At 38.0% G+C, this 72,089-nt stretch overlaps 1 protein-coding gene and 2 long non-coding RNA genes across 7 annotated transcripts in view; 1 reads left to right on the forward strand and 2 right to left on the reverse strand.

The window, feature by feature from the left end:
* Positions 1–21,659: 21,659 nt before the first annotated feature.
* Positions 21,660–31,732, reverse strand: LOC122985739. The gene is made up of 2 exons (XR_006404187.1): positions 31,679–31,732; positions 21,660–22,043 (listed from the first exon to the last, which is right to left on the reverse strand). It is a non-coding gene; the product is annotated as an uncharacterized LOC122985739 (long non-coding RNA).
* Positions 31,733–31,935: 203 nt separating this feature from the next.
* Positions 31,936–37,642, reverse strand: LOC122985596. 5 transcript variants are annotated; one of them, XR_006404169.1, is made up of 9 exons: positions 37,212–37,642; positions 36,518–37,134; positions 34,213–35,499; positions 34,055–34,128; positions 33,433–33,592; positions 33,040–33,112; positions 32,651–32,784; positions 32,336–32,441; positions 31,936–31,988 (listed from the first exon to the last, which is right to left on the reverse strand). It is a non-coding gene; the product is annotated as an uncharacterized LOC122985596 (long non-coding RNA). The 5 variants fall into 5 exon arrangements; XR_006404168.1 differs by having other exon boundaries at positions 34,213–35,245; positions 35,404–35,499; positions 36,518–37,642; XR_006404162.1 differs by having other exon boundaries at positions 36,518–37,642.
* A 30,055-nt stretch (positions 37,643–67,697) lies between these two features.
* LOC122984901 (cytochrome b-c1 complex subunit Rieske, mitochondrial) overlaps positions 67,698–72,089 on the forward strand; it is a 6,219-nt gene continuing 1,827 nt past the window's right edge. The window contains exon 1 of the mRNA XM_044355410.1: positions 67,698–68,012. Within this exon, the coding sequence (XP_044211345.1) occupies positions 67,802–68,012 (211 nt within the window). The 5' untranslated portion in view covers positions 67,698–67,801. The remainder of the gene's footprint in view (positions 68,013–72,089) is intronic.

The raw sequence follows: 72,089 nt of genomic DNA on the forward strand, positions 1-72,089 counted from the left end.
CTGGCTAACGCTCCATGTCCCTCGTGTTCATACAGAGCTTAGAAGAACTGCTTTTGGCTTCTTTGTACCATCCAATTGGAACGAACTACAAAGCACAAAATTAATTCATTGGTCATTTTAAATCTGCAATCTCAAACCTTTTAACTTCTGTTTTTGATTGATTTTGTTGTTACTTTATTTATTGATTGTATTTATATGTTAGTTAGTAGTGTGTATATACAGCATAGTATATATTAGTTTAAATTGATTGTCTTCTTTCTTGCTCAACATCATTGTAAATGAGGGCTTCACCCTCAATGATTTTCAAGTTTAAATAAAGGCAAATATAATAGTATAATAGTTGTTTATTTCTAGAATAAACAGTTCATATTTCTAAATGATTTTTCAGGTGATTTGTCCTGTTTAAGAACACTCCATCACCCTACCTTACACACAATCATGTCCCAGGCTCACTATTCATATTCAGGTTTTATCAGATTAATTACTTATAATTATAACTGTTCAAAAATTATCTGCATGCAGTTATTTGTTAAGAAGTTTTTTTAGTTTGACATGAGAAATATAAAGAAAGGTATAAAGAAAGCACCCAATACTGATACTGACCTCGAAAAAATGGCTAATATGTATGTACATATATAGTTCCTTTGCTCTTTTGAGAGCACACTGTGCTACTTAGCAAAGTTTGAGCTCAGCAGCAGAAGTTAGAAAAATGGTTTAGCACTAATCAGGTAGACATACCAACTGACCTCCCCATTCATCTGCCAGCACACCTGCTTGCCAGCCATGACAGAGAAAACAGCACAGTTCCAAGAATATTACCTACAAGTCTCTAACGTACAGTAGTTCCCCCAAAACACACTTGTATTTGAAACTTCATCAGAAGAGAAAAGGAGCACTTACTGTTTCAGTAAGCAAGCAACATTTTTAAAAATGTTTTTTTATTTGACATGGAGCAAATAAAAGCAGTGCAGTGTAAAGTGATCATTACTGCCTTTGTCAACAAAAGTGCAGTTTTTTAGCAGTCACACAAGAGTTCACTGTAGTTTGCAGATGAAACAAGAGCAGTGTACTAGTTTGGTTTGAGAAGTTTGTATAATGATACAGATGTCACTCATTTCAATTGACGTGATTACCGTGATAATGTCGCAGCAGCAGTGAAGGGGGTGAAATCATTTATCCAGGAGTAGCTACAGTCGGTTTTCAAATGGAAATGATAATGATGTAAGCTGTACAAATGCAAACCAGCCAATTAAAGTAGTAAGGGAACTATGATTCCTGTTCAACATTTAAGAGTTCCAAATAGTTCAAATGTGGAAAACCAAAAGTCAAGTTTACTAACTTAATTCGGTTCCTGTTTTTTTTAATCATCTATATTGCAGGGGTTAGTTATACTCTTTTTCTAAAAGGTACTCACTCAATTTTAAAGGAATATCTCTAGTGATCACACATAAGCAAACAGGTTCTGATATTTAGATGCATTTATTGCTTCCAAAGCTCCCCACTTGCCAACTGTAAATTAATAATTGTTTTTCTCTGTAGTCCTACTATAATGGACCAAATTGAAGGTGAAGCACTGATTAAGTGTCTGTCATTTGTTCCTTCAATATTCAGTGTAAAACTGACTCGAAAACACCCTGGATGTGTATCAACTCAGATTTAATAAATCGGCAGTTATAAAAATCTGTAAACTGCATCATTAAAGCAGACAGGCATTATCTGGGAAACATCACATTTATTTACTTATTTACTTTTTACTACTTACATGGGAGTAAAATTAATACTGAATTATATTAAATGTTTGTCAAATGAGTTAGTGTCTGTTTATGAGTCATAAGAAATCAAGTTATCTTTTAGAAGGAGTAAATGTTTACCGTTAAGCTCGGGTCAGTGAATTAACCGATTAAAAATGTTTACTGTTACATACGTTTTGAATGCAGGACTTTTATTTTAATAACACTTTAATGACACTTAACGTCACAAATTGAACTGGCTGACAGGACACTAATCCTCGCTTAGCATGATGCTAACAACATATTAATACAATGGGAAATCCCATAGAATATAGAATCTAACACTGAAAATAACAAATTAATGCATGATTAAATTAAATAAGGCATATGATTTAGTGTGAAAATAAATTACATTTCATAACAAGACAGATAGCAGACAATAACTGAACAGCTAATTCTTCACCCTGCACCATTTCCACTAAGTGGGTGTGCAGCAAGCTGGCCAACATTATGAGCAATATTTACATACAAAACACAAGTGCTTACTTCTCAAACTCACGCCAAAGTGTAAGTCAACATCTTAATTAACACATTAGTTGAACAGATTGACTGGATGGATGTTTTTAGTTCAGATATTTTAGGATAATGGAGGCCGCCATTAACAATGCTTATCTTACGATGTAGTGACAGTAAACTTAAAAAAAAAAAAAGGCGTCCCACATGGAACAAATTTCAGAATTACAGTGTTCTGAAGGGGACAAAAAAACGATAATGCTGACTTCTTAGGGGAATAGACAGCTAGTGACACCTAGTGGCTTATTTAGGCTACTGCCTTACGTGTACACACAACAGTATTTATGAACCCATAATAACTGTTAAGATGTAATGGGTAAATTTCCAAACAAACAACATGGCAAGGGAGCCATGTCAAGGCATGACAAACACACACAACTGCTGCTGCTATTCCTGGTTTGAGTTGTGGATCTGTGGTAAAACCCAGAGTCGACCTTTGAGTTGTCTTTCTTCTATGTTTGTGAAATTGGATTCAACTAAACTGATTTGGGGTTGTGGGGAAAATAAAATGGTCCCTTTACTAAGTGCATTGAACTCTTTTGGGATGAGTTACATTTTTGCATTAAAAGTAATGCAAAAGTTACTTTTCCTTGTAACTAACTACTTTATATATGCGGTAATTGGTAGAGTAATTCAATTAATTTTTGAGAAAGGTAACTTGTAACTGTAATTAATTACTAATTTTCAGTAACTTCCCCAATACTATTACTTAATGATATAAATTACACCTGCGCTTTTCCTGCTATGACTTGTCAAATGGTCTGCTGTGAAAAAGGTCCGTAGGCTCGCAGTCTCTGACATTTTTGGCACAGCCACCTCCACTTGGCTATCCTCCATCTCTACTGTTTCCTCATCTCCAAGGTTAAGTTTCAAATATTTAAAACCTCTCAGTCCGAGATAGGCCTCCTGGTATGTGTGTAAGTGCAGTGGGCTTACCTCCAGCTGTAAATGCTTCACTATCTCACTTATAACTTTTGTAGCTATAACAGATGAAATTCCATTCCATGTTTTCACTGCTGCCTTGCACCCAGGCATATTCTCACAGCAGGCACACACATACGCACGAGCACACCACTGATGATGGGTAGGAAGAAGGGAAACATGACAGGAAAGAGTAAAGTAAGATGGCAAATGAGACTAAAAGAGAAGGAGAAAAAAAAGGGATGAAATTAAAGCTGCAAGCAGCGTTGGTCAGAACCTTGCACTCTGGCCCGTCAGGATCTTTGGCCAAATGTAACATTAAAAATCATATTTTAGTAGGAAATTTCATTGCAAATCCATTGATACAGGTTTGAAAATGGTCAGACATATTTTAGACGTCAGAGGCTTGACACAAAGTTCATGCCCATACATTGCCTCCCCATTGGTTTACATTGTAAGGGTGTGACTTGTAGGTCTTGATGAGACGAATAATTGAGTTTTGGTTTTATCTCTCCATGACATTTCTATGGGCTGTGGTGGCCATTTTAGTTACATGGTGCTAGAGAACAAGGATAGGGTCCTCGCCCTTAGGTAGTCCTACTGTTTTACAGTAGTCCTTTGCCTTTTGGGCTTGGTCCCTAATTAAGAGGTAAAGATGGAACAAGTGAAGTAAGCAAGGAAACAAAAAGGGATAAAGGGGACTGATGAAGAAAACAATGAAGGAGGTTATTTTTTATTATTATCTTTAAATATTTTAACTACTGCAGTGCCACCATTACATTAGTTGATATAACTGTGCACCTGATTATTGTGAGAGGTTATAAAATTTAATTAAATAAAAAAGCAAAAAGCATCAACCCCCTTAAGTCATTGTGGTGATTAATTGTGTCACATTCATCTCAATATTTCATGAGATTTTGGGGGTTTATGTGTTGGATTTTAAGTTATTTGCCATTTGAAATGTTAAGAAATGTGAATTGTTAGCCAAAAAAGTATATATCAGAGGCCACAAAGCTATGATGTTATCCAGCTAACTTAATGGATTTGCTCACACACTCCTCAAACCTATAACACTTATGAATACAAGACTATTGCTTTTCATGAAAGGTGGCAGATGATCGTTATATTGATGCCCTTTGTCATGAAATGTTACCTTAAATATTTATGTGGAGTGCTTCTCGGCAGCAATGTTATGTGTGAAAAAATGTGTGTGTAAACAAAGCCACCCAGATAACTGGCTAACAACATAATCTTTGAGACACAGGCCTCAGGTCCTGCTGATTCTTCATAGTAGTGGAAAAGACTGGAAGATGAATGTAATTTATTGGAGAATGCATAGGGGAATTCATGGAATTAAGCAATCAAGGGCCCTAAGCACAAAAGTGCCAGGGCCCAACAGATATATATATACATATATATATGAGAGAGAGGATTACCCACACAGGTGTTTTCACTTACTTTGATCAGAGCAACAAGACACCACAGGTTATATAGTTTCTTTAGCAAGTTAAATATCTTTGGTGTGTGACAGTTAGCTAACACAAGCTGCTTGATTAAAAATGTATCCCACCAAATGGCATACAGTCAATGACTGAAAAGTCAGGCAGGAAGTGTGATAAAGGCCAGTTTATACCTGTCTTTGCTCCTGTAACAGCTCTTATCAGATTACTCCCTCTCCCACAGACACAACACTTTGTTTTAGACATAAAACTCATATAGCAAGAACGAACACAGAACAGTCATATCATTTATGGTCACAGTCTGTTGCATCACTGTGTTAATTTTTTTTCTGTCATATCTAGAAAGATTACAACAACACTGTTCATCCTTGCTGCACATCCAGCAACACAACTAGGAAATGTGGAACAGAAATGTGATGTTGTGGCTTTGTGTTAATTTGATAAATCCATCTTCACAACCACCTAAATGCCCCATAATACAAACAAGTAAAAGCAAGATGTATTTTAGCTGAGTTCATGTATTTTATTCAGTGTGTTTGGTACACTTTGGTACCATGTAATATTTTCTGTTTTGTGGTACAATATACTTTTTGCTACCTTCAAATTATTGGGGTTTTGGGGTTAAATGTAGTGTACTTAGTGGTACCACTTAGTGGTACCACTCTAGGTACTGTTTGGGCCACTTCGGAGGGATGTGTAAGGTTGTACTTGATATTTAATACATTGAAATTCTATGGTGTCCATTTGGATGTGCTTTTGTGTACATATAGATACTCTTCTGTATGCTTAAAGTTATGATCTTGTACTTTGTGGTGTGCTTCAGGGTTCTTAAGGATACTTTGTGGGAGTGTAATGCAAGGCTACTGTCTTTATGTATTTGTTTCTGTTTATTTCAGAAAAAAATATCTGTATACTGAACTTAAGGTTTTAACAGTTGGAAAATACAAGTCAGAATTGCACTGGGCCATATTGCATGATTTCCTTGAAAAACTGCAGATTGTCTAATGAGTAAATCTAAATCTAAATGAAGATAAAGTTTGTGAGAAGTGTGTATGATTAAAAATGACAAAGATGTTGACAAAACAATGTTTTTTTTAAAAGTCATTGTACATGAAATGTACAACAAAGTACGTTTAGAAGTGTCTGATTAAAAATTGAAACCTACTGATAAACATTTAAAAAGCTCTCTTGGCATTTTGCACGCACTTTTGAAATGCTCCCTAGCCTCAGCTTGTTAGTCTCTCATCTATTGTTAAATTACAGCTGGTGTCAAGCTTCAGCATCAATTATGAGGTAAAAAAGAACAACTGTGAGCATCAGTCAAGCTTCATCTGGCACTAAATAAATGCAGTGAAGACTGGTGAAAAGTTATGGAGGATGAACTCACTGAATATCTGTTGAGAGTTAAAACTACATGCACATCCGTGTTTTAGCCTGTAGCCTATTGGTTTACATTTTGGAAAATCTGATGCATGGAAAACTACCAGCAGTATTTTGAACACTTGAAGGTACTTCAGGACAGTAATGTAACGTAAAAAATGAGACCTTCCCCAACTTTCTCTGTGTCTGTAACAGCCTGTGGACTGATTTCTATGTGAAGAACCTGTGACCGATTTTCCCTGAAGATCCAACGGAAGTGACACTCCTGAGTGCCTTGCCTCTCTCCTGCTAATGTCAACAAGACACAACAAAAACAGTGCTACCCGACTAGAAAAACCATGCAGATATTAGCTCTCCTGCTAATGAAATAGCTAGCTGCCTCCGTCAACCTCTACACATTTCACAACAAACACCCCCGCAATGACAAGTCGCCCACTCCCAAGTACACACAGCTAAAACAACATTATAAAACTGAATTTACTTTCACAAAACATATCACCTTCAATAGTCGTATGCCATGAGCATGCGCACAATCACACAAGCGCGAGCAATAGGATGTTGACTACAAATTATTTAACGGCCACAGGTGTCACTAATGAGAAGGAAGCTCTGATTCCTACATATAGAACCTTTAACTGGAAATGTTTGTTACTATACCCATGTGGTGTTTCTTTTCTGTGTTCTTTGGTGTATTCTTGCTTTTCCTTCCATCTTTTAATGACACTGATGTTTACAGCTAATGATTGATCTAAATTTAACTCTAGGAGAAATACTAAGAGCCATTAGGGCAGACTAAATGTTAGAAACACCTCTCAGTATATCCAAATGCAGGCAATTCATTGCAGGGCTGTTGTACTATACTGTTATTAGTTTTACCTAAGTGTAACTAGTAAAGTTAGTGCAAGTCGTTTGCCAGCACCTTTACCAAACATCCCATATGGCTGCTACAAGAATGATTCAGCACTTGAGTGTTTCGTGATATTCCCCCTCTATGGTTAACATCTGGTTAAGTTTAGGCAGCTAAAACTACCTGGTGCACATTAGGGAAAAGATTGTGGTGTGACCTCCAGAGGTTTTGCAGCATTATACCAATGTCACATTACCTCCACTATCGCTCCTGACAGACTGCACTCCTTATTCATCATCCCAAGAGGTCACTTCTTATGTAAACAGGCTGTTTTCACAGTACAAATTACCATTTTGTTACTGTGTTGAAGACAAACTGTTTTCCTGTCTTTTTTTTCTAGCTTTGTCCGCTTTGATAGCAAACTGTAATCTCCCACAGTCTTGTTATTTATTGTTATTTCCAAGACTTTGTCAGCTCACACTTTCCTCCTCTTTGCTCAGCAACCATGTTCTTCCCTTACAAAGAGATTCTCTCCATCCCTACAGCTTGCAGCTTTTCATCTTCTGCAGCACCTTCTCTTGCAGCGACCAGGGACACCTGGGACAGAGATCTTGCAATCCTCTTTCCAGATGAATGGCGGCAGCAGGCCTTTGACAGGGTCATTTCTTCTACTTGTGCCAGGTTCACATCAATTCCATCCAAGGTTGTTCACCTCTCTGAGGTAAGAGTGGAAAAAAACCAAAACTGTTCGACACTTCAGAAAAATGTGACAGCTGTGCTGTGTTTTCCCTCCAGTCACAATCATATGTTTTTCCTCTGGCTGAAGTTAGCTAAAATGAAACACTTCATTCAAAACTATACAATAGCTTATAAAAACCCAATTTTGTCACAGTATGGCACATACATAGTTCATAAGATCTGATTCTGTTTGAGCACAGCGGTGAGTAACTGGTTCAATCTAAAACACTTAATATCTCTACTTTTCTGATGATATAGTCTGGGTTTGATTTTTTTCAGAGATATTGTTAGTACATGAATATTTTGATCAAATACAACACACGAGACTAGTACTGCACACAGATGAATATATTTATTTCTCTCCACATTTTAAAATCAGTCAATACATCTATGCATATCTAAAGGTTGCATCTGCACTGAAAATCAGAACAGAACATATTCTAAATGGAATATAGTACGCAAACACAGCAAAAACATTTGTGGAGACAAAATTCAAGTTAACCTTACAGTTGGACCCTCTATGCATATCCCAGGCAGTGGAGTTGGCCACAAGCCAGACATCACTGACACTCCCGCTGCTCTTGTCACAGTGGTCACTGAGAGCTCTACAAGTCCAGTTCATTTCAGTCCTGCAAGCACTGCTATTGTGATGGAAGATGATCTTGTGATGAGCAATATTCCCAGGTTGGCTGATGCATTTGCTTTGTTGTTCGGGTTGATGTATGTATTGGATTTGGACCCCAGGAAACTCATTCACACTTTTACCTTCATCCAGAGAGCACTGATAGGTCTCGATGATGGTAAATCACTGGGAGTCTCTGCTCAATCTCAAAAATGAGCTGTTTCTGAAAGAGTAGGCCAAGTTACAAGTCTCCACCAAATCTACCTCAGTTGCTCATGTTTGCGCTTTTAATAGTTTGTACAACAACTTGGTGATCTGAATCCTGAAATAACGAGAGATGTGCCTTTTAAAAAAATAATTATTACTACTACTACTAATAATAAGATTGATTAAGTCATTTAATTTATATACTTAATTTTTTATGTTTCCAATTTCATTTGCAGTTTGATGGTTCTGGCTGTAAGATCATTTTAATTGCCCTTTGAAGAAATCAGGCCATGAGTTCTACATTAAGCACTTAAAGATGCTCAGTTCCTGCTTCTCTTGTTCCTGTGTATTTGACATGTAGAGATACACACGTTCACACACAGTCACACTCATATACAGTGTGAGGTTGAGCAGTATGCTCTTTAGTATGTTACGTTTACAGTTTCATGTACAGCTAGAGCTGGGGTGTCCAATCGTGCTGTGTCTGTGCAGGTTTTCCTTCCAACCAAACACTTCACCACGTGATTTCACTGATTAACACACTTTCAGCCACTGAGGAGGAACTAATCAGTGAAATCACTCGAGCCTTTGGTTGGAAGGAAAACCTGCACACACTTGGCTCTCCACTGCACATGGTTAGACACCCCTGAGCTAGAGCAGGGTTTTTAAAAAAAAATATTGCTGTCACATGTTCAGACATGTTCGGATAAAACAATTTTAAAACTGAATTAAAAAAAAAAAAAAAAACTTAAATTGTACAGCTGAACGTGTGTGTGTGTGTGTGTGTGTGTGTGTGTGTGTGTGTGTGTGTTTTCAAATTGAGTATTCGGAACTTAGATAAAAAAAATGTCATTAGTCGTGCAGTCGTTATGAGTTATGCACAAGTATATTTTTTGAGTTAGATATTTATTCTATTAAGTACTATTGCATGACAATAATTAAGTATGGAGAAACTAAAAACATTACATATGTTAAACAATATTTTTAAGTACAGTGTAATTTTTAATAATTACTTCAATAACAAAATTAGGTTAGTTAACTTAAATATTTTGATGTAATCAGTTTCCACAAAGGTTTTGAGTATTCTGAATTTACTGGGTTTTACAGTGTGTGTTAAATCATGCTTATCAGTCCAGTGTTAGAGTTAATCTGGTAATCTATCAGTCATGTTTCAGTTGAGTAGTTTGTGTCTCACAAGGTTATGTTTTGTTGAAGGGCTGACATCCTGCCGGCTGTGGGAGTTTCTTGTTCTTTTTTTTTGAGTGTGTGTTTTGGGAATTCATAGGGGAGGTCATCTGCTTAATCAATGATGGTGGAAACAGGTTTGCATCATTAGGTGCTCTGAGCAGTGAGTGACTGGATTCTGTCAAGTTGAGGGAGGAAAAGTAAAACTGCTCTGTTGTAAATTATTTTCTGTAAAATTTGGTGCTCTCATGGCTGTGAATATGTGCCCACAGATAAAATGGGATTGTCAGCAGTAACAGTTATCTTATATTAATGTTTTTTCTGTTATTTTATACTCTTTGAATGCCTTATCAGTCCAGCTCACCCTATGGTAACCTGAGCAGATGGTAGGTTCCAGTGCAGGGTTTGGTTGTTGTTTTCTTCTCTTAAATTTTAAGTTATTTTTGTTGAATTTCAAGGTTCATTTATGCCTCTTTCATTAATATACTTTTTAAATAAATTCTACTTTTTTTGCACATACTCCTGCCTTCCAACCTGCTTCTTAAACAGTCATTACAGTTTTCCAACAAACATCTTCTGCCCTTTATATGGGGCAGCAGCGCTACATAGACTATTCCACAATGCAGACAAATTCTGCAGTGACTTGAAGCACGACACAATGTATTAACATTTAATCTAAACCACAACTCTTCAATACCTTAACCAAAGTGCTGTTGTTGCCTAACTTAAACACAGGTAAGATTCAGGTGCAAACCCTGGTCCCTGATATTAATGTCCTGCACTTTTTACACCCACCATCCAACCTCCGATCAGTTCATAAATGTAGCACTTCCTTCACTAAAAGAAAGCTGCGTTTGTCACCACAATGTAATTGGGGAAAACAAATTATAAATGGAATTTCTAAAAGATTTCCAGGTCAGTTCATATTCTCCCATACGTGTTAAGCTGGGTGGAGATGTGACTGTGAAGGTCACTGCATTTGATTCACATCATTTTCATCCTCATTAAAAACATCCAGTGAGCTCTGTATGGAAGCATCTGCATTTGTTATGTTTGTCCACTCTTTAATCAGGTTTTTCCTTTATCACCTATCTGTATAGACAGCAGGTTTGGATTTAGTGAAAGTCAGCTACATTGTTTTATGTTGTTAGCGAGCAACACATACAAAAGACAGATAAAATATCCATGTCATGTGTTTATTTCATAACCCTCCTGGACAGTGTCTGTCCTGTTAAATCTATCCACTTCTGTTATTGAGATGTCTGCATTTCAAAGCCTCTTACCATCTCACTGACCAGTGTTCATAAATCAAACAAGACTGATGCCATTGATTTTAATGGTACCCCCAGCCATCTTCAAGAGATGATCAGTCACTTTGGAGAATGTTGAAAAATATATTTTGTCTGAATAATGCATTCCTCATGGTTCGAGCTCAGGCCATTAGCGTAATTAGAAAGTCAGCTTGCATTAAATTGATATGGATGTATTGCCTGGGGATGGAGGGGGAAAGTGCATGTGTGTACGTGTGTGTCGTCGAGTGAATGAGCGTGAGGATGAAATTTGTAGTCAAATTCAGTAACCAGACGAGCCATTAATCATGACAAAACAACAGCATTGCCTCATGCTTGTAGCTGACCAGAAGTAGTTGCTTAATGTGATATAAAGTCAAAGTCAGTGTCTACATACATCACAGACTTCTGATCCCAATTAATTCATCAGCACATGATCAAACATTCACTACTGTAATTACACTGGATTAGATGAAACATTAATGCTCCGTGTATTTAAACTGGGCCATGCAGCAGCAAATACAGGGAGGGCCAAAAAGGAACTGATGACAAAGTGTATGTCTCACAAGCACAGTGCTTCCTGCAAGTACTAGCAGTGAATATAAGGAAATATTTTGAACAAAATATAATACATAGCTGCCAGTGGTGGCAACATGCATGTTAGGGTGTTTTGAAACCTATAGTTGGTTTGCTCTGGTCCAAATCAGTGGGTGAGCAGAACTGAGCAGAACAGAAGAGGCTCAGCAGCCAGACATTTCTCCGTCCTCTGTTTAAGAGCAACTGAGACTGACACTAAAACGAGAATAACTGGTCCACTTTAAGTGAGCCTGGTCACTATCGTCTCTAACTTCAAGGCTAACTCCCTTCACTTTTGCAGCAAATGGGGAAACAAAATAGTTTTCTTGGTCTTGAGAAGCTGCAGCATTTAACAAATGTCACACTAGCCGTGTTTCCATTAACCTATTTTTATGCACATTTTGAAGAACTGCATTAGAAAGCTTAATGGAAACGCCAAAATTTGGAAAAACTTTCGCAATTTCACAAAAGAAAGTTTTTATGCTCGCTTGAGGTGGATTTTGGAAATGTCAAAAAAGAGTTTATGTAGAGAGTGAGTAATTGAAAGCATGAAGCATCTGATTGGAAACTTTTCTTCTTCTACTCTGTTTACTGGCGGATTATTTAAGCCTACACTGCCATCTCCTGACAAAACTATGTGTTGCGTGGCCTAGTTTATTCGCTTCAAACCAGTTGATGGAAACACACATAATTCACATTTTCCTTTTTGCGACATTTTAAAAGTTCACTTAAAATTCTCTTGGAAACACGGCTACTGTAGCCTACACTGTACATTTGCTGCCAGATTGAAAATTTACCTTTTTCTCTGCTCCACTCACATTCACTGTTAGTTTTCTAACGATTGCTCAACAACACACATGCTATGCACACACATTACACACTACCCCATTCCTTAAAGGTCCAGTGTGTAAGATTTAGATGCATCTAGCTGTGAGGTTGCAGATTGCAGCCAAATGAATACACGTCTCCTCTCACCCTCCTCGTAGGAGAACCTACGATGGCCACGAAACTCGCAAAAAACATTAAAGGCCCTCTCTAGAGCTAGTGTTTGGTTTGTCCGTTCTGGGCTACTGTAGAAACATGGCGATACGACATGGCGGCCTCCGTGGAAGGGGACCTGCTCCCTATGTAGATATAAAGGGCTCATTCTAAGGTAACAAAAACACAACAATTCTTATTTTCAGGTGATTATACACTAATTAAAACATAGTTATGAATATTATATTCCATTTCTACCAAGTCTGTTCAGCCAGATGCCACTAAATTCTACACACTGCATCTTTAATGGAGCTAGGCTACTCTTATAACATTACCTGTCACATAGATGTCCTTTGAAGAATGAGGAGAGGAAGGATGACTCAAAACAACTCCATGGTAATGTAGGGTGTTATCGTGCTCGCACAGTGTGCGAGTGAAAATCATTAGTAGCCCAACGATATTAATGATCATGTGAAATTTTAGCAGCAGCTCATAATTTTGCAGCAACGGTGCGCCACTGTGGGATAGATATAGGGGAAACACTGTGACCATTACTGATTGGTCAAACACAGATACTGCAGCAACTGCAACTTGTGTATCACTTCATTCACAAAAAAAGTACAGGGTTCCACCAGCATCAATACTATGACAAGGAACAGACGTTTCTTGTAGTTAACATTAAAAACAAAGTTGTGTTGTCATCTTCCCAATTAGTTTTTTTATTTATTTATTTTTTTAAAAAAGAGCAAGATAAAGAGAGAAAGCGTGCCAACAAGCTGAAAGAACGAGTGAATGAGAGTGAGGGAGTGATGGTAAAGAGAACTAGCGACTGAACGAGAGAGAGCGGCGATGAGAGAACACAGCAAGTGACGGAGAGAAAAAACATTTTTATGCTAATTATTTCATGGCATAACCTAAAGCAGAAATGAATAACCATCAAACACTAAACAGAACATCAAATGTGGAGATGGTCTCTTGTTCTGACTCTACATGTCTCCTTTACATTCACGCAACAGTAAACACAAAGAACAACAGAATCACTCTGTGTTGTTGTTTCCTCATGTGTGAAAATTGAGTTTCAAACTCCACCATCAGTTTTTAATCTGCCATGGGCCTAATTTGCCTATAGTTCACCATTCCTCAGATGCAGTAGAAACAAAATGTGCAAAAGGGACTTTTAGTTCCCAACTTAGTTCTTGAGTTCAGTTTCTGCAGGACTGTATGGTTGAAATGATGCTCTCAGAGACTGACGTCAGCCAAACAGTGTTAGCTTGCTTTGACAGGTTAAAAGTACTTTTGGTCAGGGTCAGAGAATGGTGAGGCCTTTTAGAGGACCCAATAGATTTATGACAGTGCAGCCTGATACCCACTGCAAGACCTAATGATTCCAATATAAATCTTTTAGGGGACTTTTATCTGAACAGTTTGAAGATAAAAACAAAATGTTCAAATATCTCAAATAAGTGAAAAACTGTTCAGATATGTCGATGCGCGTCAGTCCTCCTGTGCTTGCCAGGTTTAGGGCCTTAATGAAGACAATAACATAAAGGCCTTTTACAGTATCTGTCAAATCCAAGGTCAGAGCATCAAAATGCCTTAACTTGTTTATTTAAGAATTATTTGTGTGCCTGCTAATGTGCTTAATTAGTGTAATTAAGGTGCAGACAGGATTGATCTTTGTTTTCTTTTTTCTATTTTCTTCTATCTATTCTTTGCCTGCCCACTGTCTCTTTTTCTGGTGCAGGCTCTGTCCTTCCTCCTCTCAGCAGGGAACAGATGGCTCCCCTGTATTAAAGTGTGATTGAACTCTTCACCGCCAGGACTCCTACTGTGGAGGGAACTACCTTGATTTTTAATGTGTCACTAATGTCCCTGTTGCCAGGAAACTAACTTAAATGTAACGTAAAACAACAAATGGAAAGAGGCTGCATGAAGAAAAGCAGGTGATCAATAATGAATGTATGAATACTAGTATTCATACTGTATAATAGTATACAGTGTAATACAAGCTTTAAAGTCAGCATCAGCAGGTAACTGCCTGCGAGCAATATACAGTATGGCCAATATTTTTTTTCCTTGAAACATTTGACATGTAGATTCCAACTAAAATCATAATAATTATGTTACAATATAAAAATCTATAATGCCATATGAAACCAATATAGTAAATTGTTATGTGTGATGTTCCATGTTTTCTACCATGAACAACTCCCACTGATGAAATAAGGTCCAATAAACACATCAGATAATTTGCAGAGAAAAAATAAAACTTTCACATTTAAAATAATGACAAGTTATCTTCAAAAAAGGACACAGCACCCTGTCATTGGCAAAAAAGGCAAAGCAGACAGATTTCTGTCCATTCTTTAAATCTCTAAATTAATCCTTTATTGGGATTAACCAATCAAGATGATAATGACCGATAACTCCACATCTGTCATTACTTTCTTACTGTCTTTAAGTCTTGAGTACAGTATATTACAGCGGGCATCTACTGCAGACTGACACCACTGGGCTTAGATTAGGATATGGATGCTACTGAATGGTCCCTACCAATTTGTTTTTAATGATCTTAAATGATCTTGTTATTTTAACTCAATGTAAGGATGTTTAGGTGAACATGAGGAATCCCTCAGATGGTATTATTACACATTGTTGACTAGCTGCAGCACTGATAGTAGCGTCTGTGAGATGAATGAACAGCAGCGAAATTTAAGCAGATGGTATTTATAGTTTTAATAATTCGGAGCATTAAAGTTAAAATAATTTAACTGAGAATAACTTAAAGGACCAGTTTGTAGGATTTAGTGGCATCTGGTGGTGAGGTTGCAGATTGCAACCAAATGAATACACCTTCCCTCACCCTCCCCTTCCAAGCCTGTAGGAGAACCTACAGTGGCTGCAAAACTTGCAAAAAAAATGAAAGGCCCTTTTTAGAGCCAGTATTTGGTTTGTCCATTGTGGGCTACTGTAGAAACATGGCCGTGCAACATGGTGGCTTCCGTGGAAGGGGACCCGCCATGGATGTATTATAAGAGCTGGATAGCTGCTCAGCCTTGCAGCCATTTTTTTCCAGTGGCCACTCGCGATACTGCAAAATACCCCTGCGGCCCAAAAAGCATTTTTCCCATAGACTTACATTGTAAAAGAGTAAAGACGCCTGTAAAACTGTTGACAGGACACCTACAGCTGTAAAAATTGTCAATTATCACTCGTTTTATTGTATATTTTTAGGCCATGGTGGTTTAATCTTTGTAAAACTTTTGTAAAGCCCAGAAAAATCAGTTATTTTCTTAATGACGTCACCGCTGTGTACGAGCCCGCTATGCGTGTTCGAACGAGGATGCCTGCCAGATTAAAAGCACGGTTAAAGCAAATGCGGCACAGATGTACAATGATTAAAGGGAAAACTGAATACACAATACAAAGGGGAACCTCCTTTTTCACACACCAACATATTTTCATTTTGTGGTTTTGCGTCGCATTTATTTATCACTTGTTAACCTTTGTTCTCGAATGTATTTTTTTAATTGATATATTAGCTACTTAATGACTGGATTCACTGACATTTTTCATAAGTAACGTTACCACCGTAACAGTCTGTTTCAGGACATTTTAATTTCTTAAGTCTTTTACCTGATATGTGATGGTTTATGATAAATTTATTTATGTTTATGAAAACTTCTTTATTTTTCTATCATCGCTATTTTTTATTCTTTCACTTTTGACAGCAGGACTTCTATCTTGGATGGATTATTTCAATGTGCTATTACTGCTTTTACTCGAGCACCTGAATTCTTCCATTATTAACCTACCAAAACAACTGAATTTGTTGTCCATCTGATCAGTTGATGCAGTTGAAGGCAGCACAAGACAGCATTTTCTCTATGTGTAGGTCAGTCGCAAGCAGGCCAAAAGTTGAAAAGGAAGGTGTGAAGTTTGTGCATCTCTTAAAATTTAAAAAGCCCATCCCCCACCCAACTGCCCTTACTGTACTTACTATAATGTGAACTCATTGTAGAAAGCAGACACAGAAAAAGAGGATCTCTTGAAGTATGTTTTTTGTTTTAAATCAATTTATTTGTAGTAACAATAACTTGGATTATGATCAATATTTATTATCTGGATTTATTACATATTTTCATGTGGATTCTAACTGTTGGGAAAAAGAATGGCTGAACAAATACTTACATCTTATAACTTATATCAGTGTCAAATAAAATAATGGACAGAGGAGCATGGATGCCAGAACCAGAGCACACAAAAGCCACGTAAGTCAGCATCAATCATTCAAATTGAGTTTTAAGCATAAGAGAACCCAACATAGCCTACTTCTACTGTCCAAATTTTGAACATTTTTTAGTTAAAATGTTTATGAATACCTCATATGGAGGCCAAAAAAGCTGTAAATTTCCTTTTGTTATTGACAGGGGACACTGTCTGGATAATCGGGGACAGCTATGTCCGACGTAGGGAGGAGAGAGCCAGGCAAACGATGGGCTCCAACCTCGGCCTGGATGCGGCTGTCCAGTGGTTTGGCTGGGGTGGCCTCAGGTGGGGCAACCTGCTCCCCTTCCTACACCAGTCGTTGAGGGGAAGAACCATCCTGGACATCCTGATCATAGTCTGCGGCAGCAACGACCTGGGCAAAATCAAAGGTGTGGAGCTCGTCGCAGACATGAAGCAGGACCTGCAGTCCCTCCACCGGCAGTTCCCAGGAATGAAGATTATCCTTTCTTCTATCACCCTGCTAAGCCGGGGTGGTTGCACAAAGCAAGGAAATGGGTGAACAGTGTGATGAGCACCTTTATTATCCTCACATAAAGTTCGACAGCCCTGGTCTATTTTTGCGCGATGGAGTTCATTTCACCGCTTTGGGAAATGACTTTTTTTTTAAAGAGTATATTTGAAACCCTTAAAACCCACTATCAGGGGCCGTAAAGGTGCCGTAGAAATTTGTTTTTGTAATCATTATATTTTGTTTTTCATTTAATCCCATTGGAGCCAGCAGTTTTTCCTACCTGATTGTGGGTTTTATTGTTTAAAGTTTTTATATTCAGCCCATAAATAGACGAGGGAAATCTTATTTATGTGAGGATCACATTTTTGTTCATAGGTTTTATATGCTTTTGTTTGTTTGTTTGTTTGTTTTTTTTCATCACACTGTTCATCCCCCACCCCTCAACCTGGTCTCTCCATGTCAGCATAGCTGTCCCCTATCGTGTGTGTGTGTGTGTGTGTACACAGTAGCCTATATGTTCATTAGGTTATCTGCATTTAATCTTTTTGAAAATCCTTTTGATTCATTTTCATTTCTCAAATCAAATATCTGGGACATTCAACAACATGCTGTAACAGCTGCATTTGTGGACATTGAAATCCTGCAGTGTTGTGGAAATATTCCACAACACTCCATAATATATAAGAGTTTAACTGTTTCATAACGAAGGGTCTCACCGTGCAGCTTTTAATAATTTACATATGAAAGTCTACTGATTTTGTGAGTGCAAACTAACTATAAACACATCCCATAAGGCTGATTATTTCCTTAAAACATTTAATTTAATTTACATATTGAAAATTATATATACATACATGTCACATACATGTTACAAAAGCATGCTCATTAGCTTGGCTATTATAAACTATATAGCCTTGTGGCTCTTGTAAAGTTTGGCAGAAAATAGTCACAAAGGAGTTTTGATTTTTTGCTTTATTTATGTATTTATTTATTTTACTTTTTTTACAATGTTAAATACAATTTAATATGTAACAGTTACTTCAAAAACATTAAATATGAGTAAAGTTGAAAAGGTGGAGCAAAGCGGTATAAGGCAATGAAAGATTTAAATGATCAAAGACAAAATAGCACAGTGTAAAACAAATGGCCAAATCAACACATAATTTACTTGAAATATTCCACTATAAATTAAATTAAATTGCAAATTAGAGTATCGTTTAATCCTCACAAGCACAAATTGGAGGGACAGGGCATGCCACATAGGAGAGGACGGTGTTGTGTAGGGTAGGCTTTTAATAGTTGAATGCTGTCAGAGCTCAACCATGAATGCATAATAACACCTTAAAATACATCCATGAGCTCAACCCCTGACTCAGCTCTAGTCCTGAATGTAGCATATAGCTGTGGAGAACAGTAAAAAATAGAAGTGTAAGTAATTACACAGGAAATTATGCATAACTTTACGTTACTGCACAACTATTAAAAAGAAGACACTCCATATCATGCCAAGTAAGAAATCAATTAAGCCCTGCATAACTCTACCTGCCAGGTCATAGTTATAAGTCACGTACATAATCCATTGCTCATTAAAGAAATGCCCAAAAGACAGTTAGAACTGTATTTAATTAGGATTGAGTATGGAGAATGTAATGTGATTTAGGCTAACGTTGTAACATTAATAAACTTCCAACTGCATGATGCTCGTTTTCCCTGTAACATCACAAATACATTAACGCTCAACACGAATTAACCACGATACCAGCGGTTTTAGCGTTTAATAATTACTTACTGTTACTTTTCGGGAAATTGTCTTCATTGTTGGTTGCTGCTCCCATTTCTATACATCCATGGTTTCAAACCATAGACTGTATGAAAGTTTTAAAAAAGTCCCTTGTCCGCTACCGTTACACTCGAGGACGCGCAGTGCAAATCCAGAACGCGGTTCGCTCGTTCACTTAGCCCAAAGGCATGATGGGATGAACTCTACTGCACATATTCAGTGGGCCACACAACGCGGAAGCACACCCGGAAACCAGAAACTTTTTTGGCAAGCAATTCCAATAGGACTGAATGGGCGCCATTTTTAGTCCGGTATCCAGCTCTTATAATACATCCATGGGACCCGCTCCCTATGTAGATGTAAAGGGCTCGTTCTAAGGTAACGAAAAAGCAACGATTCTACACACTGCACCTTAAGTCCTGGACAGAAATAACTTTTAGATATAACATCTGTCTGTTTATACTGTACTGAAATTTCATGTGTAAGAGTTCAGACTAAGTCCTACACTTTAGCCACTTGTGCACTCAGATGCCACAGTTCAGATGCTCCCACTGTACCTTCCAGAAGTCAACATTGGTTTCTTTTAACCAGTTTTTTTTTCTAATTATAGTTGCTGCAACATAGCCGAACCTTAACCGTGGCAGGTTGTTTTAGTGATGCATCTGTTGTATAATATCACATAGCATAAAGAAGCAATATGTAGACCAACTGTTTTCTTTCTCTATGTTCCCTCTGCCATGATATGTTGAAAAACAAATAACAAAAAAACCCCATTGTGTACAATTTATTTACTTACTTCACTTATATAGTCTAAGGTATTGTGATGTGTATATATTTGTATAGCTTTTTCTCTCATTTATTTTAATCTCTTATTTTATTTTTTATTTTTTTTATTTCATTCAAATAGTTCTTAATTGTTAATGGCTTTTCTTACCTTTCAGTGTGTCTCTGTGCTGCTGTAACATTGACTTTCCACTCAGGGATCATTCTTATCTTAAATTCCCTGTGCATTTTATGATCCCCAGTGATTAACCCTTTCAGTTTTACCTTTCCTCAAGTGCCACCCTGAAAACAAACTGTAAGAACTGCAGCACTGTCAGTATGTTGTTTTTTACGTGCAGTATTTTCCTATGGTAGGGTGTCACAAACACTGCAGTCTATAAGGGCTGCTGGAGTTGACGAGGCGTGCGTGTGTTTTAAGGCTTTGGCCTTTTAGTCGAGTTTTCCCTGGGATTCCATACATCATTTCACTGTTCCTCCAGTGGGCACACTGGAAAATGTTTTTAAAATGCTGACACATATTCACCTGTGGTGAGTGACTTTAAAAGCATGAGCGACACTGGCGAAAAAGCCTCCTGTTCCCCAAAGATTTGGAGCAGATATTCTCCCAAAATACTACAAGGTGTGTGTGTGTGTGTGTGTGTGTGTGTGTGTGTGTGTGTGCGCACGTGCGCGCGCATCATTGACTGTATATAACTATGGACCAGGGGATGCTCGTCAGAGGAGGAGGTTGTTCCTCCTCTATTTTTGGGAGGCAAGAGTCAAAATATAAAAAAACAGTAATTGGTTGAAATAAACCATTATCAAATCTCAGTAACATTAATAAAATATTTTTTCTCTTTTCTTTGGAAAAAATCTGTTATTGAAATTCTAACTAAAATGCTTCAACAGCGACATGTGCAGGTCAGGAAAGAGGGGAAAGGGCAGTGTGTGTGAAGTAGTGAGAGGAGAGCAGAGGAGGACGTACCTCATTTTTTTCATGCTTATCTATGATTGGCCAAAACATGTAAAATGATGTTGCAAGGGAGGACGTCCTCCCTAACCAATCAACAACCAGAATACAATATTGACACCCAGCATTGGTCCAATGACAGTTTCCAAATTTATCTTTAATTCTCTACCACCATAGGTGGTAAAGCAATAGATTCATACAGTAGCATATTAGAAAAGACATTACAATATGCAAATTGTGAACTACTTAAACACGTTACTAAAAAATTACATTTTATTTCAGACTTTTCAATAGAGTCCAAATTTCCTGTTTTAGATTTATGTTTCCCTTTTTTTTAATCGAGCAGTAGATAGCTACTTGCATTAGCCAACACAACAGTTAGCTTGTTGTAGCAGCCCTCGAGGATTCTTGAGGACTGTTAAGCTAAACGGTGAAAATAGATCTGGACTGGAGGGCGTATCAGCGGGAGGATGCTGCTGCGGAGTGGACGGAGAGCTGCTGGCACAGCCTTGGGCTTTTGTGCCGCATATAACATACTTCATCTCCATGGTGAGTCAGATACCCCTTCTCTCTCTCTCTCTCTCTCTCTCTCTCTCTCTATGGATGCTAATTTCTTCTCTGATGGTTAAATGGGTCATCCAGCCGAGTGGGTGCCATTTGCTTGTTGTAACCCTTCCTAATTGAATTAATTTTTTATCTTTCTTCAATACTGATAAAATATCACTATATATGCAAGCAAGTTGTATTTTTCTAAAAAATGCAAAGCCATTTTTTCCTTTTAAAAGAGACACAAACCTCAAGTACTTTCATATTTTATAGTGTCATTCATTAAACAATTTGATAAATGGACCCAACACAAGAAAAAAATTGTGGTGTGTATATACACCACAATTTTTTTTAGAAAAAACAATTTAGTAACAGGAATGAACACTGGATAACAGGAATGAGCACTGGGTAACAGGAATGTGTGTCCGTATGTACATACGTACGTACATGTGTTTGAGTGTGCATACGTGTATGGGTGTGTGTTTTTTGTATGTGCGTGAGTGTACATGGCTGTACATGCATGTTGTGTGTTCAAATGTGTGTGTGAGATTTCTGTGTTGAAGGGATGTGTTATGTGCGTGTAAAGAAGATGGAGAGAGAAAGAGGGGGAGGGAGGGGGGAGAGACAGAAAGAGAGAGAGGACATAGAGAGGGTGGCAGATGTGTCTTGCTCCTTCCCCTGCAGCGTGTCATGGATGGGTGTTTCTGGCTCCTGCATAGTATGGGTTCTCTGCATCTTCTAGAAAAGGTCAGACAGACAACAAAGACAAAAAGCTGAAGAGATTACATAAGTCCTCAGATCTCTACATTGACAACCAATGCCTAAAATCAACTTGAAATTATTCTTGCTTGTCTACAAAACACTAAATGGTTCGGTTGCAAATATTACATCCAATAGTGTGGCCCAGACTTCTTTCTCAATCTCCATGTGACGACCTGTGACTGGCTTCAGGGGGATACACGCAATGTCCTCAAACAGGTACCAAAGGATGTCATCACAGGCTGGCCAGAAAAACCTGTTGACCCCACTCTTCTACATACAATGGACCTCAACATGTGTTTCACTTGTATCTGTGATGACACCATGGCAGAGGTCACTGTTGTACTTCAGCACACATCATTTGCCAACAACTTAAGGACCTTGCCATTTAACTTCTGTGGCTGTGGGAGCATCTGTTGATGACTGAATGTAAGACACAGTTCAGATTTTGTGTCATCACGCACAAGCAGCTGACATCCCTGTATGTAAGTTTTCCATGGGCTAGGGTCACTGCCTGTCTTTTGCAAAACAGCAAACAGCTCTGTGGCATTAGGGATGTCTGTCCCTTTGTTGACCAAACTTTCAGTCGTCCTCTTCAGGGCCCCTCCCACACCATCCAGGGCACCCTTCCTGTGGCTCGCCTCAAAGAAGTTCCACATCTCAGCAGGGAGTCCTTGTCTGAACAGCTCGGTGAAATGATGAAAAAACTCCCTTGCTGATTATACTGAGTGCAAGGGCCATCACTGTAAAAATGGGTTGTGGTGACCTCTGGATGTGCACTCTGCACGTAATCAAGCACTAGTGACAAGTGCAGCCAGATTGCTGGTGGGCCCTTTAGTTTTGAGGGGGACAGAAGGACGTTGGGTGGGGGGTTGTATGCACATAAAACACACCCGTGTGCAATGTTCCCTGCTGGTGTGATGCTCCGAAGTGGACTGCCTGTATTTCTGAGCAGTACTTGCAGAGGAAATTTTCAGAAAAGTCAACATAATTAAGCATTTGTGTGCTTTCAAGCCTTTTCTCAGTGCCCTGTGGTGGGTAAACTGATTCTTGATGTTGTAAGTCTGTCTCTTAAGCCTACGTACCAGCAGGTTCAGCTGTTCCAGCAGTTCTTGTTGCATGACCTGGAACTCTTTTTTTTGATTGTTATTTTAGAGGTTTTGCCATTGGATCATTCCTGTGCTCCCTATTGCCCACTGGAGATAAGTCGCTTGACTCTCTGCATTGTACTGGCAAGAGAGGTCCTGGCACTCAGAACATTCTACGTACATGTACTTTATACTGTCTGCGTCACATGTGATGGCTTTCACAAGGTCATCCAGATTGACAGTGCTGATCACTTTCAAGTGGTGCAGCTTCTGCACGAGAAAACCCAGAATCTCATGCATCTTGCATGTACACGTCCCGATCACTCAGAGTTGGATGAACTAGTCAGTTTTCAACAAATGAAATAAAAATTGTTGCCACTCGTACCTCTTTCACATTTTTTGTTTATCTGTAACTTTATCCAAGTTACTTTACTCCAAGTTTGAGGTCCGACACACATGACATATTTATAGTTCTCATCCAATGACGTGCTTGGACAATTGCCAGGTTTTTTTAAAAAAAAATTGCCAGTGTAGGTACTAGATCCCGGAATTAAATGCTTCAATCCCTGTTTTTACTAAATCAATGAGTGAAGTTGAAAATCCAGTCATCCTTACTTTTTATGTGAGAAAATTTTCTTTTTTGAGCTTTTCACACAATAAATCTATCTGATTTCACAAATCTGAGGTCCATTGTATTGTTTGGGAAATTCACCTGTCAATCACTTGTCAAAATGATGAGCATAATGTCGTAAAAACATGCCACTACTCTTGCACCCATCTATGTTTGCTAGCAAACATCACAGAAATGGAGTGCTATATGCATGTAGTAGAGAAAAATGGTCCAATAATCCCCTTTACAGACACAGGATGGGAAAAAATGTATTAATTCAGTTTTTCTATGGAGAGACCTTGATACCAGAGAAAGTGTTGTCGCTGAAGAGGCAGTGCTCCAGAGGTTTCCAATCTGGAAACCCAGGAACCTGCTGCTATACCAGCTAACACTGGGTATCACAGCGACTGCTACAGCCAATTCACCAACATTACAAAGATAAAATGAACACTTTTAATTCAAAAAAAGACTGAAGAAGAAGGTTGGTGTCATGCAAAGAATATTGCTCTGAATGTGGATCTTGAACTTCAGCTGTGAATCTTGAACTGTGAATCTGTAGATAAAACAAAGAATGGAAATTAGGAGGAAGTCACAATGATATTTCACACATTACATTTTTGGGAATCAAAGTTTATTGTGTGTAACTCTGTCACAGCACAAACTTGCTGTTCCATTCTTGCGTTTAAATGCCCTGTGACACGTGCTTACGTGTGGGCAGCCCTACCCCCGCTAGTGGGGGCTCTCAGGCTTAAAGCCACTGGAAACCCAAATCCACAATAACCTTCTAACTATGTAATTTATGGTCTTATGTATAATAGTAAGGATCTAAAAGTATTACAAATTAGTTTCAATCGAAATAATTAAATAATAATAATTGAAATATTGTCATTTTAATTTTTGTATACTTTCCTGATATTGGGTTTGAATTGGGTGTGGTTATGCTTGGACATCACATAATTAATTCCACGAAATAATCATAAAAAATTCACATCAGTTGTCCCACCCAAATTGATGCAACAAACCTCTCTGCTCCCGCCCACTCTGCCTGTTTGAGTCTGAGCCAACTCCTCTCACCATAGCCTTTTGCAATAAGCTAACTATATATTGCATCTATCTGATTATCTATCTATCTAACTGTTTTCTAGCTTGCTATCTATCTATCTACCTAGCTATCGATCGATCTAACTATTGTTCTATCTATCGATCTTTCTCTCTCTCTCTCCTTCCCTGCCTTCCGCCCCATTATGCTTATTTGTGCTGTCCCTAGGTGCGCTTCCACCAGTGAAGATGACGTGTCATTCTTTTATTTTCCAACTGCGGTGGACTTGAAGAATCAGTGGACCGAGTTTTTGGTGAGCTGTGTTATATTCGTCCAGAAAAAATCCCAGCTATGCAGTGCTCATTTCCCCCAAGCCTGGTTCAATAATTTCACCCAGAAAAGTATGGGTTTTGCAAAACAGCCATGTCTTGCAGCTGGAGCTGTACCTACTCTCCCTCCACTTCAGCCTGTCATTCTCCAGACTTCACATATTCTTGATGTCATGAACATGGAGATTGATAATGTGAGTTGCTAACTGTAAAGTTAAGCTATATGTTATATGTAACAAACTTATCAGCATATTATTAGACTATATTTAAGGTTATGTAACTTTGTTGCTATACTGCTGACATTTAGCCCAGCTGATTTGTAGCTAAAATTGGTGTAATGCTACCGTGATGTGGCTCACTTGTCTTGCGCAAACCAGGTAATTACAGTTACCTAAATTGTCTAAATTGTCTAAGATAACATTACATCAGCTGAAATTAACTTTGCAGGTAGTCTGTGTTATATGTCATATATGTGCTATATTAACGTTTATTATTAGCAGGTTGTACATAGCTACCTAGATGACATTCTTGAATGTAATTTGGCAAATGAAGTTAGCCTAAATTCAAAATTATCTTACATCCGCACAGATTTTGACATCCCACACCAAAATGAGTGTCAGTGTTGGGTGCCATTGTGAGATTGAGCCTGAGCCTTGCATTACTAGCCGGGAGATTGGATGCCAGACCAATATAGCCCAGAGAAGCAAGTCTGCGAGCACAAAGCTGTCAAAAGGAACCTTAGAGAAGAAAAGGAGCCAAGGTATGAAGCTACTCATACTTTTGTGTTTTCAGATTTCATAAATTGACTATGCATAGAGTTCTCTTCATGTTCAGTTTGAACCAACCATGGTGTTCTGTCTAATATTTGTTGTATTGGTGTATTGTATGTAGTATATGTTGCTATTTGCCTGCTCATTAGCTCTGTATGTGTCACAGTACGTTTGTGTGTACAAGCATGTGTATTACTTTCTTATAATGAAGATGCAGCCATCATTGTGAATAGTAGCTTGAGTAGCTCAAATGGATTTCATTGTTCTTTTTTTATCTTTACTAAATACATAATGGTAAAATAAAATAGACAGATTAACTACCAGTATGTTAAAGTTACAATAATTTTGCATTTAATTAATTCCTAACTAATTTGTGCAGCCTGTCAAGCCAAGGTCTCAACTTCAACAATTGGTGTGGGCAGTGAGACCATCAGGGCTGTGCCACACCTCACTTCAACACCTTGGAAAGTGGCCGGGTGATGTGACAAGCCACCCTCCAAGCGATCACGGTTGGACTTATCACATCCTTTCTGAATTTTGAGGATACCATAGTCATGGACCAGGATGATTCCACATATCTTCCAAGCATAACAGATGCTGGTGACTCTACAACCAAGAAGTAAGTCAAGCATATGCTGTCTGTGCTATGTGACTGCATGTTTACCATTATGAACATACCATGAATGTCATGAAATTTTATATCTTGTCTTTTTCTAGCTTCAGTAGACCACCTGTCAAATCACTCCAAGACATGCCAAAGTACATCATGTATGAAGACTGCCTGCTGGATTTGTTCAAGATCTGCCCTGTATGTTCAAGATCCTGTGTGATGAAAACATACACAAGAGGTACTTTCCTGTCTGTGGACCAGAGATGCATGCATCAGAACTGCATGTACACCAGGAAGTGGAACAGCCAACCACTTATTGGCAGTGCCCCTGAAGGGAATATCCATTTGTCCGCTGCTGTTTATTTCACAGGGTCCATTATGGTCCAGACAAATAAAGTATGACAGAAATTATAAGTTTCAGTAAGAAAAATATAAATTTGTGTGACAGCTGTCATTTCAGCGCAGTCTACAGTTATTGACCAATATCAATGATGTGTTAACCAGGTTCTCTCAGCTCTGCGTGTGAAGACCATGTCGATCTATATTCAACCTGCCATCATTCACAAATGGAAAATGGATGAGGCAAGCCTTTTTCTGGACATAGAGCAGAAGGAACAGGAACAGGACATGAGAGCTAACAGCCTTGGGCACTCTGCTAAGACGCATACCTGTCAATAATAACATAGCGAAATTATGTTCTAGCACATAATTACATTCATACTAGTGCAATAATTGCAGTTGTTCTAGTGTAATAGGTAGTAGTAGTAGGTAACACCTGTTCTAGGGCAAAATTACATTGTATTTATTTATTTATTTTAGGAGTAATTATTTATATTATTATTATAGGAGTAATAAGGATAGCAAAGCATTTTGTTACTCACCATTCAGTGACCAATTGAAATGAATAATTTTCAGATGGCAGGGCCTCTGCTTCATTCTCTGATTCTGAATCAGATGGCTCAAACATATAGGGCTGAACTACGCTGATTCTCCCTTGCACTATTGTTGTGTGTAACCCGTGGAGTTAAAACAAGCGAGATGTCAATCAGTCAGCTGCCACACCCACACAGTCTTGAGAAATGGCCTAAACATGAAAATGAGCTGTTTTTTGAGATAGGTTTTCTAATAGTTATGAACATTTATTTTTACTCAGATTTTTTAGGATGCTCAATGAGACACTCAACTTTGATATCGTATATGCATTTTTACTATTGGGTCAATGACAAATAAGCCTTTTAAATTTTTTTTTTTTAATAAAATGTTAAAAATATACAGAATACATTTATTTGATGTTGGAAGAGTGTGTTTAAACAAGTCTTAATGGTTGCACAACATTTACAGGGATTTAGTTCAGTTTTAGACTATATTTGCAATTTCACCAGCCAAAAAATGTCAGGTGGCGCAACCAAAAGTTTCTTGAAAAAAAAACACACTTCCTTCTTTTTTTTTTAAAGTAATTTTTTTAGCAAGTATACCTGAGAGTGTCTACTCTGCCTAAAACATTACTATTTTGTAGTTGAGCTGGTCATTAAAGGTAACTTATGGATTCTTTATTGTAAAGGGTGGGTATTTTGGTTTTCCAACATCCAACTTTAGATTTAAAATGTGAATAAATACTTTACAAATTTAGTATATTGTTGTATAGAATGATTGTTTACATCACAATTTACAAACATTTGTTCATGTCAATCTCCCATGTCTTGGTATAAATTAGTATTTTACCTGGTTGTACCACCTGACAATGTGGTTGCGCCGCCTGACAAGATTCATAATAATAACGTAACAACAACAAATAATGAATAATTGCATTTTTATTTCACAGAATAAAAAATCCCAGGTGTCTTGGGTCTGTTCAAGTATAAATTGGTAAATATAAAAACTTGTTATAATTTTCTAAACTGTGCTAAACAGATAAGAAACAACATTGTTTGGGCAACATAATATACAAAAACTGCATTTCATATTCAGTAGAAACTGCTACAGATAAAAACTGGTTTTCAATTCATTTAAGTAAACTGTACTAAACTGATGAGAAAGAACATTGTTTTGGCAATGTTACATGACAAAAATGATACGGTTGAAACTGAATAGGCTCCATTGATCAAGTGACTCAGGTGCTACTGCAATGGGAGTTGTGTCCAGCGACTCTGGTGTAAAATTCAAGTGTTTCCTGACCTGACTTTATCCTGTTCTGCTCTAGACAGCTGGCTGATTGGGGGCTTCACAATTTTTCCCTCTCTCCTCCTCTTTTGATAACTATAAAAACAAACACTAAGGTTAACTGAAATGTTCTAATTTTAAGTCTGACTGACTGCTGTACAAAATTAACAAATGCACAAAAGATGTGCAATTACCTTTCTTTCCTTTTTACATTACATTACATTTTTCATTTAGCAGACGCTTTTATCCAAAGCGACGTACATATGAGACTGATATAACACAAGCAGGTATCTAGTCAGGAGACAACAACACCAGTAAGTGCCATAAAGCTTAGGTTTGGGCCCGATAGGACGTAGATGCCAACAGGCAGTGCAACAAGGCAATGATTAGAGTGCATAGAAGCATTTTTTTTTTCCCTCTCCCTACAGTTCATCAAGTGCAGAGGTGTTTGCGAAAGAGCTTGGTCATTAGTCTTTTCTTAAAGATTGAGAGGGACTCTGCAGATCCACCACCGGGGAACTACAGAGGAGAAGAGTTTAGCTTGTGACTTAGGGCCCTGTTGTGGTACCAGGCGCCTTTCGTTGGCAGAGCGTAGTGGGCGGGAGGGAGCATAGACCTGAATGAGGGAGTTCAGGTAGGCAGGAGCCGTTTTAGTTGCTATTTTGTAAGCAAGTGTCAGGATTTTGAATTTGATGCGGGGAGCAACTGGGAGCCAGTGGAGGGCTATCAACAGTGGGGTGACATGTGCTGTTTTGGGCGGATTGAAGACCAGACGCACTGCTGCATTCTGGATCATCTGCAGAGGTTTAAGTGTACATGCAGGGAGGCCTGCTAGTAAGGAGTTGCAGTAGTCGATGCGTGATATTACGAGAGCCTGTACCAGGAGTTGTGCTGCATGCTCAGACAGGTGGGGTCTGATCTTCCTGATGTTGTACAGGGCAAATCAACACGATCAAGCGACTGAGGCCACGTGAACCTTAAAAGTTAGTTGGTCATTAATCATGACACCCAAGTTTCAGGCAGACTTTGTGGGCATGAGTTGGGTTGATTCGAGCTGGATGCTGATGTTTTGTTGTATGGAAGGACTGGCTGGCATGACAAGGAGCTCGGTCTTAGAGAGGTTAAGCTGAAGGTGGCGTTCTTTCATCCATGCTGATATATCGGCAAGGCATGAAGAGATCCTAGTGGGGACTGTGTGGTCTTCCAGTGGGAATGACAGGAAGAGCTGGGTGTCGTCAGCATAGCAATGGTGTGAGAAACCATGGGAGTGGATGATTGCGCCAAGTGACGTGGTGTATAATGAGAAGAGAAGGGGACCAAGCACTGACCCTTGAGGAACCCCTGTGGATAAGCTGTGCAATTTGGACATTTCTTCACTCCAAGATACTCTAAAATATCTCCCTGACAGGTAGGACATGAACCAGAGGAGGGCGGATCCTGAGATACCAAGCTCAGTGAGTGTGGAGAGGAGGAGTTGGTGGTTAACTGTGTCAAAGGCAGCTGACAGATCCAGTAGCAAAAGGGCGGAGGACTGACCTGCAGCTGTAACTGAGCACAGTGATTCCATAACCAACAGTAGTGCAGTCTCGGTAGAGTGACCTTGCTTAAAGCCGGACTAATTTGGGTCGTACAGGTTGTTGGCAGAAAGGAATTCAGAGACTTGGTTAAAGACTGTGCGCTCAAATGCTTTTGACAGGAAGGGCAGGAGTGAAACTGGTCTGTAGTTTTCAACCTGAGCTGGGTTGAGTGTAGGTTTTTTGAGCAGAGGGGTGACTCGAGCTTGCTTAAAGGTGGTGGGGAAAACACCAGTTGTAAGTGAGGAGTTTATTGTGGGGGAAATATTCTGTAGCAGGTTGGATGGTATTGGGTCCAGTGGACAGGTAGTGGGACGAGAGTTTAGAAGAAGTTTGGAGACTTCCTCCTCAGTCATAGGGGAGAATGAGGACAGTTAAAAATGTAATAATAAAAAATCATATATATGTATATATATATATATATATATATATACACACAATGTAATATTAATGTACATTTAATAAATATATTTAATATCTTTAATAAAAAATATTATATAGTGTGTATATATAGTGTATGGTAACTATTAATGTACATTTAATTAATATCTTTAATATCTTTAATGATATACATTTGTATATCTCAGTTTAACATGTTTATTTAATCAAGAAAGGACATTCCTTCTGGTTGCGCCACTTGACTTACTGGTTGCGCCACCTGACATTTTCTATTATTTCTCAATTATTCAGGCATCTACTTGGACACTTATTTAACCTTTTGACTTTGCTAGCTAGTTCATGTAAACTAGCTAGCATGTAAACAGTACAAGTCTAACTATGAAGAGAAAATAGCTATTTTTTAGCAATATATGAGAGAGATTTACATACCTTTCACTCATCAGTCAAGGTCAGTTGGGATCCTTTAGATGATGCAATATCCTGTTTACTCATCTCTCTCTTCAATTCAAAATAAAAGTTGCATGAATGCAGTTGCGCCACCCTGACATTTCAGATATGCAGATTTCCGGACAAAGTTGTTTTTAATATTCCAAACAATTTAAGAACAATTAAACTATTAAAGTTTGTTTATTTGAAAGGTTTTCAATATAAAATTATGCCCCCATATTAATGTTATATTAATTCATATTTTAAATTACATATTTAATACATTTCATATAGTGTTAACTTGCTCGGACGGTTGTGCCACCTGACATTTTGAGGGTTTGAGATGGAAAAACATAAAATATATATAATTTATATGATAAACTGGAAAAATGTTCAAATTAAATAGGTTTTATAGAATAAAACGATGCTTATAATGAATCATTTAAAATCATTTAAAAACAAAGTAGTGCCCTCGGACACGAAAATCTGCATGTCACGTATGCCACAAATTTCCAGAGGCTTTAAGAAGTTAAAGAGATCAATTTGAAGGATTGAGGAGGTTATCTATTTGATAAATCACAGATCATAGATCACTGCATTCTCACCCACCTGATTCTGTCACAGGAGAGAGGCATGTGCACACCTAGCTGCAGTGGACACCTGAGATGAAGAGAAGCACAACATAATTAAGCTCCTCACTCATTCACATTTACTTTTTAAGTCCAATGTCCAATGAAGTGCTTAGTAATATTAAAAATACAACCATTAAAAACAGCCAGGGAAAAGACCTAAGCTGTTGGCTCCATTTAATCTCAGGTTATCTATTCAGTTGACACACACAAAAGTAAAATCACAAGATTTTTACACACTCGCTACTTTTCCCCATAGTTGCTGGGATAGAATAGGTGATCTATGGGACCTATTTAAGAAAAACATGCAAGCATTACTACCCCTTATTTCTGCCATATAAGTAGTAAACCATGTATTAAAAAATCATATACTGTGTTACATAAACTGGATGATCAGTGATTAAGATAACAGTAATAAAAGAAGATAACAGAAAAAATAGGTAAGAATAATGGCGGCAGTATTACTTCTTCAATGATGCACGAAATCCTCCATGACAACTCATTTGGCACAGCACCTCCCCATGATACCATCAGTAGTTTTGGGGACATATTTATAGGGAAAGCACTGCATCTTCAAACTTAAAGCTATAGAGGATGGGTAAGGGTCTTTACATACAATAACTGTAGTGTCACTAACCTGATTTCTTCAATCAGTGATGATGTAGGTGAGAGAGAGAGGGGTGCACAGCCTCAAAACAAGTTGACGCTTAAATCTATGGTCGTCATCATCTTGTTTTTTAGTGCTAGAGGTAGAAAAAAAGAGAGAGGATGGTGAGGAAACTCCAGCGAAGACACAAGCTCTAAGGTCACACAACAGTGACTTCTACACATCCAAGCGGTCACCACACCTGCTTCCAGTACAATTCATAATATGCAAACATGAAAAAAACAAATATGAATAATACAGCCGGAAAAGAATAAAAGAAAAACAGATTCAGTGTGAAACACTCACTGCAGGGAAGTTGCTTCTTGCAGCTCAAGGAAGAAAAGATGAGAGTCTGCTTCTACACATTTGAGACAGGGACTTAGTGGCCAGTGAAGCACGATACCATTTCACCTGCTTCAGAGACTATACTTGGTACGTGTCTAAAAAAAAAGGGAGGGGGAACAGAAAGCAACTTGTATGTAAATAGGTACAAGTATTTCTCTGAAACAGTAATTAAAGAGAATCTTTTAAAAAAAAAACGGAGGTGCTTAGACTGTCAAAGCTGAATATGCTTTTTAAAGACATTGTAAAAGAAAGGGATGGTGTTGATATTTCAACATACAAGGCTCACTCACTAAAGGCAAGACTTCAAAAGACATCCTTTCTTAAAATTTCAAAAAGCATCTACAACATACTTGGTGTATGTTGATGATCTGACAGCTGAGGAGGTCATTCATGAAGTTGCCACCTCCTCCTCCTCTTTCTCATCTGAAGACAATGAAGCAGAAACACCAGTGACAAGTCAAGGGCAGCTTGATAATGCCACCATCACAACAGATAGTTCTTGGCTATTATATCACACTTAAGGACATAATTCATAAGACAGAAAAAATGCCACCAAAGCTCCCCTGGCCTCCAACACCAAATAACCTTACACTGGAGAATGCCCTACATTTAGTTCCTGACCAACTTTTTAACTTTGTCAAATGGGCATCTGGAATTTCAACACAACCGTCAGACACTGAACGTGTTGGGGTCACTTTAGAGGACAGCAGAAAGATAGTGTCTACTTCTCAGGAAATCACTACCTTGACAACCGAAGGACGGTGGCTCATGCCAACACAGTGCTCTCTTGCGATGGTAGTTCAGCATATGACAGGCTCAGCACAACTTATAGGGTTGTTGAATGGTCTTGACCATTGCTCATCTAATTCCCAGGTTCTTGAGCATGATACAGCCCTTACACACCTACAAATTGAGAGAGGAGAAATATACATCCCAGAAAACATCAGGGTTGAATTACCTGCCACACTTGTCTCGGATAATAATGACTTTGGAGAGGAGACACTTTCAGGTGAAGGAACAACACCAATGGCATAATTATTCAGCAGGCCATGGCCAGTGATTCAGCATTGTTACATGAGACACTATCCAGACAAAGAACAAGACAGTGAATCGTTCATCCTCCTCCACTAAACTTTTTGACTTACACACAAGGAAAGAGGCCTGGTCCACAATATTTTGTGCTCAAGGTAGATCTCCAACAGGACAAATACAGATATGCCCAAACAACTGGAAGAAGAATTGATGCTATATTCTTCTTCATGAAAGGACCTGAGGCCCAAGGGATAGTCCTTCCTGGATGGACAGGTTTTAACATTATGTTCAAGCAGGGCACAATCCTACCCTCTACAAATGTAGGCTACCTACCAGTTGATGCCAGCCCAACAGATCTCAACACTGTCCACACCATCCTGAGCCACTCCACTGCTATTGCTGGCAGCCTGAAACAAGAAGAAATGGTGATAGTTATGGATCAAGCCATATATGCCAAAGCCCAAGAAATCTATTGGCAGACAAGCTCTTACTCAGAAAGACTTGTATTAAGGATGAGAGAGTTTCACACAGCCATGGCACATCTTTCCTGTATTGGGAAGCTTGTTGCTGATGGAGGCTTTCAGGATATCATGATCGAATCTGAACTTGTGGATGCAGGCTCTATCGACGGAGTCATCACAGGCCATCATTACAACAGGAGCATATGGGCACACAAGCTCCTGATTGTGCTGGCAGGCACACTCTCACACAAGAGGACCATGCAGCAGCTTTAAAAGTTGCAAAAGACCTTTCCAAGTGAGGATTTCAATGTCATCAATTGTCGCAATTGCTGAAAGGGTATGAAGAATTTGCAGGAAAAAACAACTCCAACAAGACCTTCACATTTTGGAGCACATACATAGAAATGGTGGAAAATCTGCTTCTCTTCATCAAGGCAACTTGAGAGGGGAACTGTGCTCTCCATTTATCAACCGTGCAATATATGCTGCATGTGACAAGGTCAGTTATGCCAGGTATCTAACAGCGTATTAGGTTGAAATGACCAATGTGGAAAACACACATCCTTCAGCACACCAGAAGTTTCTTTCAGGTGACTTTGTGGTACAAAGGCATCAAAGGCATGGTTATGCTGGCACTGCATGTGACCAAGTCATTGAACAAACAACCACTCGCAGTTCAAAGACAAAAGGAGGCATCAGTGGGTCCTCTTTAAACAAGGGTACAGTTCACTGATAGACCCTATCACAATATGAGTGGGCAGCCATCACACTTGAATGTAAAACAATGGCTGGACAGTGTCCAGTGCTGCATCTAAATTCAGAGCTGGATAACATCAAAATGCAAAGAGATCAGGCTGATATGATGAACATTAGGGCCACTATCCAAAATATGGTCATTCTTTTCGACCCCCTGGATGGAGAGTCTTTTATCAAATCTCCTCTGGCCAACAAGCATCAGACAATGTTGCCAAATATTTACTGGGGGCAAAACAAAAAGGTGTAAAGGCTCTCACAGAGTTCTGTGAAAAAAGGATCGTCAAGGCAGAAACATCATTCCATGACCCTATAAAGAAAATGAAAACATTCAAAGATACTGGCCAAAGTACTGTCACAAAAATTAGAGGAAAAGAAATCACCCTAACATCACACCACAAATTGTTTGCCAGGCTAATTGTTGTGGGCAATGTTAGACAAATTAACATAAATGAAATGCTCCCTTACAGTCTGGGTCCTTTGCCACAATCACTAGCCAACTTTGGCTCTCTGGTAAAATCCAAAAAGCAAAGCTGATGCATATCTTGGAGGAGGACAGCCTGCCTGCAACAGTTGAAGGACATTCCAGATGGCTCAGTTTGGATTTGGAATGCTATGGCTCTGGTGCAGCAGCTAAAGCCACAGCCAACATATGTGCTAACTATGTACTGAGGACATTAGTTAACTCAGCCAAGGCAACCAAGTCAACAGAGCTTCATTTTGTATGTGACATACAGAAACCAGAGCATCAAGAGGCAGAGGCAATACTGGAGCTTGTGCATTGCTCATGTAAAAAAAACGAATTGTGTTAAGGGTAGATGCACATGCAAACTGCATGAGCTGCCATGTACAAACTTGTGTCAATGTTCAAACTGTGACAATAACTAATTTTAGGATGACTAGGGCAACTAGGGCCATTATCCAGGGCTTGATCCCTCTATTCAGGCAGTGGTGTGTCTGAGAACTCCCGCAAGAGTAAATAAGACCAAATACAATGTTAATGTACATGTTATTACGTCTTTCCTTTGCAATACATTCTGTAGTACTCATCAGTCTGTGATAAAATCATCCAATTACCCATAATCAACCAAATTTTTTTGTTATTTTAGATTCCTTTTAGCCGTTAGCTCTCTCTGACTATTTACTTAAAGGTCAAATCAACAAAATTTGCTAAATATGATGAAAAATTTACCAGTTATTAAATGACAATATTTTTTATGCATTAACATAACACGTTAGCTTGGTTTATGAGACTATGAGTGGCCATAAGCGGCCATGGTTTATGAGACTAGCATGTGGTAAATTGGCCAGCGTAACTTCAACAATTCAGGTTATTTCTACTCCATGTAAAGTGAATAACGTAATGTTAAATTGAGAAAACTAGACAGCTTTACTGAGAAACAGATTCAGGTCACTTCATCTTCACATGTAGGGTGCATGATACTAGCTAGCGAGTGCTAACAGTTATATGTAAGAGCTAATGCTACCCTTACACTTACAAAACATCACCATATGTTTAAACAAAATGTTGTACAACAAACAAGTTGCATAGCTGGCATTTTCCAATAAAATTAATACTTACCTCACACGTCGAAGAGTGCTTCTGATACTGCTACCATGTTGTCATTTTCCGTTGTGTCCACACACTGATTCCTGAGTTAAACAGCTGTGCTCAATGTAGCTAAATCTGAGGTTAATGACATCCCGTCATCAGTATCTTAACGTGCCGTTGGTTTGACTTATGTTGTAGGCCATAGCGTTTGCCTGCAAATTTAATGAACTTTGAACTATGATTTTGGAAAAATATGCAAGAATGTCAACAAACAGAATCTGATTAAGAAAAGAATAATCTTTACAACTTTAGAAATCCAGGTCCTCCCTCAATGAGGATAATTATTTTCTAAAACTAAAGCAGATACATGGTCTCGGCCCTAACACCTAGAAGGAGTGGTTGCGGGGAACACCTACAGAAATGGAGTGTAGATTTTTTATAAAGTACAGTGCAGAAGCTGAATGAAGAAAGGTCCAAGAGGATTTTGAGGACACCAAATTCTGTTCAGTAATGTCAGATGGATCCACTGATTGTGCTGTCAGTGCTGCCCACATAGCCCAGGACATTAAAATGTCAAATGGATGCTGCTTGCAAGGGGTGGGAGAGCAAGCTTGTAGCCTGTTCCACGGATGGGGCTGCAATCATGACTGTGGAGAAGAGCAGTGTCGTGACGAGACTGAGAGGAGACAAGGCTTATGTTGTGGGTGTGCATTGCATGGCTCACCATCTGGAGCTGGCCTTCTCTGATGCCATCAAGGTCACTCCCATGTTCTGCAGAGTGGAAGAATTACTGGATGGACTCTACACATTCTAGCACACAAGTCCGCTCAATAGAGTAAACCTGGTTAAGAGCTACCAGACTCTGTCATTTTAGGTAGTTCTTATCACAGGGCTGTATAGTATGTTCAAGAGCTCTTTTTTCTGAGAGGTTTGTTTTTAACTAGTTATTTGGTGATATAAAAAGGGGGTGTGACATCATGACTGAAAGCTGTGATGGCCGCTCTCAAACCTCCGTCAGGTGGTGGGACGACTAAGAGGGAGTGTCCTGTGGGCTGTCATACCACCACCCAACTCTACTGTGCAGACTCTGGCTCCAAATGACTTCATACAAGCAAGATGGCAGCTCTCGGAAAGTTGATATTTTGGCTTCAAATTTTGGCATTTTGCATAGCAGTAGGAAGTGGAGATGTGTCATCCATATTTATATACAGTCAGTGGTGCACAGGCAGATAAACACCTTGTCAAATCCAGGACCCCCATGATAACAGGCTGCTGTGCTTTCACTTGTGGTGAAACTCTGCTTCACCGCTCTCTTCAGGGAGGGCAGCAGTGTTTGTGTTCTCCTGTTTTGAAGCCAGTAAAAACCTGCTCCACTTTAAAAAACAGGTCTTAGATGTTGAGAACAAAATCATCATCCATAAAAGGAAGTACTCTGAGAGGAATTGGCTCAAACTAAATAAACTGCACACTCATATCCATTCTTGGTAAACTCAATTTTCACTTGTTACTCGCATGACTGCTCTTCTTATTTTCTGCAACCCCAGAAAGTGTTGCTACTTGTCAGCTTTCAATGCAGCACTGAACCGTGTATGTTTAAGGCCAATTACTTATAATAAGAATATAGTAGTTATTCACAGTACACCCCTCAGCAAAGGACACATTTTGAAGGATTGTGTGCATAGGTGATATAGGCCACATTTTTAGAGGTATATTTCAAATATGGTATCAAGTAATACTATTAGTATTAGTAATACTAATAATATTCGATCAGATATCATAAGTGAGATTATATCATTAGTACTGTTCTCTAGTTACTCTCTTGTTTATAGCTATTTTGCCAAAACAACAATCAAAGGCCTAAATGTGTAAAAAAAAAAAAAAAAAAAGAAAAGATCCTGCGACTGGAACCTGGTATCACCTCTAAATTGAGTGACTTCTTAGAATTAACTTTTTAACGGTCTCCTGGTGATGTGAATGGTTTCTTTATGTCAGTTGTGTTTAATTATTCTCAGCTGTGAAATACAAAAATACTTATTTTTCATCTATGAATGCTACTGTTCTATTATATAAGTGGCTGTACCTTTCATTTATGGGGTCAGAAAATGACTGATTGAGCTTATTTCACTGCTGAGCTAACATCATATTCAGTGTTGGAATATTGCCAATAGCTTCCTTTTACCATGACACTTGTGAGCCATGTAGAAGATAAGACATTATAAAGTTGATGACATTACACATGCAATTTCTTCAACAAGATAAAGTTGTCTCATAAAACCCTCTCACGTACAGCATCAATCATTTTAAATATAAATGCCAACATCTAATATCTTCTAATCTCTACACTGTAAAACATATTAAGCTTACAATCAGATTTGCTTTCTATTTACATTTTTTTCAATTTGCTCAGTCAGTTCTTCATTTATAAGCAAGTGTATGGTGTAGGGACTGAATTTTATATTAACCTCCATCATGGTCATGGACTTATATTAACATGTATTAAAGAAACACAGCAAATTTCCATCATGTTTATTTTTTTCAAACTACAAAACAGAGGGGTCTTGAGAGTATAAACTCTAAACAATGCATGCTGGGAAGTCTGCTGATATGCTTATTGTATTTCTTTAGAAACTTAATTTAACAAGTTGAATGAACTCTCAGCTGTAGCTATAATTTAGCACTGTAAAGCAAATTGGTCTATTTGAATGGGAGACATGCAGCAGCATTTTATAAATCAATGTGCACAATAAAAAAAATATAACTGACACGGAAAAACGAACCATTGTAAATTGGCATGGGACATCAAAAATTTCTAATAACTTCATCAAACAAATGCATTATTGATGTGCTTGTGAACACATTATGGTGACAGCTCTTTATATTGTTATGATTTACTGTGGTGCAGTCTTTTCCTCCATCAATTAGGCTAGCCAACACGTCATCAGGCGGGAATCCTTCCTGATGACGTGTTTCTCCAGGGGGAATCCCAGACCTCCTAACTGTGTTTGTGCCCCAATCTTCTCTGTCTTCGATTAGCTTTTAGGTCTTTCAGTGAGTGTAAAATAATGTTAACTAGTCTGAGGCACTAGTTTAGCAGTTTCGGGATCTGCACAGTAGGTTTAAATTGTTTATTTTCATACATCCATTATTTAGCCACCACATGGTAATTTGATTGTCTAGTTGGACACCAGGTCTTATGTGTGGCTGCTAGTTTGTTTTATTTCAAGATTGGTGCAATCAGGTAGGTTTTTGTTTAGTTTCGTTTAGCTTTTTTTCAGCTGTAGTGAGTCAGTGGAAATCTGTTGGGTTAGGAAGTGTTTTGTTTCTGTCATAATTTGGCACCATCAGCAGCCCTTCCCTTTGTACCTCGTCTCTCTTGATTCCTTATCTGGTTATCTTGTGTTTAACTGATAAGCAGAAAGCTTATACATTTTATTGTTGTTAGTACACTAAACAATAAAAGGCAGTGCTTGTCTGACTACATCAGCAGTATGCTGATTCCCTTATTACTAAACACTTGTAGGGTTGTAACAACACGAACAATGAAATTACACGTGACGGTCTGGGAGACTGTTGCGGCGCCTGTAGGGGCACGGAGAACGTCACTTTAGGACTCTTAATAAGGGGGGACAGTGATTGTTGCTGTAAACTCCTATTTCCATTAGTTTCTGAAGCATCTAATGTTAAATATTGTGCTCATTATGTGATGTTAGAGGGCTCCATGTTTGATTGATATTATACAACCCTACCTTGTTTTCCTTACAATAGATTGACTATGTCATGGATAGCAGATGGCTACAAAATGCTAGGCTTTTGGAAGTTGGAGGAGTGTTAACGAAAAGGTCTCAAAATTATTGGACCAGAATCCTGACTGGAATCCACTGTCAGTAAAGACATAAATAGTAGGTTACATGTCATTTTGTCAAACTGAGCGAGTGCTGAAATTTTTTTTGTTTTCTAGATTGCATTTAGTGCAACAAATTGCAAGCCTTAAGGTACGTATTGTTATTACTGGGTATGTCAACTATCTATTTTTTCTTACCACTTAGCTTCAAGATGAAAGGAACAAGTTTTATGCTCAAATGTGGGCTGTTTTGTGCAGAGAAAAGACATTTACATGGAGGATCTCAACGTCACTGCGACCTGGAGACCACCAACAAGTGTGGACCCTCTTAAACGCTTGCATGTGAGTAAAAGCAGAACTTGTTCTAGACCTGTGGGTATTGCAACAATGTAAAATTTCAATGCTTGTATTAAGGCCTGAGCTCTGAAAGAAAGCCCTACTGTATTTATTTTTGTTTGAAAGAATTGCATTTTTGAGGGCCTAAACTTTGACACTTTGCACATGCATCAGAAGTGGTGAAAAATTGAATATTTTATCAGTTGTGGGTATGGGTGTGGCAAAATGGCTCAAGAGTGCCCCCTAGAAAATTTCAAAGTCAAACTCCCCACTTTGACATAGATGAACGAACTCTCTAATCGATTGACTGGGCTCTTGATACAAGGACTAACTTTAGACAGCAGGCAATATGAGTTTTAAATTATAGTTTGTGGCTGTAAAAGGTTTGTTTACACTGATAATGTTTATAAACACTGGAGTAAAATGGATCAAGCCACAGATAAAACACTTCAAAATTGTATATGGATATACCCCACATTGATATGGTCCAAAATTCACTGCTTGGGGCTTTAAGGTTTACACTGTTTATGTCAATGTAAAATGACCCTGCATTTATTAACTTCCTGTTACAGAAAAATTGATAGAGGAAATATAGTTGCACACTCCCCCTATATCCACAAGCGACTTTATTCAACTCACACCTGACACTGATGAACACATATTTGAAATGTTGGTGTGAGGTGAATACAGTCACTTGTGGATACAGAATGAGTGTGCAACTATATTCCCTCTATCTTTTTCATAGTCTGCACCTCATTAGGTATGTGTCCTTGACTTCTTGCTTCTATGCCATTGGAAAATTACACGACATTTGTCACCTGGTCACTGGAAAACATTGTCTGGCTTTGACATTGTAAGGGTCATAATTGCCTTTTTTAAAAACTTGAAGCCAGACCTAATGTCTAATAAGTCCATAGTGTTGAATTTATTTTCTCCAATTCTCTTTCTTTGTGGATTAGGGCCTCCTAAGTCAGAAGAATGCCCATGACTGTGGAATCTTCATGTTTATGGTATGACTAATTCATATTAGAAATTAAGTATTGGAACATATTTGTATATGTCTATAATTCATAAATAGTAAAGTAAAGGTTTTTCCATAGTATGCACTGTATGGTCCTGGATGCCTCCTTTGATTTTACTGAGGTATATTTCAATTTGCGTGATATATTCTATCATTATAGTGTTAGTGGAAGTGATGCACAGGCTGACTCAGTATTTGGGGTTATACCTGCTATTCTTTGGCATATTTTGTAAAAAGTGGGTTAGGTGTGGGCCATCCATTTAAACATTGTCATACAGCTGAGCAGCTTTGATTGGCTCCACAGCTAACCTGTGCATCACTATTTTGCGGTATTATAGAAAAGCCTTCCTTTCATGGTGTATACATTCAAATACATGTTGATAATGTCCTGCATAACCCAGATTAGATTATAATGCGAAACCTCTCTGAAATGGTGTGAAAATAAAAACTAGAAATTTTAACTTGAATTGCCTTGAAATTAATTTAAAAAAACTTGTCAATGACAAAAGATTAACAGCTTCCCCTAAATTCCTGAATGTTTTACAGTGTAGTTTCTTGTTTTATATTGTATATCTTGAATTTGATTTCATACTGTGCAAATTTAAATTAATGGTGCAGCAGGTGGGGTTAGGGTTAGCAATGTTAGTTTGCAATCAGTTCCAAGGTTAGATTAGAGGATCAGGTTAGATCAGCAACTGGCAAAGTGGGCAACTGCACCAGATTCACTGTGTGTCATTTGTTTTGTGGAAATTAGATTAATTTAAAATAAATTTGGGAATATACAGTAAACCATTAATGTTTAGGGCTTTAGTGTGGGTCATTATCAGTCTGTCTTGCAGAGGAACCCTTGACAAAATGTTCACTCTCCTTTACGTTCTCCACCAATGACTGAGAAATATATCTGGCTCACTAGCTAAATGTTCCGCTATGTTTACCAGCTAGTGGCTAACTGTCAGCTGTTTGATGGGCAGGTAGCGTACAGTGGGTTTATCAGATCTTTTTAGCTGAAAACAGCTGCCTGCTACTTTTGGAAACAAGGTTGGCACAAATGGAATTTGTGGACCATAGAACCAAACAATTAGCTGAGTAAGGCTCCACAGAGCTGAGAAGAACTGCAGAGTTAGGTGATAATTCTCTGTGCTGTTGTCTTTTCGAACAAACACTTTGGTGTTATACATAGTCATTTAATACATTGTTAAATTAAAAATATTTATTAGTGCATCTTTAAATCAATGATGCCAGTAATGTTATTAAATAAACTGTGATTTTTTTTTTATTGCAATAGAAAGTATGTGAGCACAAGTGTTCTGAAAGAGATTTGCTTACTTAAATGTTATATTAACAATGTGGAGTGATACTATACCATTTCAGTTATAAGCATCCATTAAGTCTATGGTCTAAATGTTGTCCATTTGTATAAACACAAGCTCACACACTGCATTATGTCTATTATAGCAGAGGCTGAAAACACCAACATCTGTTTTTTTGTAATGAAACACAATATCTGCATTCTACTCTGAAAAACTGAGATATCTGTCTAACCCTATTTACCATGAGTACGTTTGGGAGTATGTAGTTCCATAAGCTGTTACCAGGCTGTGAGGAGACTGCAGAGCACAGGCTAGACCCAGAGGTAAACTTGACCTATAAGGGCAGAGAGAGAGCTTCAAGTCTCTGGACTGTTTACTCTCCTCCATGGACATTCAGCTCACGTATGGTCCCAACCAATAACAGGCTGTAGGGGTGGTGGCAGAGCAGCTGAGCTGGGGGGGAGGTGGAGTGAGAAAGCGATGACAGTGATGTTTTGGGAAAAACTAAGAGGCAGCTAGAGGAGTATCAAGTATCAGGAGGTTAGAATTTAAACATGTCTGGACTTGGCTGATGCTCCAATAATATGGATGCTTAAAAATCTAAAAGTTGTGTGTCTGCAGTCAAACTGCGATTTTGTCAAGACGCAGCAGTTCCGGAACTGTATGTATGAAGTGTGAATCACATAAGGTTGAAGCAAAGCATCTTATTGTGTGCATATTTTGATGTTCATGATAACCACACTTGACGTGTTGTGGTGTGTACCTCTCAACACACTCTGGAGGGCGTTTGGGGATTTTCAATGAGACTGGGATAAAAGAGTAACCAATAGAGCTCATGCAGGAAGAATTTCATGTGTGACTATTTTCTAGACCAACAAATACTGGTTTTTCCATGCAATATTTCTGTAATTTTGCTATCTGGTCTATTCTGTATACACAACATCTATTTCATGTCTGTCCATCCTGGATAAGTGATTTCTCCTCTGTTGCTCTTTTCTCCTTTTTGGCTGCATCAAAGTACAATTTCAATAGTACACAATAACAGTGACATTAACACAACATTAAGATATATATTAATTATATATATATAAAGTATTTCCTCTGTGTGTGTGTGTGTGTGTGAGTGCTGATGAAGGGTTTACGTTTAAGGAAGGATGAAGGGTTACAGTAGCCATATTGAAATGAATCCTCAGTTGACAGTAATTTTATGGATCATATGTATCTTAAGTAAACATATTTCTAGACAATTCAAGGCAGAGTTAAGACTGGTCTATTTTTTGTATCTCAGCTGGAGCCTGTACTCAACAGACACATGTCTGAAGATCTCCTAGCTCTCAAGGTATGGTTTAGTGTAAAAAATACCGTCTACTCTTGGATATTCAGAGGAAAAAGGTTTAATATATTCTTAATTCCTACAGTGTTTGCCATAACATCTCCGATATCCACAAGAACTTGGACTCCTAAAGGTACTATGTGAAATGACAGTTTTCTGATTTTAACAAGCACTGCCGATAATAATGGCTCAAAGACAGTTACCAGTATCCACAAGAACTCAGACTCAGTTATATGTGAAATGACTTCAAAGATACTACAGGAAATGACATTGAGATTCAATAGATGTTAAAAAATGATTCACAAAGGTTCACCAAGTAATTCTTTAATATTATGTGATTAAGTTGCCATTTGTTATTATTGTTATAGTTAATGTACAGTTGTTACTGTTAAGGTACAACAACTAACATAATGTTTTTCCAGCAGTGATTGGCAATATCTCAGCCAAAACAAAGCCAAAGATAGCCAGGACCCCTAAAGGTTTGTAACTTTATTACGATTTAGAAGAAGTAATGAAGACTAAAAATAGTAATGTACTAGTCTTGTTTCTGACTTCTGTTTGCAGAAGTCAGCATTTATTTTTATAAGGCGCTCCAAGCGTATTATGCAGTGTTCTTACTCAAACAGTGATTGACAACAAAGCCCCAGCATGTTTAATAACCAAATCTCCTTGGAGTTATTTGAAAAGAATTGAAAATAAGTTTTCTCTGAATAAATTTACAATTAAACATTGATGAGCTCCTTTCCTTTATCTTCACAGGACGGGGTAAAGAGAAATTTCCATTCAGAGAAAAGTAAGATAATTACAGTGACCTTAAGAACTGGCATATAAAAAGTTGTGAGAGCATCTAACATAGACAGTGGCCATGGCCAAAAGATGAAGTTTTATCAAACTGCTACTCACAAATTATTGCTGTTTTAATGCTGTTTTAATTTTATATGATTTTTCATGTAATTTAAATATGTTTTATTTTCAGTTTATTGTTGTTTTCATTAAGAATTTGACCTTAAAGTTGAATATCTTTTCTTTATTTTCTTTTATCCATTGTTTTTGTGTGTTTTTATTTTTGAGTACTTGCATATTTTATGTTTTGAATTGATATAATTGATATAATTTTTATGTAATTAATTTTTTATATGATTTAATTTATATTTATATAAATACATACATTTTGAAATAAAAGACTTCACTATAATATAACTTAAACCATCATCTAAAAGGCATTGATTGAATGGCTAAGCTAAACCCTGGTGAAAATAAGTTGAAAAGTAAAAGTTTAGTAGACATCTAAATTCATATGATAGATGCTTATTGATCGTCTGATAAACGACTATGTTGTCATTAAAAAGATGTTGAAATAACATCTTGGCTAAGACTAGACATCTACTAAACTTTCACTTCTCAACCTTGAATAACCTTAATTTAAACACCTACAGACAAATGCATGTATAATAGACATCCATTAAACGTCTTTTCAACATCAAAGGGAAATAAAACATGATTAATAAGGAAAATATTAATTATGTTCTCTAAAATGAGAACACAGCACGCAGCAGAGCTGCAATCCACTGCTGCTCCACAGTGGACAGCTTCATTTTTCATCTGAATTATTGACTCACAACTAAGCAAATTGACAATGGTGAATATTAAGATATATACTGACACTAATAACAATTATTTCTATAATTATACAACAGAGATTGCTGGAGAAATTGGTGCACTCAGCATGCTACAATCTTTACAGACCACATGGGTTATCAGGAACGGGACCACAGCTGGTTGTATACACTGCGGGACAGTTAAAATTGTTTTTCGGGACAGTGGTGAAAAAAGTCTATATGTACTGATATCACCGCATTTCAATACATATAAATGTATTAAAGTGAACAGATCACTCTGTCTCTTGCGAGTGTTGAGTTGTTGTCAAAATCAGCTAAATATTCAGCCATGAAAGTTGGAGAGAGGAGTGCCAGGAGGAGTGTGTTGGAGTTCAGAAAGCATAGCTGGAATATGAACAAATCTGGTGAGCCCCCAGTGGTCTGGTATTCTTCAGCACACGGGCAGAAGTTCAGCATGTACAGGCAGTGCAGAGGGCAGCGAGTCTGTACAAGAGCTGATAGCAGCAGCAGCCGAGCTGAGTCAGGTTGTGTATATGAACTGAAGTACTGAACAATCTCAACAGCAAGTGCATACAGTTACTGTAAGCTCCAAGGGGGAAACAGGTATCAACCACCACCTGTACTGCTTAAAGCTTTGTCACACATAATTGAGTAATTTTGATTAGAGTATAAGGTTGTAATGCTTGCATTTTGATCACTGGCAGATAGTTGGCAACACATAAAAGCTGGGTATGCTGGAGAAGGCGATAACTGTTGTCAGACAGAGTGCGAGGCCATGGCTAGTTCCTGTAAGCAAACCTGTACATACCAACTTTGAAAAGTCTTATATCAGCACTGCTGGATACTAAGAAGAAGCCAGTCTATCAAAAGGTGCCAGGCCAGCCATTCACGACTTCTTAGGACCTGCTGGAAGCAGATACAGTAGCTAAAAATTGCTCCTTATGGAGTTCTCTGTTCTTGTATTTACAAGAGGGGCTGAATGTGGCCTTTGTAGTTGAAAAATAATTTTCACTGAACGCTGCAAGAGTTATGCTGACATGTTTCTGACTCAGTGACCTGATATCTTGTTCTTTTTAGATTAAATGTTACCATACATCATAGAGCATTACAAAATAACTGACATATTCTGCTTCAAGTGTAATGGCCAAGTGGTGTTCATGCAAATCAGAGCAGACAAATAAATTATACTCCAGCTTTGGAAGAACTCACTGTCCCACAGTTGCAGCCTTGGACTTTCCATGCTCTGTGTGTTGGTAAGATTCAAGACACAAATGTTTACATGGTAGACTGTGCCAGACAGAAATGATCTTAATACTTTTAGTATTGTTGTTTCTTTCTGGAACTGGTTGAGAGTCTGATGGGCCTATAAGCAACCTTACTCCTTTCCTAGCTTAATAGGAATGCACATGTGGCATATCACCTTCATCTAGCAATGTGTGTGGCTGTGTATCGTGTAGCTTGTTTTCGGGTCAAAAAGGGTTAAAGCAGCTTTAACTTAAAAGTAAAACCACCCGGTACAGATACTCTATTACAATTTAAATATAAAGTCCGTTCAAGATTTTATACCAGCATTGATTGTCAGTAGGAAACAGTGATCTCATGTATTAAAGTCTGACATTATCGATGAACCATCCTTCCGCATCGATGTACTCCCTTTGCGCTCTTTGTCGTAATAACATCACCTGACTTACTCCTTTGCTCCTGATTTATAAAAGCCACTACAGCCACTAGAGGGCGCTGTCACTTAAACATAAACATACGGTATGTCTTTTTGGGACACTTGCTGATTCAACTGATTCTCTATTTTTCTTGGGAGTCCATAAGTAGAGCAAAATCAGCCCTCTAAGAAATCAGTTTGATCAAAATGTTTGAATGACTTGCTTTAATCTATGTGCAATACATTTGAATACAGACGTCAAAGCACAAGAGTGTCAGGGGTCTCCAGTTGTTTAACTTCACAGGATCTTTTGCTTGGCCATCTGCATCATGTTTTAGCAACAGGGAAATTAGGCCCTCTTTTTGAGAATTAGATTGCTGCCCAACTTCAAAAGAGAAATTATAGCAGGCTAATAAAACCTCCTTAATTTCAACAAAGAAGGTTCTATAAACCTCCACAGGTATCCCATCAAATCTGGGAGACTTGCCATTCTGAGAAGAACATATGGCATCATATAACTGTTTTTCTCATTAATAGGACCTTCACATAATACCTGCTGCTCATCTGTAAGCTTAGGACAAGGGTAAGATCTCATAAAATCAAACAAAAAAAAATGTTGATTGAAATACTTCCTCTTTGAATATATTAGCATAATAATCCATTAAAGTTTTAAAGATGCCATTCATATATGTAGCAGCTGACCATAAATATGATTAGATCTATTTTCATCCAAACGGTGTCTAGTAATTTGTAATTCATTCAACAATGTTTTCTCTCTGGTATACATTTGTTTATCTTTCCAAGTAGAATACTTTATAGCATGACCCCTAAATGCACACTTAAAAGCATCCCAAACAAGTGTGGATTTGCAGAACCGGTATTAATATAAAAAAATCCAAAATAAATTGCCTTGTTATTAAGATAAAGGTCTTGTCTTCTAATGATTGATTAAATTTCCAATAACCTCTTCCCCTGTTAATTTCAGCAAGATTAAACTTTGATATAATAACATGATGATCAGAGAAGGAAATCAGGAAAAGTCTATTCTAGTCTATAGTAAAAAAGCCCCACCAACGCCTCTGCTTCCTGAGGAGGCTAAAGCCTTGGCATCTCAGTCCTTACTTCCTTCTACAGGTGGAGAAGTGGAGAGTGTCCTCACTTCCTGCATCACCATGTGGTACGGCAACTGCTCTGCTGCAGACAGAAAGGCACTGCAGTGAGCACTAAAGTCTGCACAAAAGATACATTTACATCAACAGGTGCAGGAATAAGGCTTCTTGCATCATGAAGGACTGAAGGAAGGGCGTCATGAATCCTTGAATTCTACTAGCCATTGAATGTCTTCGCCAAGTATAGTGCCTCTGTATATCAACTAAGTCCATAGCAGACATCATAGAGGCTGTTTACACTTGGTTGTAAAATGCGTTTTGGTGATCCAAACACAAGTGGACAGCCGAGACACATTGCTGTTCACATCTGTGTCTATTATGTGTCTCCAAGATGGCCAGCTGACCACTTGTGTTCAGTTTTCATTACTGCTATGTCACTTCTGCTAGAAGGTCAATGAGCCCCACACAGTTATTATCTGTCTGTCACCAGTTAAGCACCAGATTTGTTTCGCGTGGGCTAGCTAGGAAACAAAAATGTTTCAAGAATTAATATACATGTACGGCATGTACTGCATTGATGATGTATTTCATCAGTGTTTACACCACAAAAGATGTGTGGTCAAATGCGTCCCAGACATACCTTCCATGTTTTTTCCAAGTTTCGTGGCCACTGTAGGTTCTCCTACAGGCTTGGAAGGGGAGGGGAACTAGTTAGGTGCCAATCATGATCCAGTATGAAAAGGTGAAAACTTGAGAAGTATGAAGTAGGAGACCTCTTGTGTCCAGCAGTTAAGCTCACATTTACATATTCATAGATTCTAGATTTTTCAATAAGTGAGAGGAGGGAGATGTAATTTTAAGAATTTTAATGAGGTTATTGAACTTTTTTTGTTAAATAACCATATTAGATACAAATTATTATTGAAAGGAGACATTTTTGTATGTTTTAAAATATGTCTGGATGGGATCTTCAAGTAAAGTACCACTTTGAGGCCACTTTTAAATTGAGTCCTGTAAACAGCAAAAACATTAGATTTAAACACAATTTGTTGTTGCCTCTTTGGTTTATTTACACGGGCAGTGCAAGGGAAAGAGCTGGGCTTGTACCTGGGCCTAGAGCCAGTCTCCCTAATGCTGGGAGTGCTGCATCATCGTCTGCAGTGGTGGTCAAATGCAGTGGTTTAATGATGGAACAGAGAGCTGCATTGCATTCTGACCTCTAACCAATGGACTGTGTAATGTCTAGCTTCAATGTGTGTGTGTGTGTGTGTGTGTGTGTGTGATTAGAGAGTAAAGGGAACCTGCAGTTGGGTTTGTCCTTAGTAGCAGCTTAATCTAAAGTCTGTGAGATGCAGACATGGCTTTTGCCATATTTGCTGCTTTGAAAGATACAGCAAAACTAACAGTAGTCTGCAGGACGTATTAACACCAAATTACATGTTCCATAATATCTGTTATTTTTAAAATTACATGGAGCTCTTCTCAATGCAAATAAGAGAAAACAAGGGACAGTCTGGTTGACCTTGTTAAAGGAAGGAAAAGGAAGGTGTCATTTTTCTTTGCGGCCCCATAGCCATGCAGTAAGATACAAATTCCTTTCCCCCAGAAAATCTGCCGGCATATAGAGCAAACCATTAAAAACCCATAATCCATAAATCACAGCAGCAATAAAAATTTCCTATCCGTTTGCAGCCATTTTCCTGATCACTCTACTTTCTTCCCTTGGGCACCCTACACATAGTTTGCAATCCCTGCTGTGGTTCCCCCTCCGACTGCTAACTCAATTCTATATCCCAAGGCTTTCCATGTCTCAGAGGACAGGGAAGTGCATTTGAAGGTGCCCTTAGCTCTCTGGGGAGAAATGTATTATGAGGCAAATCTATAACGACAGAAGGGAGGAAAGAGGAAAAGTCTGCTTCTGTTTCATACCAGCAGGATGTGCTGGCTGTTAGTGGGAGATGAGATCATTTATTTATACTGAACAATCTCTCAAATCTTTGCTTTTGCTTTGTGACTAATGATTTCCAGCACATAGAGCTCTTTCAACAGCAGTCACTGTCACTGTAGTCAGTTCGTCATGATGTAAGGTGCAGCAAGGTCACCATCTGGTCGGTAAACATTTGTTCTCATCATACAGATACAAACAAAGAATGGAGACGCTTCCATACAAAGTATGAAGGCTCACTGAATGGTTTGAACACCTACAGTACAGATTTTGGATTCTTCCTCACCATCATCATCAAAACACCAAATGACATACACTGCTCTGGACGCTTATGGTGGAACAACAGCTTGCTAACACACTTTATGTTGGTTTTATCTGTCATTTGTCTATATGCAGTGTTTTTAGACATGTTTAGCTGAAATTTTAGTTTTTGTGTTTTTGGTAGACTAACAAAAACAAAACTTTTACAAAACACTGTTAAAAAATTACGCTATGGTTAAGATCTGGTCAGGTTAAGGCACAAACTAACTTGGTCAGGGGGTTAGAGTTGGAAGGCACCTATTTTGTCACTAAATGTGGTGAACAAAAGAATGATGACATCATTGAATTGAAAGAAAAGGTTTGGTAGAAGAGGCTGTTGCAAAGTGCCATTCAAATTACAGACAACTGTTCCTTATGGTAATGGCTCCCAAATACTGACCAGTCTACCTGACGAGTCCAGCTCATAAAGTCACCATCATCTTCTAACTTTTTTTATAGATTTAGTTTGTCCAATTAGCCATTTTTTAGGCCCTTGAGGTTATATATTGATTTATAAAAACGATGATAAAGAAGCTGGTTGAACCAATGAAAAGTGAGTTCTGTCTTGCCTGGTTTCCACTGAGGCCTGCAGGTTTTTTGGAAAAATGGAAGGATGTGCACACTGACATTCTTTTCAAGTGCTGAACACATATCACAATAAAAATTGAGGAATATCGGCAACACTGAGGTGCCTCCTTTAAAGGAAACTGAATTATTGGACACACATGAGCAGTTTAACCACTTGGTCTCTGTTAGGTTTTATGCCTTTTATTTTCTACTGTTGGTTCCAAAAGTATTTTTACTACTGATAATTGCAGTTAAAAGTTGATAACCCTATTGCTGCTTGTGGAATTCACATGGATACTAGAATAATAATGTAAGTTTCAGTTCTTCTCATAAATCTTTCATCCTGTCACCAGAAAGAAAGTTTGAACATTTTGCAAAACCTCAGATTTTGTTCAGTGCCATCCATCCATCCATTATCTATTCCCACTCATCCTTTGCAGGGTGATGGGGGGGTGCTGCCTGTCCTCATACAGTTACCAGTCTACCACAGGACTGACAGACACAGCCTACTGTACATAAACATAAGACATAACATGATATTATTTTAATGCTTTTTATCTGAACTTTTGGTTTTCTCCAAAAAAGGATGTTATATTAATATTTATATTTACAATGTCAGATATGTTGGTATATGACAGTTGTTTAAGAGATAAACATGTCTGGGGTTCTACCTTAGGTGGACATTGTTTGGACATAAATAACTATACTCAGGTTGAATCCATTGTGCCACAAACGTCCACGTCTTCATGTCTGTTTGTTATTATTGGTCCTAAAATCAGAGGTAACGTCAGTTTTTAATTAACCGGTGATGTTTGAAAAACCCAGAGGCTTGTTTAAAAACACTCACAGCTGTGCCGACAGTATTTTCAGCATCCCTAAAGACTCTTCTAACCATCTGTATGAAAAAATATTCTGTCCTCTGAATGATTTCCCAGGTTGTACCTATGTTTCCAAACCAAAACAAAGGTGGCAGCCTGTTAGCTAAATGGATAGTAAAACAGAGTTGCACCTTGGGAAACGGGTTAATAATCTTTAATCTGAATATGTTATGCAGAAGACAGAATATTTTTTCATGTATTGGGTAACACATTTTGTGAAGATTTGTGAATAAATAAATAAACACTGACAAATGGTGAAATCTGTGTTGGCAGAAATTGGCACAGTGTGTATGGATAGATTCACGTGTCACTGCTCATAAAACACAGTGTCATGTTAATGTCTGCATGGTGGCGCTGCAACATCTGGAACCACACCAAAAACTAAATTGTTGCTTCTTGTCCTAACTTTCCACCCAACCTCACTTAAATCTGTTTGTTAATGTTTGAGATGTCCAGACAAACAAACATAACTGAAATCTCCTTAGTGGTGGTATTAAGTTTTGTTGTTTTTCTTGGTTTGACAGTTAGTTTGGTTGTAAATAGTTCCTTTATTTAAATCTTTGTTTGTATTAAGGTTAATTTGTGATATAGAGTTAATTGTTTATTCTCTGTGTGTCTGTGTAGGTTAACCTTTGTGTATATAAACAAAAGCATTTGTGAGGTCAGTTTTGTTGAGTTCAGTATAGGTTGCTGTTTGTTTAGTTGATCTCAATTTAAGTTAATAAAAAGTAAAGATTATGTCACAGATTTCTATTAAGATTTAGGCTACATAATTGTTTATTCACAGAACCCAAGTTCCTGCTTTATCGACACAAAAGCATAAATGGCACAAAATAAATTGTGCCAATAGAGTTTACAAATAATTTAAAGCTTATTTTGTTTTCGTTTTTTTACCTCTGGATTGTTCTACCCAAATTCTAAATACTGTATCTCCTTTCACACGATAAATTGTAACTAAAACTAAAGATAAACATAGTAGTATGCTCCAGGAGGAGGCCATGATCAAAGGCCGAATGTAATTCCTATTATTTATAGATGAATGGAACTCTTCAGGGAGCATATATGCATCTGTGTGTGTTCAGGAATGCATGCATGTGAATTTATATGTGAACTTATACATGGACTTTGGCCTCTTTGGGGATTTGAACAGATGACAGTTGTGGCAAAGCAGTGGCGGTGTAATCCCTGTGCGTTCAGAGGAGTCCAGCTGTGCCAGAATAATACTTCAGCAGGCAGTCGGACAACTGAAGCTGGAGGGTCAAAGGTGAAGCTGTCAGCTTTTTAATGTGTTATGAATTGTGTGGGAGCAGCTAGTGGGGCTACAAGGACTTAGCACATCTTCTAAAAGCCCTGTGGGATTACCTCTTTACAGGATTAGATTTCACTGGCTACCACAGCCTGAGGAGGGAGGACAGGAAGTTCATAGCAGCTCCCTGCAGAGAGCTCCAGGGAGGATACTTATATAACACATTTTAGATGTGTCAGTGGACCCGTCACTTCACACTCCACACTGCGATTCTGTCCAGGCTGCAGACAAGCATTTTAAGTTAAATATACCATAAACGTACAACTAATGCAAGCATCATCTGATAAATCCTGACAGAGATTCAAAGCCAGGGCAATTAAGAATCTTCTTTTGTCAGTTTAAAGATTACATATAGTTGTATCTATAATTTGAGTATTCTGATGTATACAGTACACATAAATAAATCCCTGTTTCTTTTGTGGTACTCAGATGTCATTTGCTCAAACTGCACATTATATTGAGTGGTTTACCTGTATTTGTGGGTGGGGGGGATTGATGCTTAGTAAATTTTATCCCCTTATCTGATGTCTGAAATTTGCTTACATTTACATTATAAAAAGTAACAGGCAGTCTTGAGAGACAGGTGCATCGGAACAATTTCTCCAGGGGAAAACACTAAAATACACACTGTATGAAGCTCATGACTTGTTAATTTTATTCAACAGTTTCCATCCAACAAAGGTTTTCCTTAACTCTACAAGCCAAAATAGGTCTTCTTGTGCGTCAATTAAAGAACATAAACATAGCACAGTAATCACTCACCACTATTCAAATTACTGATCATGACCATTTAGTCCATGGCTGACATTTAGAATCGACTCTGTGAGGCTGTACTTAGGCACAGAAGTGCTTGAACTAAATACTAATGTCAGCATGCCAACATGCTCACAATGACAATGCTAACATTTGGTGATTAGTGCTAAACACAAAGTACACCTGAGCCTGTTGGGAATGTCATTGGTTTTGCAGGTATATGGTCATAATCCAAAGTATGGACAAACTGATATTTTGATGTTGATGGTGCTGAATGAAAAGTCAGAGGATCACCAAAGTTATTGAGATAAATCCTGGGGGGGAACGTGAATGTCTGTATCAAGTGTCATGGCAATCCATCCAATAATTATTAAAATATTTCAGTCTGGACCAAAGTGGTGGACAGACCAATAATGCCATCCCTAGAACCATGCAGCTAGTGATGTTAGTTGAAAATTGTAATTAATTAGTGATTACACATTACTCATTGTAAAAGTAATTACATTACTTACTCATTACTCAGCAGCTAAAATAAGGCAATACATGACTTGTTATTTTAATTTCGTTACGCAGCTGTCAGCTCTGTCAAAACTGGCTTTAAACAGCTAAAAATCCTCCACACCCACATGCTGCATCTTTTCTATTTAATACATGTAAAAACAAAAAAATTGAAGTTTTGTGGTTTAACAAGCAGGCAGGATACAGTTTGGAAAGATTTAGTGACCATCAAACAACTAATGTTAGTTTACCCCCAGTGACTGCACACAGCACTCCGGAAGTCCTGCCCTTAGCTGCATGACTCACACTCCCTCCAACTCTGAATTAAACTAGCGTCAGGTGACTCCTGAATGTAGGCGTACCTGTGGCTACCGTACCTAATGCATTACAAAGTACTGCCCAATACAGCCTGCATGGCTAAAAAGAAAATTGACTGAGAACACACAACAATATCTAATGTTTAAATAAGTGACATGATAATTGAAATAAATCAATCTACAAACAAGTAGTACCCATATCCAAAAACAAATTACACTGTCAATAAACAACAGAATATAAGATAAAAAAATGTATCTCCAAAGACGTACAAAAATGGATAGAATCCTGGTTCAAAGTACAAACCTGTTTTATAATATGAATCCAGTAAAATTTGAGTGTTGAAATGAACCCAAATGAACAAATACCCATAATTATTAAACCTTCTGTAATACTGCTGAAGGACTGTGCACAAGATCAGTATCATTCTCCAGAGTTACACCTGCATCATGTTGAGCCCCTGTACAGTGACACACAGGACACAGCACTCCAGGTTTTTCTCCTGCCACTATGCTCAGCTCAAACAGCTCTTTCAGTGTATTGTCAGTGGAACAGAAGAACAAAGTCAGCCAGTGGAACTCCCCTCTTTCCTGCAGAGTACTGGGCAGAGACTGAACCATGCTCCTTAATGCTGCTCACCTGGAGAACAAAACAACACAGAAACATGTCAGCAAGTCAAAAGACCATGGTGATGACATATTATACAGAGCACATCCCGACACAGTGTGTACAATATATTCCAGTGATGGTTGTGGGCTCTGACATCCAAGATTTTATAGCAGATTTTATAACAGTTTTGCGTCCACAATCTTAGCATGTCATGATGACATCATCAGTGGCATTATTAGCAAAGAAATGGAAAAGGTAACTCAGAATAAAAACACACAGTTACCACTGAGGTATTAAAGATATTTATATAATTTAATGATTACTGAAGCACAGAATACTGACTTGTTGGATCTTTCTAATATTCATACAAAACACAAAAAAACCCTTGTGGACCAATTGGCAACTTCTCTCCAAATGGTCTACAGATTCAGCTGCAGATATACCAAAACTAATGGTACTTTCAAGTGGCCCTAATGGATCTTACGTCATATTGGTGATAATTACCCATTTTCAACTTGTAAATAGCATTCACATCAACATCCAAGTTGTAATTTTGACTAGGAAACTTCTTCTGAAAGCTCCAATAAATTTGACCTGGCGCTTCATAATATGAAAGTGTCTAAAAGTCAAAGTTCATGTTCCAGTCATGTACAAGGAAATTAAACCCAAATTTAATAGATATCGTTTTATATTGTCAATAAACAGTACTTTTAACTATCACAAGACAAATTCTGTAATCATAGAACTTCCTCAATCGAATTGCCTGATGATGTGAACGCTTACAGGTTGTCTAAAAAATGGAATCTTTCCCATCGCTACCATCCATCCCATAGCACACGCAAATCACAGGATGCAATCTGGTTGTGCCTCTCAGGTTCACCTTTTCAACTGTGTCATGGTCTTGATGCAGTCACGATTTACCGATGGTGTCTCAGGAATGGTATCTTTAACACAAAATGAGAACAGCTACGTGTTTACTATGATAAAGTCTTTGTACATCAATAGTCTGGGGTATGTGGATTTTGTCCTTCATGACGTTACAAAGAGATCATTTCTGGGCCAATGTACTGAAATATCTCTTTCAATTCATGTGAGTACCTTTCAATAATCTACTGACATTTGTCCAAACGTGACATGTATTGTATATGATTTGTAGTAAATGTGCTGAAACATGCAAAGATCTGCAATATAGGCCACATACATTCATCAAGCACTTTATTAGGAACACCATACTAATACTGGGTAGGGCCTCCCTTTGCTCTCAAACCAGACTCAATTCTTTGTAAGATAGATTCCACAAAATGTTGGGAACGTCCCTTTGAGATTCTGGTCCATGTTGACGTGATTGTGTCACATAATTTTTGCAGATTTGTCAGCTGCACATTCATGCTGCATATCTCTATTTCTACCACATCCTAAAGGTGTACTTATTGGATTCAGATCTGGTGACTGGGGAGGCCACTGGAGTACACTGAACTCATTGCCATGTTCATGAAACCAGTTTGCTTTGTAACATGGAGCATTATCATGCTAGAAGTAGCCATTAGAAGACTGTAAATTGTGGCCATAATGGGAGTCACATGGTTTGATTGGTATTAAGGGGCCCAAAGTGTGTAAGAAAACATTCTCCACAACATTACACCACCACCAGCAGCCTGTACCATGGACACAAGGCAGGTTGGGTCCGTGGATTCATGCTGTTGATGCCAAATTAAGGTGTTTTTCATCTGCAGAACTGCCGCTCACTGGATGTTTTTTTTCCTCACCATTCTGAGTTAACTCTAGATTACATTTTTTCCCCATTCTGATGTTTGATGTGAACATTAACTGAGGCTCCTGGCTCATATCGGCATGATTTTATGCATTGCACTGATTGGATAACTGCATGAATAAGCAGGTGTCCCGGTGTTCCCACCCAGTGCTTGTTGAGTGTATATGTATACAGTTTGGAGGGAACTTACTGATCTTAGTAAATAAGTGTACTTACAAGTTGGTTGAAGCATCTCAGTATGTCAGGACTGCACTTGGCTATCATGGATGGAACATAGTCTGGCAGTTCTGTGGAAAACACAAACTGTTAGTACATACACTATATGGTTATTAGGCTCAAAGCTAAATCAAACAAAATCAAACTGTTTTCAGAAAGTTGTCAGTTACCTTGCTACAAACCAGTACCACTCACAGGTTGTTTGTTTTGTTGTGTCCACATCAGATGGTGCAAACATGACTTGCAAGGTCCTTATTAGAAATACTGCACTGAACAGAGAGTTATACAAGGACTCTGTGGTAGTGTTAAAATTACATTGTGGCTTTCAGTGGGTTTCTGAAAGCATGGACTGGTACCAGTTTGCAGCCCATATGCTGGCTCTCCAGTAACACTTAGGTCCAAATGGAATTACAACATTGACTGAGGTATATCTAAATCAAAAACATTGTGGGTTCACATTTTTTCAAGTCTATAGTAAAACTTTACTGACATGCCCATATGTACATATTGAAAAATCTATTGGTTGCCAATGTCCATATTGGCTTCAAAGAAATCACTGCCTAATCTGATTTTAAGGTAAGAGATGGGGAACAAAATTTACAGCCCTTTTTCTGTACAAAGATGCTTTCTAAAGTTCAGCTAATATGAGTCTTCAGCAGTCTGAGATAGACACATCAAGTGGTTATCTTCCAAAATTACTGTCTTTTTGAAATTCCTGTGTTATGCTTATATGGCAACGTTTTCTTGCTGACCCACAGTGAAGAGATAGTAACACAAAGTGATAATTTGTTACTAAAAGACAGTAACTTTGGAAGATACCTTCATGATTTCTCTAAGTTAGTCCTCTGTTATCCATTCCCTGCCAGTTTGTCAATGTTGTTTTGTTGTACATTTGTGTTCCAGCACCCCTGTATACTGTTCGTTATATGTTACCTGTTCCTGCCATTACCTGTGGTTTTGACTTTCTGCCTGTTTGTGACCCGGACTCATTTGCCTGTTTTGGACTGCCTTCCCGTTACCGACCTGTGAGCTTGTATTTTGGATTCTTATCATTAAAGCCTCTTCTCATTTTGCCTGTCTGCCTTGGTGTCTGCATCTAGGTGCTCCTCCTGTTTGTCCCACACACACACCCGTGACAGCTTTCAGTGTTTCAGTGTAAATATGGGTATGTCAGTATTGCTTCAAGATATACTTGAAAAAATATCGACCTATCCTGTACTTCTGATAAAAATATTTGTTAATATACTGTACAAATGGTATAGTATTTTGTAGGTTTTTATTATACTTACAAAGAATGGACTAACTTCCAATTGTAGTATTGACTATTTGTTACTTAAGTATACTTGAATACCACAGAAAAGGTATTTTTCAAAGTGTGACAAAAGTGAATTTCTTACGTCAATCCATCAAATCCACTGTAATTGTGCTTATATTTAGACTGATTACAGCATACTTCAAGGTACTAATAGTACACGATTATTGTTTTGTGGTGTACTTTAGTGTATGTAAGTTCACCGAAGTACTACTGGAGGATTCATACACTTTAAAGCAGAACAGAAACACAATTTTAATACTTAATACTTTTAATACTTTAATACTTTAACACTTTTCCAAACTTATATTTTGCACTAAAGATGATAATATGCGTCCAATGTACTTACTGATATTTACTGTATGTGTACTTCAAGTATACTACAGTAAACTTTATTTTTACTTAGGTCATGGGAAGTAAACAGAATCCACAGAAACTACAAATTTAATTTTGTGCTAAGAATACTTTCAGCCTTACACACACAGACAAAACAGCTGGACCCAATACAGAAGACTCACTGTCCGTTGCGCTGACCAGCAGGTAAACGGCTCTCAGGAGAAGGTTACTGTCAGTCATTCCAGTCACAGTGTGACTAACTGTGGCAACTCTGAGCTGATCCAGTACTGTGCGGATGGACCCTGACAGTGGCTGTCAAAAGGCTCACCTTCAAACCACTGATCCAGCTAAGAGGAGAGGAAAATGAGTTACTCATCTTTCCTACATCAGAAAACTTTTAAATGCCACTTACCAAAGAAAAAAATGGCTATGTTTGTTTTCAATTTTCTTATTAAAAATATCCATACACAGAAAAAAGGAAAACACAAAATCAAAGTTGTGTTGTGTTGATTGCAACTTCCTAGACCCTTACATTTATTTTTCTTTTTTTGTTCAAAGGATGTCCAGTGCATACATTTCACTTAGAAATAAATCCAGTGCTTATACTGCATCACACACCGTGCGCAGTTCTGCTCAGTGTCCCAACAGCTGGTTATATTTTATATCTATGGCTCTTTGGTGTGGATACTGTAACGCTAATATCCAATACAGCATTTGTAAGCATATGCTTAATTTCACAAAAGCTATTTGCGAGCTCTGCTTACACACAGATCGCAAATTGCATCTCTTTTCACAAATGATTTGTGAGTCCTAGGGGGCTCTTGCGGGCTCATGCATGGGTTTGTTTGTTGTTTGTTTGTTTTGAATTAGTTAAGATTAATGCAAGATGAGTTCCAGGACTGTAACAAGAATAGCTTACTGCTATAGCTAGCAAACATTAGCCAACCTGTTGCCTAGTGTTTGTCTTAATTTGCCTCTTTGTCTTATCACTGCATTACAAATCCACCTTTCTTAGAGGAGAATGAGGCCAACATGTAAGTAACTGTAGCTGCTGTGGTTACACCTGACACTCTTGTTTTCTGTGGCCACTTTAAAACGGCAAATTAAGTACCATTCGCTTTAGTTGAGTTAGAGCATTTCTGTCTCCTGAAAGCTAACAGAGCCTCTGGGACAGAGTAAAATGAATCACCATGGGAAGATGAGCCAGTGGCTGCAGAACCGCTTCCATCCACTGTAACTCCGTGGGTAACAGAGGGATGAGCAGAAGTAAAAGTGGTTTTATTTACAATTCATTTAATATGTTCATCCCATGAGGATCTCACACTTCTGTGATTACTGTGTGGCCAAAATTACACACGTACCTTCTTTTACTTGCTGTAGGGTTTCACAGTTATTCTCAGCTGAGTTGTCAGTTTCAAATGTTTCTAGTGCCAGGGTCTTTTTGGCAACAAGTTTAAACATACACAAGATAAGATCAGTGAGGCATTATTTTAAACATTTGACCCTCTGAAAGAAGTTGAAGTGGCAGTTTGAAATACGATTTAAAGACGATTAGATGGCAATAAAAATAGAAGGGCTGAAAGAATTGGAAGTTGCAATTTATGTGCAAATACTGAATAAAGTGTCAGTGGAAGTGGAAGTGCTGAAAAGGAGTTGAAGATTCGATGGAAGTTCAAGCACTGAAATAGATTAAAGGAATTTGAAGTCATTTGAAGCCTTCAAAGAAATTAGTGCCAATTCAAGTGTATAAACAGAAACAAGAAATCAGTTGAAATGTAAGCTTAAGTGTAGTAAAATGGAGCTGGAGTTGGAGTAAATCGTGTATGAACAGTGAAAGATGTGACACTTAGAGACTTGAAGATAGTTTTTGTTCAAAGGTGAAGATTTGAGGGCTTGAAGTGCCAGTTAATGTGTAAGAGGTGTAGGAGTTGAGGTGTCGGTCGAAGTATTACACTGAAACAAGATGAACATGTAGATAAAGAAAAAAGAGACGATAGCAGTTGAATGTCAGTGGAAAAGTAAGAAGTGAATGTAGTTAACAGTTGACGTGTACTTTAGGTGATAAAAGTAACTGAAATTTCAGTTCAAGTGGAAGCACTGAAGACATTTCATGTGTGCACTGTAAGCAGTTGAAATGTCAGTTGGTATATAAGTACTGACATCAGCTGTCATTTGAAGTTTGAGTTGAATAAAGATCTGTTCAAATGTCAATCTTAATGAGTGAAAGCAGTTGAAGTGTCAGTAAAAGAGTAAGTTGATAAGATTGTTGAAAGACTCTGCTCTTGTGAAATACTACATACAAGAGGAAATAGAACAAAGAGGAACAAGGTAAAATGCAGTTTTACATGCTTACATGCTACATGCTATTGGAGGGGGGATGCTTGGTTGCAGTTGCTTGGTTGGTTCTTCTCCCCTACCACCAACGGTCAGAGAAAGACTTTTATTAGTCATTTCTGAAAGTGTGAAAGAGAGATAAATTATGAAATTAATCATTTGAGTTTCTATTGATGCCTTAAAATGACAGATTGTGCAGGTGTCACACATTCTTACAGATTTTCTCATCCTGAAGTGTGAGCTCATTGAGGGTGTAGACACAAACCTTTCCTGCTGGGACAGTAAAGGAACTATCATTCTTCTTCTTGCCCTTATTAAACAAATATACTGACAATTATAACCACAATTAAATACACAGGTGTACCAAGACTTTTGGTTGTCAACACAACCTAACTAGTTTTACCAATAAACACAAAGACCAGACCACACTCCAACACTAAAGCCCTTTTCAGACATGGAGTACATGACATTGCTGGCTTCATGGAGTTGTTAAAGTGATGTTTTTTTGTCATTCAGACAGAAGTGACTTTTACATTACAGTGTTTGTAAGATTGTTTTGTTGTTGTTGTTTTTTTTTTTTACCTCTTTTGCATATTTAAGCTAATATGAAAGCACAATCTCCTCCACTTCTCAAAATTGGCTCTTTCACAGTGCTTCCTAGTTTATTAAATTGATTTTGTGCATAAAGAGATGATGATTGAGATATTAAATGTATTACAGTGATGTAGGTGGAACAAGATGTGCATTTCTGTCTCTGTTTTACATTGTGCTGCTGCAGAATATTGTTAATCTGATGTTATTCAGTTCAGACTTGTTTCATGTTTTAAGTGATACAGAATTGTTACAGGTCTGACCTCATAAGATTGCCGTCGTGACTTATACACAAAAGTGACTTAGGTGCTTATTCAGACATGAGACCAACATGTTTCATTGCCATCAGATTAATGTTGTAAAGAGGTGCATGTCTGATAGGGGTTTTGGAAGTGCAAAGCATAAGAAAGGTAATACTGTCATCACAGAACTGTGATTTTGTATGCAAAGCACTTAGATTTTCTTTAAAGAGCAAATTAACACCCCCAGAAAACCTTTGCCGACCTCCAATGGTTTAACTTCTCACGTTACTGCAGTAATGTACAGGTGTAGCTCATGACATCACTGTTTACTGACCATACCCAACCACACGTCAGAGGTGAAACAGGCTTGAAATTTTCAACCACAGAGGGCACTGCTTTTCAACCTGGTGTTAAATTGTCCAAGAGTAACTTAAATTACTAAATTAAACAACCAAATACCTCATTTGACTACGTTTGACAGGAACAGCTGAAGATATTGAAAGGTTATTTTTCAGTAGCCTACTTGCCCTGCTCGTTGTTCTGTAAGGCTTGGTAATACTACTGTCCTTGGTTTCTACAGTATAGCAAAAATAGGTTAATCACTAATGTTTAGAGCCAATTGTGGTCCAGTATGCAAGTGACAAGTTGGAAACTTGAAGCTTCCAGTGCACATACACTGAGAATGGACTTGTTCAGTGAAGTAATAGAAATCATGCATCCAACAGTTAAAATTCTGAAATGAACAATATTTGTATATTCATAGATTCTGGACTTTTCAATGAGGAGGAAGGATTAAATGTCATTTTAAGAATTTCTTACGAGGTGACTGAACATTTTTGTGGAAAACATCTATCAGACACAATTTGTTAATCAAAGCAGTTTATATTTTGTATGTCTTAAAACATGTCTGCAGGGGATCTTAAATTATCAAATAAATTAGTTTTTACTTCTTAGGCATTTTGATATTACTCCAAGTTATAGAGTATGAAATTAACTGTAGAAATGAAACTATTTTGTATTCTCTTTCCTAATTGGCAGTGCAATACAGCCATGCAGCAAACATTAATTCAACCTTAGCTTCCTCCTGATCCAGCCTCCATTCTAATTCTTGGTTATTATTTAAAGGGGATAGCCAAAACTTCTCTCTTTCACCATCATACTCACCTGTAGAAATATGCCCATTCTTACATTCATTATATTCCCACTTGCTTCACAGGACCAATCCACTCCAGTTTTTTCACCCGTGGTGACATCAGCAGTGTTGACGATGATCCTATCCACAAAACCCAGCACCTCTCCCTTCCTCAGATTAGGCATGAAGTTTTTATTTATCTTCCTAGAGATGAGAGAGTAAGCAGATAGTGGGAAAGAGGTTAGGCTTTCTTTGGATGTTCCATGGGATTTGGTTATTCAGAAAGAAAGACAAACATAAGGACAGGGGGAAAAGAGGATTGTGAGGTAGTTTGTAAAGATGTTGACTGTGGGAAGGCGAGGATATTACGAGTTCCGTGTATGTTTTGATAGTTTGTTAATTGGATTAAATCCAAATTGGCAGAAACAAGAAAACGGCTCTTATTTTTGTTGTCTCGTTTTTTAACGAGAAACAAAAATAGGAGTCAAATTCTCCTTGTTCCTTGTCTTGTTTATAGGTACAAAACCAGAATAGACAATGGCAGAAATGAGAAAACAGGAGAAAACTGTTTATTTTTTCCTATTCTCATTTTTGACCGCAAAATTAAAAAACAAACTTAATAGGCTATTCCACCTGTTGGCGGACTCGCTCCTGATTGGTTACTGCGCTCTATTTTTCCATTGTGCTGCCTTCAAAATAAGAGTTCCCTACTTCTGTCTTTGCTCGCAGGCTGATGCCTCATCTAATTATGAAAAATGTATGTATGTCTCCTTAAAAATTACATTCCATACAGCTAAATTGCATTGTCAATTAGATTTGATGGAAACTTATTTTCTCCCAGTTTGTGTTTGTTTGTGATGTATCACAAACATTTCTGATAATATGTCTTTGCTGTTTATTTTCTTGTTTTCCTACAATGCACTCGACCACGCACGGGGCTGTTATTCATTCGAACAATCTTGCTCTTATTTTTCTATGAATTTTTTTTTTTTCCTGAGATGAGAGGTGATTTTGAGCGGTAATGTTGCAGTTTGCCTAGTGACTCGCAATTGCTAACAAACCTGTTACTCATTTTAAATAATGAATTCATTTATAATTCCTGTGTATCTTGTATCTTTACTGACATCTGATGTTTGCGTATAATGACTGCTTTTTGAATAGCCGTCTGCCATTGCTGTGAGGAACTATTTGTTTATAAAAACAGAAAAAAATATTATCTTCTATCACTTTCTCTGCAGAGAATGGAGATTTATTAATTAACTAACATGCCTGTTTGGAACAGGCCGATTCCTTATTATTTCTCGAGAACCATATATACATGTATCAATTGGAAAACATACCAGTTAAAATGATGAGGAATTGATAAATTAAATGGTTTAAATCCAGATAAACTCGACCAGTGAGACTAAATTGAGGTTGAACTGTAGAAGCAGTTTAAGGCTTCCATTAGTTGATTCTGCTACTAATCAAATGTTTCTGCGCTCCGTTTGGCTAGTTTTACTGTTACTACTACTGCTACTGTTTTGCTACTGTTACTACTGCCACTTGTTCTTCTCTCTTGGGCAGTTTAACTTAGTTGGGCATCAGTTACTGCAGTAACTGACCCAGAGTTTAATTTAGCTCTCTTTCTGAAACTGAAAACCCAGAGTTTCAATGTCCTGAAACCATACAACAGAATAAGAAGATGCAGAAACACTAGAAATAATTTCCAAACAATCAATTAAAATGCAGCTGAAATCATCATTATGTGTGTAGTGTCGTAAACAATCTCTTTGTTTGTTAGAAGCTCTGTTTTAAATCCAGAGTAAACATAGAAAGCCTGGAACAATAAAATGTTTCTACCTACCTATAAAAATGCATATTGCTCTTTTTTACTCATCACTTTATTGTAAACTCAGGGCTTTTGTCCATGTCGGGATCCTGTAGGACTGATGACTCTTTTTTTCCACTGATCTGATTGGTCAGTGGTCGGGGTGTTGACAGGTTGTGATCCAAACCTCTGAAGTTAACCTGCTCTGGGGCAGGTTAGCTGTTCAGTATAAGTTACCATGGCGATGTACCCTGGTAAGAAGTGAACCACCATCATAGGACTGAAAACCCAGAATTAAACCTGAAGTTACCTAACCCCAAATCCTGCTTCGTAGTACAGGCCTCTGGTCTGTTTAGAAGCAAAACATTGGCTGATTTACTGTGTGGAGTTTTTTTGTTGTTATATAAAAACATAGCAACGGTGAATAGTTTTTCTGTCTCTATGTGGTACCTGCATGGCTAGATTTTCTCTGTATGAAGTTATTGAAAGTTCCACTATATGTGGCCCGAGACAAACTCTATCGAAGCCTACTTTTAACTATTTTATTTAATTATAATTGGAGGCAAATTAACATAACATAATGTCTTGCACCATTTCTGAGGAATTTACACAATTTGTGCAACATGTACTGAACTAGAACTGAACCTTCAAGGATGACTATAACAAATACAAACAAACATCACAAAACTTAGGCAACCACCTGAAATTCTGAGAAGACCTCCCTTGTTTACAATCTCAAAATGTGAATAAGAAGAAGTTCAAATGTTCCTTGTACTCTGATGTAAGTGACAGATAAAGAAAAGCTCTCTATTTTGTGTAAAGTCATGTAACATCAGCATGAAATCGTTAGATGTCTTGAAGATAGATGATATGTGGTAACACAAGTAAGAGGATGTTGTGAAGTTGTAAACAGAAAAGCCAAGAGAGGCTTGGGGGAGTTGGTTCCTTTTTCTTTTGGTGAGACCACTTTTTCCTTAGGGCCTTTGGAGGGATCTCTTAGAGACTCTCTTTAATCTTTTAATTTTTGTTTTTAAGTTCTTGTTTAAGTTTTTGTATTTTACTTTTTGTAGTCTTAGATTGCTTTCTATGTAAAACCAAATAAAAAAAAAAAAGCAAAATGTGTCATTAGGTCCTTTTTTAACACAAAAACAAGGTGTCAGGAACAATTCAGCTAATAAGAATGTTCTTTAATCAATCCAAAACATGTATCATTGTTGACCTTAGTAACACATACACCATTAATATTTTCTGAAACATCACCATCTCCACCCCTCCACTTTTTCAAGAGTGGGTCGGGAGCTAAGTTATAATTCTATGGAAACTATTTATAAAGTTAATTAGCCACAGCATGTCCAACTGATGAATTTGTCAGTGAATGCCATGCATCATTTTATCAGGAAAATCCTGGCATCAGCGGGAGCCTGACCAGCACAGAGACTGACAGACAGGCTGCCAGATGAGCTCTGATGTCAATTTCATGACTTGATTGAAAAATAAGTGGAAATTTTTGGGATGCTGTAAGGAAAGTGTAAATGTTTGAGCACTGCTGTGACTCTGTCATGATGCACCATTTTATTAGCTTGCAGAAAACTCTTGTGTTGTGTTGCCCACAGACTGAAAGAGGGACAAAACTAAAGAATTTCAGGAAACAGTTGGTTCAAACAGGATAGCACAAAAATGCACAAGTCAGAATTCTAACTTCTAATTTTTTTTATTAACTTCCTATTTTTGTTTTTTTTTTTTTGGTTTTTTTTTTTCTAATCTCAGAATTCAGACTTTAAACTCAGAACTCACATAAAGTTTTCACATGTGGCCATAATCTTCTTCTGTGCATGTGCCACAATACTATGAATAGAAAAAATAGTCAATTAGTATTTTTGATACATAGGTTCTGAGACTTATTTTATTATATATAAGTCAAATTTATAACAAAAAAAAACTACATGCGGTGGATTGTGTGTATGTGGCACAGAAAATAGTCAATAAATCGGTATTGTACAACCCAGTATAATGGAAAGAATTACATGTGGAGTGCTGACATTGTCAGTGTCCACCGTGGCTTTATTACCGTGCGACGTAAAGTTACGTGCGACGTCATTCCGCACCTACTACGTAAACTCTTTGCAAGCTCAGTGTAGGCACACAAGGTCGTTAGCAGCAGTTAGCTGTGAAGATGATGTCCATCGCCACCCGTTCAGGGGCTTTCTCCCCTTACATGCAGGCTACAGCTTTTGCAGTGGCTGGTCCCCTGAAAGCCCTGATACCTGGTGTTGTTGTTAAGGGAGAGACGGTTTTGTTGAACCCGAAAAAACAATTCCTGTGCCGCGAATCGCTAAATGGTCAAAGCCCAAAGACGGGGCCTGCCGTAACCGTTAGCATCAATGGTAAGTCTGTCATTGACTTTAGTTAACTTTGTTTTGTGTGAACCTGTGCGATGAAATGCCAAAGACCGTGTGTGTGTTACTATCATGTTGACAGAAATGACCTCCTGTCTCATTTATCTCAATAAATTCCACCCAGTGAGAAGTTGAGTTGGCCTGAGTTGGCCTCGCTTTGCTGTCTTTAGTAACCGCTCTTCCGCGTTACGTTAGTTAGCGAGTATCCTGTTAGCCGAGGTTGCGAAAGCGGCCTAACTTGCACTGGAGGTCAACATTAAATCGGGATAATGTTTCTCTTATTCAGTGTGTGCTTGGGACTGACAGTAACATCATGTTTCGAAACAGTAACGTGAACGTATTAAGCCACAGTGCTTTCCCGACCTTCTGGCGTTAACTGTTAGCTTTACTTAGCTGTTGGAAAGACATAGCAGCTGGTGCCCCGGTACATCCAGTGTCCTTGTTGAGTAATCATCACATCAGTCAGTCGTAGAAACGTTTGTAAGTAAGTTTGTATCATGAAAGGTGGCTAAAAACATTTAAGAGTAGTCGTTGGATAATATGTGTATGAAGTAACGTCATTTTTACCATTTTATAACTATCTCAACACTCCTTGCACTCTTCACTTCTTTGCACTACATGTGTCCTGTTTATAGTTCACAGAAACAGTTTCACCTGTATGTAGTTATTCCTTGTGTATATATCTGAAGATTGTTGTGTTATTTTGTGTAAGTACATTGAAAGCCACTAAACCGGAGTCACATTCCTCATATGTGTAAAAATATTTGGCCAAATGACTCTGTTTCTGATAGTAACTTCCCCTGTCTAATACTTTACAAACGCTGTGTTCAGGGCAGTAACTAGGTCTGCAACTAACAATTATTCCACCTTATCAATTAATCTGTCGATATTTTCTTGATTAATGAAGTAGTTGTCATAAAATGTCATATAATACAGCTATATTACATACAGATATATTGTTTGCACTTTTTAACCGTCATTACCAGAGCTCCAGACCACAGTAGAAAATGTGTTTTGGACGAACAGAGATCTTCCCCGCGATGCATTCAGGACAAACAGGATTTTATGTATAATTTTTTTTAGCTAATTATTTTAAACTATAGTTAATGTTACTGGCTGGCTACTTAGCGCGAGACCTGAAATGTTCCTGCAGTGCCGGTCTATCTATCCCCTCAGTCACAAACAGCTTTCTGGCAGGGCCTCGTAAATATGTTGTGCTAGTTCAACAAAACACAGCACTACCCTGCTGTGTGTGAGTACATTAGCTAAAGCATACATTTATATGATTTCAATATAGTATTGTGGTCTTATTTTTACAATTATACAAGAGAGATTGCTGGAGATATTGGTGCGTGCAGCATAGGGCTGGGCGATATGGACAAAATTAAATATCACAATATCTTTGATCCAATACCTCGATATGGATATTATGATGATATTGTTGAGTTGACTATTGGTGATTTCATAAGATATTTAGTTAAGTCTAACAAGTTCAGAAAACTTTCATCCCTTTACTGGAATGCAGCCTTTTAAAGCAGGAAAAGACAACATATACCATATCACAATATTACGTTATCAAAAATCCCAGATCATATCTAGTTTTATATCACGATATGGATATAATATCTATACATTGCTCAGCCCTAACTCAGCATGCTAGAATCTTTCCAGACTGCATGTGTTATCAGGAGCAGAGATGGGACCACAGCACGCAGCAAACAGTAAATATAGATATGAAACTGTATTGCAAAGGCACAGTTCACCACGGAAACGTTTACAATTACTGAAAGCAGCATCTCTAATCTTTAAAGTAAATAGCTAAAGAATTCACTCATACATCAACAGGGGTGGATGTAGTGATTTGGGATCTCCAGGAAAACTCTGTCTCGGTTTAAAAAGTAAAGAAACAACATTTTGATTTGGGACGGTGGTGAAAAAAGTTAGTCTGGAGCCCTGGCCATCATACCAGTACCATTTATACTGTTTATTCTGTTATTTAATACAAGCTGACAGCGTGGTTAGTGACACCCTCGAAGTCTCAGTAAATGCAATTAAACAGTCCCTTTTTAATTTTAGCTCAACTGATATCTCTGAGCGCAGTGGCACAAAACATTAAACATAAATTAACTGATGTTTTGTCCTCCTGTGAAACAAGTAATGAACACAACACAATGTCAGAAAATAGATATAGTTGGTTATAATTAATGTGATGTTTTCAAATGTCACATTTTGTTTGAATCCAAATATATTCAGTTTACTGTTATGTATGACACACAAAAAAGCATAAAATCATCGTCATTTCAGAAGCTGCAACCGGCAAATTTTGTCATTTGTCCTTAAAAAATGATTATTTGGTTATCAAAATAGTTACTGATGAATTTTCTGTCAGTCGACTAATTGATAAATCCTTGAGCACTTATTTTTTGTCCACGGTTTCAGCAGAAACAAGTAGTGAACACAACACAATGTCAACACAATGAAAAAAGGTTATAATAGTTGATCATAATTTCTTAGAGCACATGTTGACCTCAAATGTCATATTTTGTCTGATCAACAGTCCAAAAAACAATCATATTCAGTTTATGATCATGTGACACAATAAAGCACAATATGACACAAAAAATCCTCATATTTGAGAAGCTGCAAATACATTTTTGGCATTTTTCCTGAAAGAATTATTTGTTTTATCAAAATTGTTGCCAATTGATTTTTTTGTCAGTTTATTGATCATTGCAGCTCTAATTTTTGTCCTCCTGTTTTCAGCAGAAATAGGTAGCAAACAATGTCAGAAAATAGTTATAATAGGTTATATTTGCTGTGTCATCACCATTCATATCTATCTATGATTAAATTGTTTACAAGAGTACAAAGTTCTTCATAGATCTGTAGCCTCTTAGTTTTGCTCTCAAAGTGCACCAGACTGATGCATTTAGTTTTTAAAATGTACAAAATTTTCTTCTTGGGGAGCATACCCCTGGACCCCCCTAGAGGGTTCGAGGTCCACCCACCACAGTGTCACAAAATTCTGTAGGAAACACTGAAATATCAACGAGGACTTCCTGTACATCCATTTATTTGTGGTGGCTCGCCAAAATATCAACACTGACAGCCACATTTTTTTTAAACTATTTAAAATGAGTAAAATCTTATTTCATAGTAGAGCTGTGTACAGCGCATTGATTCGCTCAGCCCTCTTGCCCCGCTCTCGTTCTCTCACACATTGACAACAGACCCGTCTGTGAACGGCCCCTCCTCTCCACGCGCACTTTGAATCAAAACATGATCATGCATGGGAGGAAGGATTATTGTGTTAACAATACTTAGTCGTACAACTGACGCTACAGTTATAAACTAAAGTGTCTGCTCTGTGAGTATGCAGCAGAGTGAGACATCCGTCCTCCCTCCTGCTCTCTGCTGTAACTGTTAGCAAGCGGCTGCTCTCATGTCTCCCCGGGTCTCGGTGATTGTTTTCAGGAGAAACTCGCCTGCTCTTTGCCTGCTCTTAGTGTGTCTCTCTCCGGATGGCAGACGGGTTGCTCCGGTTCTGGTTCTAAGCAGCGGTTGTCCTCTGGCTCGTCCCTGCGTCTGTGTGCGCCACAAACCGTTGTCGGCACAGCCACACACACTCACTCTCTCTCTCGACCGCACACTCACTACACATGTTCTTAACACAAAACTGTCAAAATACAGCTGGGTTGTCAAGGTTAGCTGTACATAGCTGTGTGCTATTTGCAGTGGAGCACCTCATATATGGTATTATTGAATAATTAATTTAAGAAATCCCCATTCAACTTAGCATAGAGCTAACTGGAAGGTAGCCAACTTGGCCGGCAGAAGTCTCCAGTATGCATTCACCCAGCCAGTGCAGGAATGTCAAACCCAACACCAGATTAAAAACTCTTTATACTGTGAAAAACAGAGATTTATCTGGTGGTGATAGACATAATCAGCATTGTGTGAACTCATCTGTCAAGGGCTTGAATGTAACAGACGTTCATTTATATGTAAAAGTTCTGCGATGCAGGTTTAAAAGGTAAAATCACCTGATTCCAGGTAAACTGCATG

Source organism: Thunnus albacares, chromosome 1 (assembly GCF_914725855.1).
Source record: "Thunnus albacares chromosome 1, fThuAlb1.1, whole genome shotgun sequence".
Lineage (NCBI taxonomy): Eukaryota > Metazoa > Chordata > Actinopteri > Scombriformes > Scombridae > Thunnus > Thunnus albacares.